This window comes from Schistocerca serialis, chromosome 3 (genome assembly GCF_023864345.2).
Source record: "Schistocerca serialis cubense isolate TAMUIC-IGC-003099 chromosome 3, iqSchSeri2.2, whole genome shotgun sequence".
In the NCBI taxonomy this organism is placed as follows: Eukaryota; Metazoa; Arthropoda; class Insecta; order Orthoptera; family Acrididae; genus Schistocerca; species Schistocerca serialis.
Window position 1 is genome coordinate 487367079 of NC_064640.1, and position 72089 is coordinate 487439167.

Below are 72089 nucleotides of genomic sequence, written 5' to 3' on the forward strand. Positions count from 1 at the left end.
GTGAGGTCCTAGCTGGCCGCTTTGACTACAACAGCCTGGTGTAGCTACAGGTTAAAAAAACGCGCAAACCATAGCGCTAACCAAGGATTTTCCATGTGTCAACCATTCGCAAAGGACGAATAGTCTGGATGTAAAATCAATTGGTGTCCCCATCTGATAATAAAAAAAATGGTTCAAATGGCTCTGAGCACTATAGGACTTAACATCTCAGGTCATCTGTCCCCTAGAACTAAGAACTACTTAAACGTAACTATCCTAAGGACATCACACACATCCATGCCCGAGGCAGGATTTGAACCTGCGGCCTTAGCGGTCGCGCGGTTCCAAACTGAAGCGCCTAGAACCGCTCGGTCACCATCGGCTGGTTATCTGATAACAGTTACAGAGGTTAGCCATTGAAAGATTGTAATAATACAGTGGGAATCCGGTTGAGAAGTGGTTGGAATACGAAAAGCTGGTTAGGTCGTAAAACTGGTTGACTCTCCAGCTCCACTGCTAATTACTAATGGATAGATCAGTGCCTTGGGACGCAACCGACAAACTGAGTGTATATGGTGTCAAAGAGAATAGAAGAGGTACGTCTGCTGAGGTTGAAAGGTGGCTAGCAAGAGAGGCACAGCTCCACTGTGCTCCACAGTTTGCATGTGCACATGGCCTTCATGTGACCCTCTTCAACCCCTTGATTGGGAGTCTTCTCCTGACTGGAGAATGATGCCTCTCCCTCCAGTTGCTGATTCTCCAACATGCCTATCCCTTCCCCACTGAAGAGATGTAGCACTATCAGAACTATGACATGCATCATCGCTGTCTTTGATAGTAATACCGCTAGGGGAAATGAAGCCACTATTTCCCTCCCTCCTCGTTTCGAAACGAGTGGATGTTGTTGATCAATCCACATAAACATTATTAATTGCAAAAAACCTTTCTGCTAGGTTGACACACCTTTGTCTTTCTCTTCGTGACAAAATAAACCATATATCACGCCTGTTGCTACAAAAAAAAATGAAAATAAGATAGATCCCCCATTATATACAACCAAGATACCAAATAAAACAAAAAAAAGTTACAGAAACAAGACAAACTTCAGCAACATTTCCCACACATCACTTATTTCCTCCGTAATTAATCGTATTTACATACTGACTTATCTGTCTATCTTTTTGAGCTTAATGCATACAGCATGTTGTGCATGGCCTGCGTGAGACAGCACCTCATTTAGCAAGGAACAAATGTCATTGCACGCCTTGGAACTACACTCCTGGAAATTGAAATAAGAACACCGTGAATTCATTGTCCCAGGAAGGGGAAACTTTATTGACACATTCCTGGGGTCAGATACATCACATGATCACACTGACAGAACCACAGGCACATAGACACAGGCAACAGAGCATGCACAATGTCGGCACTAGTACAGTGTATATCCACGTTTCGCAGCAATGCAAGCTGCTATTCTCCCATGGAGACGATCGTAGAGATGCTGGATGTAGTCCTGTGGAACGGCTTGCCATGCCATTTCCACCTGGCGCCTCAGTTGGACCAGCGTTCGTGCTGGACGTGCAGACCGCGTGAGACGACGCTTCATCCAGTCCCAAACATGCTCAATGGGGGACAGATCGGGAGATCTTGCTGGCCAGGGTAGTTGACTTACACCTTCTAGAGCACGTTGGGTTGCACGGGATACATGCGGACGTGCATTGTCCTGTTGGAACAGCAAGTTCCCTTGCCGGTCTAGGAATGGTAGAACGATGGGTTCGATGACGGTTTGGATGTACCGTGCACTATTCAGTGTCCCCTCGACGATCACCAGTGGTGTACGGCCAGTGTAGGAGATCGCTCCCCACACCATGATGCCGGGTGTTGGCCCTGTGTGCCTCGGTCGTATGCAGTCCTGATTGTGGCGCTCACCTGCACGGCGCCAAACACGCATACGACCATCATTGGCACCAAGGCAGAAGCGACTCTCATCGCTGAAGACGACACGTCTCCATTCGTCCCTCCATTCACGCCTGTCGCGACACCACCGGAGGCGGGCTGCACGATGTTGGGGCATGAGCGGAAGACGGCCTAACGGTGTGCGGGACCGTAGCCCAGCTTCACGGAGACGTTTGCGAATGGTCCTCGCCGATACCCCAGGAGCAACAGTGTCCCTAATTTGCTGGGAAGTGGCGGTGCGGTCCCCTACGGCACTGCGTACGACCCTACGGTCTTGGCGTGCATCCGTGCGTCGCTGCGGTCCGGTCCCAGGTCGACGGGCACGTGCACCTTCCACCGACCACTGGCGACAACATCGATGTACTGTGGAGACCTCACGCCCCACGTGTTGAGCAATTCGGCGGTACGTCCACCCGGCCTCCCGCATGCCCACTATACGCCCTCGCTCAAAGTCCGTCAACTGCACATACGGTTCACGTCCACGCTGTCGCGGCATGCTACCAGTGTTAAAGACTGCGATGGAGCTCCGTATGCCACGGCAAACTGGCTGACACTGACGGCGGCGGTGCACAAATGCTGCGCAGCTAGCGCCATTCGACGGCCAACACCGCGGTTCCTGGTGTGTCCGCTGTGCCGTGCATGTGATCATTGCTTGTACAGCCCTCTCGCAGTGTCCGGAGCAAGTATGGTGGGTCTGACACACCGGTGTCAATGTGTTCTTTTTTCCATTTCCAGGAGTGTATATGCCACCACAACAAAATGGCTCTGAGCGCTATGGGACTCAACATCTATGGTCATCAGTCCCCTAGAACTTAGAACTACTTAAACCTAACTAACCTAAGGACATCACACACATCCATGCCCGAGGCAGGATTCGAACCTGCGACCGTAGCAGTCGCGCGGCTCCGGACTGAGCGCCACCACAACATACGATAAGTAAATACTCTAGTTATTGTGATGACTATTGACATAACAGCTCAGCATCTCATTATTTGTTTGGTGAATACATTCAGTTCTCCTATCAGCCCGTCGGTTCAGTGGTGTCGTTCTTAGCTTACAGATACATGAAACCTGACAAAGCACTGTCATTAGATCTGACACGTAGTTTCTTTTGTGGTTTGTGATTACAATCTCATTGATACCGAACTTCAACAAACCGTTATTTACCATGTAACACCTCATGTTGCTGTCTGCTGGCACTTCCACAAGCAGTGAAATTGTAATGTCCTTTTCCTATGCCCAGCCAGTATTCTTCACCTCGACGAGATACGTGAAAGCGTGGTGACGCAACGCTATCTGTCATGGCATTAGCGTTTGTTCCCCAATAAGTCTAAATTCAAAATATTACCGTCGATTATCTGCGTTGTTTAGCGTTTGCGGACAAAGATGCTCATTAACTGTTAGTAGGCGGCCGATTCGCGTTCAGAATGAAGTGATATAGCCCATGTACACCGAATTAATTCCTTCAGAAGTCACAGGGTTCGTTTAACACTGCACGATGTTTTGTCCTTTGAAAATTAATATTAATATTGAATGAACCACTATTATTATTACTGTCCAGAGAGAATCCAATATATGGTTCACCTATGTGATACTCTGTTCGAAACTGTAGAACACTATAGTCTTTTCTTAACTAGGTTTTTATTAACACAATTTCTTCGATATGATTCACTAACATGAGTGGGGGTACTCGAAAATAAATGCCCAATAGGGTCTATAATCCAAAATCAACCGCAAGCAGACCCTTGAATAGTAACTTCCGTAACAATTGAAGTTCTGAAATTGGGATTAATGATATCAATTTTTATCGACTGAGATATTCGCTGGATGTTAGTGTTATCTCAGTTCTGTCAGTTTTTATATTTTTTACAATACATTAAACGAACTGAAATATACTTCATTCCGATGAAGTTACCTATTTCACACAGTGGCGTATGACCTTAAGAGAAGCGAATATTCAGGACTCCAAAGGTAAAAGCTCGGACACTAATATTCCAACACAAAAACTCCCAGACCTTAAAGACGCACAGACGCTAGACACGTTTACAATACGTGCGTTGGATTTATGTAACAGATATGAAACAAAAGGGACATTCGTTAGAAACTCTTTGACTAAAGCCTCTTGCTACTTTGTACATAACACTCTATTGGCTCTTATTAATCTTTTATTTAATTTATCTTCTTTAAAATGAGAACTCTTGATTTTACATGAAATATGGGAATTGTTTATGGCCAGATCGAATAAATTTTCGTTTTAAAAAAGACCAGATATGTAACGAGGGGTTACAACCATCACACATGCTACTGTGCTTGCTTACTGATTTTGAATGGATATCGTTGCTACATACTACAAAGAAATAATCTATAATAGTCAGAACATAGAGGTTCCGCTTTTGGTTCAAAAATGGCTCTGAGCACTATGCGACTTAACTTCTGAGGTCATCAGTCGCCTAGAACGTAGAACTAATTAAACCTAACTAACCTAAGGACCTCACACACATCCATGCCCGAGGTAGGATTCGAACCGGCGACCGAAGCGTTCGCTCGGTTCCAAACTGTAGCGCCTAGAACCGCACGGCCACTCCGGCCAGCGCCGCTTTTGGTGTCTGACAATTTTGGAATATCGTATCCATACCAATAATGTGGAACTGTTTGTCTCTGGTTACCTCTATAGTGGCCCCTTGCTGTTGACTCAAGTATGCACACTGTACACATGGTATCCAGTTTCTCAGATAATGGTTCACATCCTGTTTCTGGGTTGTAACTCGACATACTATAGCTGAGCATGGATCATAGGTTTCGTTCACAAGCAGCATTCAGCTTGGGTGCATTGTGTGACATGGTCTATAGGCAAACACTTCTCTTGCCAGGGGTGGGGAGTATACTGGCATTTGCTGGCTCTGTGTACCAACCAGCTGAGTGGCAACGACCTCAAACACGTGCTTCTTTCAGATACAAACTAGCGGACGTAATGTCAGCTTCGCAACTAGTACAAACAAAAAGTTATTTTGTATTGTTCACGCTTGGTCATCTGAAGTGCAAACCATGATAAATACGGAGGAGGACGATACGTCCTATTAGAGAGGAGATAACTAAATTTCTGCTGTTATGCAGATATGATTAGTAATTAATGTGCATGAAAAGTCACAGCATCAATATGATTAGTAAAACTGCATTTCTGTGAGTGATTATTAGATCTTGCAATATTTATGGTACCAAAGAGATCTCACCCCCAAATTTTAGATCTCAGTATCTTGCATTTAGCAAGACAGTATGCATTGGCGGACATAATTACATACCATATGTAACATTTTGTTTGTAATATTTAAATATGTATTGTGCTTTTCAATTAATTTATTGTTTATTAATCTGAACAGTTCCGCCTTTAACTTAAAAACTACTAAAAGTACCATAATTCTGAGTAGAGAAATGCAAAGAAGAAGAGGTATCTTATACGAAAGTGGGGAAATATTTGTATTAATTGTCAATGCACAGGTAATGGTACATTCAGACGTTTTATATCAGTGATGTGTAAAAGGTTGTGAATGTGGTTGGTGAAAGTACGAATTCATTAAGTAACGAAGATGTAGTGTTTCCATGGAGGGAAGGCCGTGATCTTAAAGGGCCATCTTGCTCGCTATCAGAGTGTGGGACAAGACTGAAGAGTCAAGATGTTTGCTGGTCTGAGTGGTGAACAAGCGGCACATTTTTACCGTGACAGTAATTTTTCAGATCATCTTCTGTGACTTTCAAATATTTCGTCTCATTTCATTGGGGCAGAATTTTTCTCCAGCAGTCAGGACTAAGTAGGCTTTATTCCTACAGGATCTGAGGTTGGCATTAGTTGCTCTGAGTCTGAACTTAGTTCAGTTTAACAGTTCGGGTCTTTTAAATATTTTCTGCTACTAACCGGGACTTAAGTTAGCCGGCCAGGGTGGCCGAGCGGTTCTTGGCACTACAGTCTGGAACCGCGCGACCGCTGCGGTCGTAGGTTCGAGTCCTGCCTCGGGCATAGATGTGTGTGATGTCCTTAGGTTAGTTAGGTTTAAGTAGTTCTAAGTTCTAGGGGACTGATGACCTCAGAAGTTAAGTCCCATAGTGCTCAGAGCCATTTGAGCCAACTTAAGTTTAATGCATTGTGTGCCAGTTAAACCCCTGTTTAGTTTAGTTAGTGTGGAGTTGAACTTCAGCTGCCTGTGGTTTACAGCTAGTTTACTTATTTAATTTATATAGTGAGTTCGATAAACACTAAATTGGTGGCTTGAGCCAATTTCATTTCACTTAATCACAGTCTATGAATTACTGTGTGAATTTTTGGAGACAATAATCTTTAAGTATGAAACTTCAGCAGCTGCATATGGAGTACGTTATTTAACATTTACTGCACCTATGTTCAACTTAGCAGTTATCTGTTCATCTGCCTAACACACCACAGACCATTTTAGTAGTCTACTTTCACTTTAAGAAAGCGTATAATAAGTAGGTGAAGTCTGCATATAATCCTCAGAATAGACAAAGCAATACCGCTTTTTGAATCTTCACAGCCAAGATTTACTGTCGCCATTGGGGCTTGTCTGGGATTTAGCTTGCTAGGCAACTATACCTGAAGTTTAGGTTGATTAAGTGCAAACCACAAATGAGGAATAAGTGCCGCTACTTGGTTTGATTTCGCCGTGAACGTGCATCCGTCACAGGGAAGCAGCAGTGAGATCTTCATGGCAATGCAACTCAGCCTATGCGTGCTTCAGTGCACCGCAGCAGTGGCTACACAATTGGTAGACTCCACATTGGCCCAGTGTAGCACAGACCACGCACGGAGGATCCGAGTTACAGCCCAGCATAGCAGCAGCCAAGCGGTCCATAAACTGCGGGCCTAGGTTCTGTCGTGCCAACTCAAAGGCCACACAAAGCACATAGCCGTCGTCTCTACATGAACAACAGCACAATAGTGACGGAAAAAGTTAAATGTTAGCAGCATTTGCAAATGTACTAGACTTGTTGTTGCAGCTTTTTGGCCATGGCTGTTTGATAGTCCAATTAAGTAGGGAGTAGATAGATGGCGGTAGCAAATAGATATATGAAGACAGAAGCTTTTCAGGAGCAAATTAGGTTTATTACGAAAAAATTGGAAGTATCAGATGAAATTAGCAATATGCTAAGTCAGAGGAAAAGTCTAAACAATTTCCAAGATGCTACTCCAGGCGGGTGTAAAACGAATGTGCCCAACAGAAAATACTGAACGGGAAAATGAAGATTTGGCCCTATCTGATTAACCCCTGAAGCAGATCATAGGATCTATTAATGGTGATATTATTTCCTCCTCATGTTCTTTAACATATAAATTACATAAATGAATGATTAAGGGAACTAGTAACTACAAAATGATAAATGTTGATTCTGCTTATACATTTATTGTAGGTTCAAACCCCTTTATATACTACAAACGTTTATATATCAATGTCCAATGGACATAAAGAGACACAAATGAATTTCCTAATTAATATTTCTGATCAACTTCCCAAATCTGCCCCTTTTATGGCTACGTGATTAAATATACATAACACGAGCTGACTGACATCATCTACGTACTAAACACTAGAAGACAATACTTTCAAAGATGATCTACAGTGGTGTGCAACCTCAGTGGAAATAAAACATACGTGATCACAGCTGTTTAGCTTTATAGCCCTAATAAGCCGAGGAAATTAACAATATCACCGTATGTACTGCGTCCGGTGTGTCGGAGTGATGGTTCTCGTACACGTCTGCGACGATGAAAGAACTCCAGTCACAAAATAAAAACACCTTCAAACACTAGGACAACAGAAGGCGGTCCTCTGACTGGTATGATCTAATACTGTCTTCACCTCTCTGTGTTCTACAGCTTCCAGCCACAAGGACGGAATTCAGATAAAGTATCTACATGGGTATAGATAAAGGAAGCGCTCTCAGTCACTGGACGCTGTGTACTCAGTGACGACTCCCTACCCGGAGGCGAAGTCCAGAATCGTATAAGTTCTCAACAGTACAGTGCCTAACCGTTCTAACTATAAAATCTCCTGAGAGCAAGGACTGCAAGTCCGTCTGTACCAACAAAAGTTGATACTAAGCGACCGTCAAACACGGGCACTCAAAACATAAGACCACTTTTTCTCCACCGCGGGCTTCCCAGCAAAGCTCAGCTCCCCTCCCTCGTAACTGCAGAATGAGAATCATATCGTCGAAACCACGATATATTCTCCCTCTCTACCGATTCTTCCGAACGCTGACCAACTGTTTTTAGTCTTTTGTCGTCCAGCGCGAAAAGTTGGCGAGGCAATACCTATCCTTGTTAATTAGGAATACATACAATGGTACGTTTCTCAGAGTAAAAAACCTTGGAAATAATCCAACCTGCGTGTTTTCCTAGACACTTCAATATTACTCTCTCCTGCGTCCAATATGTTCAGAGTTTCCGAAGTACTATCCGGTTTCCTTCCGGTCCAGCTACAAAACCGGCCGGCAGCCGCTGTATTGTGCTTCACCGTCCGTCTTGGTTACTTCCTGTGTTAAGCAAGACCAATACACCTGTGCGGGCTTTCCCACCCAGGGCTTGAGTTACGCCTTCCGTTTCATTTCCACAGGCGTTCCAACCTCTTCTAGTATAGGCAATCATTCATTATACCGTTTTGATAATAAAGACGATCATCACCTTTCAAGCAATAAGCGTATCAACTATTTACAAGGTGTACGTGACATTGTCAGTCTTCTTTAAACATTCAAATATACGATGTACAATCTATCAAATGATACCTAATTCCGGTCGTAAATCACAGCAAAGTATGTAGATGAGTGCTTTTAAGGTGCGAAATTATAACCACCCTACAAATTCATTATAGAAAACTCTAAATTTATTATGGGATAGTATCACTGAAACTTCTACAGATGAGAGAGAAGAGAAAGATAAAGTAACGATAGTGGAGGAAAATTTGGGAAGGAGTAGGAGAGAGAGAGAGAGAAAGACAGAGAGAAAGAGAAAGAGAGAGAGAGGGTGGGGGGGGGGGGGCACGTTTTGCAGTTGAAATATAGAAAAAAGGCGTAGGAGACAGGATTCGCATTCAGCAAGAGATCAGGAATTGTAAGCAAGGTAGTACAGGGCCAGGCAGATATGTCAAAAATGGTAGCGATAGGGAAAAGCGAAGTTTATTCCAGTGAGGTGTAGAGAATGAGACTTTTTTGGAGTCGCAAACTGTAGTCAGTAGTGGAAAGAACGTGGAACCCATGGCCGCAGATGTTGACGTTGCGTATGCTTTGAAATCCACCGCTGCTAATGAGATATCAAGGTAGTGAAAGTTGCTACAGACAATATTAGTGAAGTTTCGGTAGGTGGATCCCTGGAATCTGCCAAGAGAGTAGAAGGAGGGTTTCTGGATGTGGTGGCCAGGAGGAAAACTGCTCCGGTTCGCAGGCACTGTATGATAGCAAACTGGACATGGAACCTGTAGTCGGACATTCAGTGGAATTTGCTTGTGCTGGTATAAATGATACCTGACAAGTACGTTGTTATAGAGAGTCGCTTTGCTAATATAGTATGTGATATACTAGGATATGACTGGCGTGAAAATAGTATGTGTGCTAGTAAGAGCCGTGATAGAGTTGAGACATGTGGCGGTGTAAAAGAAGGACAGAAATTTTCTGTCGCATTTAAAACTGCAAGAACTCTGCTGTTATTATTGTACGTATATTTATTGTGTGCGAATATTAATGACATTTTTTGATGCAAATCTTGTGAAATGCCTAATTTATGTACAAGTATTCTGAGACGGGATGACTGCCTATTAAAACCTGCGTCTGACATCAGCCATAAGCATCGCCTCATAAAATTAAAAACCGACACAAACTGCAAATGTGTCAGATTGACAGATGCTAGACTTCTTTTATTTTTTATATGTATGTTTATTATATGTATTATTTTATATGCTATTACTCTTGTGGATTAATTTGTAGTGTGTGGAGGTGGAACTGAATTTTGAGGGTCCATTAGTTTGTGTTACTTTGAAGTATTAGGGTTTTTTGTCACGTTTGTCTTATATGTGATAACAGCTCATATTTTAATCCATGTTTTAGAGCGTTTGATTTGAGAAGGCTCTGACTGAAGTAAGATACCGTTCTCTGACGCGTGCAGTGTTGTGAACGGTGTTTTTCTCGCATGTTTTGTTCTCGTCAGTGCAACTGTGCGTCTATTTGATCTAGTTACTTTTCTGTTGTATAAGTTTTGTCTGCCAAGGGTGGGTTTATATAGCCCCTCCTACAAGGGACCTGTATATCTGAAAGGGTCAGATCGCTCATGGGTTAGGTTTGTTTCTTTATTAGAAAACGGTCTGGTTGGCAAGGTGCAACGGTATCACAGCAATGCTGTCTGCACTGAATTTGTTGTCACGGCACGACGACAAGTACGAACGCCATTTCAAGTGCTACATGAGATGAGCGTGAAATTAGAATTATGCTTCTAATGTTATTCGAATTGCCGACTGGAAACAATTTGCGAAGCACCGCAAGAGACTACGCTTGACACTTTTTTTGTAAATTCATTTTCATAGTTTTTAGCAGCTTATTTCTATCACAGGCATTGATTATTTAAATTTGATAAAGTGTCTTGAAAGCGTTCAGTAACTAGGCGAAGAGTCTGCATCATCCCCAGATAAACAACGAGGAGCCACTTCTTGTGTCTTCACTACCTACGTCTATTATTTCCGTGTCCACCACCGGTAAGTTTCACAAGGAACCGCTTGAGTGAGAGAGAGGTCGTAAGTTCAGTCTTTAGTGAGGCTCATTTGAAAGTATTGGGTTAACAATTATAACAGGAAAAATATTAGCTGTTAATGACTCATCAGTGTAACAGAAGGGCGCAAAAAAGCGTGTGTCGCACCGAATTAAAAATGGCGCGCCGCAGTGATCACAGTGGTTCACACCATCAATATCGAAGACGAACTCCTTGTGAGTTACATACAGTGCAGAACGTTCAGCTAAGTATCCAATCTTATAGGGTGCTTATAGAATCATATTAGTGGAACAGAGTGATGAGAACTGATAAAATATGATGGCATACAACCGAACCCTAAACAATATGTTATGGAGCTTATCATGAAGCTGGCTATCCTTTAAGGCGTAGATGCAGATAGTGTGATAATACGTTTTATAGACACGGAGAAAGCAAACATACAGAGGTTGAATTTGTCCAGTGGTTCCAGGTGGTATGAGATGCAATGTCAAAATCTCTTTAGGAGGGATAGTTCTCTCTAAAGGAGTATGATTTATACACACACACCGGGAACCAAGCAAAAGCAAATTATGGTGAGCAGCTATTGGGCAAAAGCAGTGCTCATTCCATTCTTGTAGTTCCCCTACTCCCATTCCCCACTCTTGCATGCTGTGATGTAAATATTCCTCACTGATCTTGCAAGATCACGAGCATGAGAAATAACCGTAGGAGCTTATCGTAGCACAATAAATAACGTCCAGTCAAATTACCATCCAGATTAAGAGTCGGCATATTTATATAGGAATGCGTTAAGGCATTGATGTTATTTGATCCTGATAAAACTCTCTTGGTACCTCTAATATCTTGGGTTCCTTTCACATGCATTTCCTCCTCAAATCACAGCTGCTCGGACTTGAAAACATTTTCCTTACTAAACGACGCGATAAGTTTATTTATCTCACCTGCAAATTTACACAGTTACGCTACCATCCTCTGCTCCAAAAATGGCTCTGAGCACTATGGGACTTAACATCTAAGGTCATCAGTCCCCTAGAACTTAGAACTACTTAAACCTAACTAACCTAAGGACAGCACACAACACCCAGCCATCACGAGGCAGAGAAAATCCCTGACCCCGCCGGGAATCGAACCCGGGAACCCGGGCGTGGGAAGCGAGAACGCTACCGCACGACCACGAGATGCGGGCTCCTCTGCTCTCCTTGATATCGCTCTACTCTATGGAAAGTGCAATTTGACGTGCATAACGTAGTAGGTCACTATGATGGACATCCTATGAATTTTACTGAGCGTCCTTGAAATGCACATACACCAGATTTTGTTAACAAGTGCACCTTGTCCTCCCTTAAATATCCATAGTTTTGCTTGTGCACTACACAGTCATATTGCTGCGGACGTATTCGAAATCTGTTCATAACTGATTTTTTACTATGCTGTGAATGATCTTCCAAGTACGTAATTACACTGATAAACCAAAAAATAATGAGCACTGCCCACCGCGAGATTGGATTTCTCCTAATGACAGAAGATCGTCCTAGCAAAGATATCGGCTTCAAGTGGAGAAATCCATTGAGACAAGCGACTTTGACAAAGGGCAGAGATTATTATTATGTAGTCTGTGGATGAGTACATCGAAAACGGCGAAGCTGGTCAAATGTTCATGTGCTACTGTCGTGAGCACCTACTGAAAGAGGTAGAAGAACAGTGAAACTACCACTAGGCGCTAAATGGTTGGACGTCCACGACTCTTCACCGAACGTGAGGTTAGAAAACTTGTCTTCTCTGTAAAGCAGGATGGATGGTGATCTGTGGCGTCTCTGCCGAAAGAGCACAATGCTGGTGAACACACAAGTGTTTCAGAGCACACTATTCATAGTACATTGTTGAACATGGAGCTCTGCAGCAGATCACCCCTACGTGTTTACATGTTGACCCAGCGACATCGTCAATTACGATTGTAGTAGACACGAGACCACTGGGATTCGAACATCGATCTATGGAAACGTGTCGGCTCTTCAGGTGAATCACATTTTTGCTACACTAGGTCGACGGTCGTTTCCACAAAAGTCGTCATGGAGGTGAACGGCGGCTAGAAACGTGCAGCGCGACATGGACACAGGCTGGTGGGAGCATTATTTTACTGTGTTAGAGATTCTCCTGCGCTTGTAGAGGCATGGGGTAGTAATCGAAGACATGCGGACAGCTGTGAACCTACTGCGTCACTCCATGCTTCTTGTCTTTCCTGATTAAGATGTCATCTTTCAGCAGTATAACTGTCCACGTCCCGTCATTTCTTAGGGGTTCCTTTAATATGCATGTCCTCTTCAAATCTCGACTTTTCAGAGCTGAAAACAAATTCCTTACTGAACTACGGGTTCAGCTTGTTTATCTCATCTACAAATTTATGCAGTTACGCAGCCATACTCTGCTTTCCTTGAAATCACTGTAATCCATGTCACGGGAAACTTGATGTTCGTAACATAGTGGGTCACTATGATGCACATCCTGAATCGTGAGCCGGCCGCTGTGGCAGAGCGGTTCTAGGCGCTTCAGTCCGGAAACGCACATTTGCTAGTGTAGTAGGTTCGAATCTTACCTCGGACATGGATGTGTGTGATGTCCTTAGGTTAGTTAGCTTTAAGTAGTTCTAAGTCTAGGGGACTGATGACCTCAGATGTTAAGCCCCATAGTGCTTAGAGCCATTTGAACCTGAATCGTGCTACAGTGGTCTGAGGAGCATTATGGTGAACTCGCGCTGATGTCTAGCCTGGTTTATATCTTATGGAACCCATGTGGGTCAGTACAGGGCGCCATCACGGCGTACGCAAATCAGCAGCCCATTATTTACGCGAACTACATGAACTGTGCATAGATATCTAACGCTACTAATGCCACACACCTTCACAAACCTCCAACAAACTATCGGTCCCGCTGAATCAGGAAGTACACTACTGGCCATCAAAATTGCTACACCACGAAGAGGACGTGCTACAGACGCGAAATTTAACGGACAGGAAGAAGATGCTGTGATATGCAAATGATTAGCTTTTCGGAGCATTCACACAAGGTTGGCGCCGGTAGGGACACCTACAACGTGCCGACATCAGGAAAGTTTACAACCGATTTCTCATACACAAAAAGCAGTTGACCGGCGTTGCTTGGTGAAACGTTGTTGTGATGCCTCGTGTAAGGAAGCGAAATGCCTACCATCACGTTTCCGACTTTGATAAAGGTCGGATTGTAGCCTATCGCGATTGTGGTGTATCGTATTGCGACATTGCTGCTCGCGTTGTTCGAGATACAATGACTGTTAGCATAATATGGAATCGGTGGGTTTAAGAGGGTAATACGGAAAGCCGTGCTGGATCCCAACGGCCTCGCACCACTAGCAGTCAAGATGACAGGCATCTTACCCGCATGGCTGTAACGGATCGTGCAGCCACGTCTCGATCCCGGAGTCAACAGATGGGGACGTTTGCAAGACAACAACCATCTGCACGAACAGTTCGACGACGTTTGCAGCAGCATGGACTATCAGCTTGGAGACCGTAGCTGCGGTTACCCTTGACGGTGCATCACAGACAGGAGCGCCTGCGATGGTGTAGTCAACGACGAACCTGGGTGCACGAATGGCAAAACGTCATTTTTCCGGATGAATCCAGGTTCTGTTTACAGCATCATGATGATCGCATCCGTGTTTGGCGACAATGCCGTGAACGCACATTGGAAGCGTCTATTCGTCAGCGCGATACTGGCATATCACCTGGCGTGATGGTATGGAGTGCCATTGGTTACACGTCTCGGTCACCTCTTGTTCACATTGACGGCACTTTGAAAAGTGGACGTTACATTTCCGATGTGTTACAACCCGTGACTCTACCCTTCATTCGATCCCTGTGAAACCCTACATTTCAGTAGCATAATGCATGCCCGCATGTTACAGGTCCTGTACGGGCCTTTCTGGATACAAAAAATGTTCGACTGCTACCCTGGCCAGGACATTCTCCAGATCTCTCACCAACTGAAAACGTCTGATCAATGGTGGCCGAGCAACTGGCTAGTCACATTACGCCAGTCACTACTCTTGATGTACTGTGGTATCGTGTTGAAGCTGCATGGATAGCAGTACCTGCACACTCCATCCAAGCTCTGATTGACTCAATGCCCAGGCGTATCAAGGCCGTTATTACGGCCAGAGGTGGTTGTTCTGGGTACTGATTTCTCAGGATCTATGCATCCATATTGCGTGAAAATGTAATCACATGTCAGTTCTAGTATAATATATTTGTCCAATGAATACCCGTCTATCATCTGCATTTCTTCTTGGTGTGACAATTTTAATGGCCAGTACTGTATTTCGTTCCAAAGATTGACAAAAATAGCATTAAGCGCGTGGTCATACTATTTTGGCTCATCAGTGTACGTTTAGTACCCACTCCTTCGACAAGAATTGTCTTTTACTACATTTCACTGGAGACGGGATTTCTGGCTCCCTATATGACATGGATGATGAACTATGTGACTAGCCACCGGTTTTAATACCACTTTCAGTTGTTAAGTTTCGTCATCACTGTACTCCTCATGTACATTATCTGCACAGTCGAGCGTACACGACGTCACACATCCCACTGACTCATCTTGCAGAAACGCTAATATTTCATCTGCCACTTTTTCCTCAGTCTGCGAAATTCCTTGGGTCCCTTTCTGATGAAATGTGGACTTCAGCAACCATTGCTATAGATATAATCCTATGTTTGCTTTTTTTACCTTTGCGAGTGCTCTATGTTGTGTCAACGCCACTAGCACTGTAACACTACTCTGAGTTACTCGTTAATTAAGCACTTCAACTACGCTCTTTAGCGTCACTCTGTGCTCATCATTGGATGCCTCCAGTCCCGCACTCTTTTTGCCGTTAGCAGTCAGTATTGTGATTGCATGGCAGACATCATGTGGGGTGTCGAGTGCCGCAAACTTCATTGGACTTAAGCGACCTTGCACTCAAGGGGTTCTTTATCAGCTACTCTGCGATTCGTTGTCCTGTATCCTTCATGTCCAGGTAACACACTATCATGTCCTTCTTTTCACACTTCCTCTCATAGTGCAGCAAACACTACGATGTGTGGCCCGAGCCTCAGTTGCCCTACATGACAGTACATCGTGAACTGCGAACTGCAGGTGTGTTTTGAACAGCTCGTAATCTGCATCAGTGACTTGCACCCTCTGCCATTCTGCAGTGTTATGACAAAGTTCTGGTTTGAAACAATCTTCTTGCTTAGTCCAGTTGTGTTACCATGTTCTTGCTCACTTTGTGAATCATTTCATAGTCGATTTCATTTCGCTTCATCGCCCACCAAGTCATCCTGCAAGATGGAACTTTTAAACCTGACAACTATTTTAATGCTGGCTGGACTTTTGATACTTTAATTTATTGCCATGTAGAGAACATATGGATGTGTGAAACCATATAACAAACTTATCATTTCCTTTTCAGTGCTCATTAATCATTCTAAACTTTATTCAACTATTACATGTAAGCCGTTACGTGTTCTTTACACTGCACTTCTTGGCATAGAGATCACCTGTTACTTGGTAAGTAGCATCACCCAAAATGATTAAACTCCTTCTAATAATCTGGGAATGCCAACACAGTGTTAGTAGTTAGGGAATGCTTTAATTTAACAAATGTAACTTGACATTCTCCCATCAATTGGAACGTTACAATCATCATCAACGACTGTGTCAGTGGCCTCATAATACTTTTAAATCTCATTACAAATTTCCTATAGTAATTAGCTAATAACAAGAATGACTGTAGCACTCTATTTGTAAGGGGTGCTGTGAAACTAAGCACAGCATTTACCATTTCAGGTCCATTTTTACACTGACCTTGGTAATCATGTGTTCCACACAGTTCACTTCTCTTAAATCAAAATGGAATTTCTTGATACTCAATCAAGCATAGAGAAAACAAGCTTCTTTAAACATTGTCTGTGTTACTCCATATCCTTCGAAGATGAAAAAATTTAATCCACATACACTGTGCACTGACTTGACTTTAAGCCTCTTAACACTCCATGCAGAAACTGCTAAGGTGTGGCCTGTGCATTCTATCAACGAAACAGCATTCAACAGTACCAGTACTGGTAATAGCGCCAAGGAATTGTAAACGCAGTCTTTGATCAGTCCTCTGACACTACTTCTAATTGGTGATTATACCATTCAGGTCTATTATAGGAAGGTGTTTGCACTGTCCCAAGTTGTCCAGGATCTCCGAAATGTATGTTATGGGATATCCGTCCATAAAGATCTACCATTCAACTAGCGATAATCAAACTACAACCTATACATCATAGTACCTTCTCACGAATTTTTGGGTTACCATAACTACCAGCGCTCCCCAGGGACTAGTGTGTTGTTCTATTATGCCATCATTCACTTGCTGATTAGCAAATTCTTTCATTACTGGCTGTAGAGTATATGCTGGGGTACTCTATATATTTTCTAGTACACAGGTGTCTCCTTCCGGAATCTTATGCTCTGTTACGAGAGTTGCCACCAATGGTCCACGAGTATTGAGTAAGACCTTGAACTCTACTGATAACTTCTCCATGCCTATCACATCTTCTCCTTCAAAATAGCTCAACTTTTTCACGTAATGCAGGTGTATTGCTTGTGGCTGATGTCAACATTTGACCTGTTTAAATTGTTTTCATTCTTAACATACAACATGACAACTAATAATCCTTACGTCAAACTCACATCATCAGCCCCACATTTATGCACATGCGTCTACTGTCAACTTCTCGTATATGTGCAACACTCATGAATATAAAACAATGTGATAATCTATTTCGTCATCAAACAAAAGACACTGGTCGATAGTTCTGTACCTACAGTCACCTAAAGTTATTTCCCTGTGCCCCGCGGCACTTAATTATGCCAATTAAATCTTAATGAGTACGCACACAGTTTCAATGTTCAACCATCATGACCGGGGACACTGTGACTTTGTGTCATTTTCACCTGTCTCATCCAGTTGAAACAGTCTCGTACTGAGTTCCATGGCAAGCTGTAAAAGGTAGTCAACAGCATGAACTTTATTTAAGAAATCAAACATGAGATTGCACAATGCCCTTCATCTACATGGGGAAAAACTTCCATACACTCTATGAATTGTTTTGATGCAACATGAAAACCTAGTATTGCAGAACCTAGTGATACCAAATCATTACTTCCTACCTCACGTAACCTAAAATGCAGAGGCTTCAGCTTCCTCTTACTCAAGATTTTTAGACTCGTCAAAGACACTTGAGCCTCTGTGTCAAATAATAACTATTGCCCTCTACCGTCTATTACGCCAGTTGAACAACTCTTCATTTCTACATACACATTTGTAGCATTGCAAGTTATTGGGAATACCAGTGAGGGGATCTGGAATTTCCGTTGTTGCTTAACAACCAATTCGTTCACCCTTGTCCTTTCGCTGTTTACTTCCATTACATTCCTGGCGCCCAAGCACTTCACACTCGACACAATGTGGTGGGCGTCACTGCTGTTGAATGTGGCCCATGCACTCACGTCTGTAGGACCCTACGTTCTCTTGGAGCAGACCGAAAGAACAAACATCAGATACATAATTGTAGGATCGAAGCATCCATAGCCCTTCACTGTACCTTCAAAGTGAATGCACCCTTGGACCGAAATCTTGAGGGAATCATGGGAGATACAGTGGGCAATCAGGAAAATACACAGGGAGCAATATGGGAGTGGTGTGCGACAAGTTGGTAATTTTGGTTGGACGTGAATAATTCTCAGGTTGCCCGTGTCTTTAAGGCAACAACCCGCGTAAAGCGAAAAATCGAGGTTTGAGACCCAGACTGGCACATATTTTCACTTGTCCTCGTTGGATTATTTCAGTTACCTTGAGCGGCTGAAACTGATATTTCTCTTTCATCATGTAAATATAAGGCGGCAGAATCGTGACTGTGTGGTGTCTGTTCTTTCGGACATGTCTGAAGGAGTGGACACTGCACATATAATTGTAATATTCTGTGCCTTATAGCGCTGCATGAGTCTTTCCATAAGCTGCTGGAATGTAAGCACATTCCGCCAGTCCTGATACATCATGTTTGCTTCACCTGTTAAGTGCAGTGTAGTCATCTGTAACAACTATTAGTCCTTTCAAAAACGGCTGCTTTTACGATACCAGTAAACTACAGTTCATCCGCTGTTGTCTTGTTCAAAAGACTTTCGAAGCCGTAGTGGTGTACAACGACTCCTGTCATGTAAAATTTCAGTGAATGAAAGTATTTTAGACCTGTGGCGGATTTCGAAAAGAGCTTAGCTGAGTTGGTGGATTTGAGTCTAGCAAAGGAATGATTAAACTGGACGAAGCTATATCCTGTGCCGTTTCAGGTAAGTGCTTATATGTCTGCGTGTTTTCTGCCTTCAACTGGGCTGCTTGATTCACCAGTAACTGAATTACCACATGAGTGATCCTCGCTCGTATTTTTGAACCCAGGATTATATAGCCACTACGCATAAAAAGTACAACAGAGGAAACACAAAGACGTCACCAACACATGCAAGCACAATAGCTGAGAGTGGCGTATCCTTTTAGAACACTTCATAGTGTAGATCGCAAACTTTGTTGCGTAGATAACCAGTTTCAGCCAGTTCAGTGCCCATTTAGATCTGTAAATGTTTACGACGAAATATATGTCAATAAATGTCGTAATACAGCTAAGCATAGTACATAACCCATACGTTAACTGGCTGTGTACAATCTGTAAAAACATAATAATTTATGGAACTAATTCGAAGTCATGATTAACATTGCACTATTGTCTATATGTACATTACAATTACAAATTAACTGTCACAGATCATTTAGACTGCTTATTGTCATCAGGTGGCAGTACAGTGTGATACATGTAACACCTGGAATTACACAACTGCGTATTCTGTTACAAATTAAATAAAATACCCCAATTTCATAAAACGTATTGGTAGCCATTAGACTATATGTCATACATAACGATATACAGTAGAACACAATGGAAATTGTTACATACTCTTACATACTTATAATATAAGGTGCAAAGACTTTTAAGGGATGAGATTCAACCTCGTTACCAAACTCAGTTATATGAAAACGCCGTGGGACACGGTACCACCAGTTAAAAGCTATGTGTAAACAACCTGACACCCTGTAACATGTTAAAATACTTGAAATGCATAAGCTGCACAGGTATTTGAGTTACGAGATTCAAGCTCGTTTTATTAAATTTGTTACATGAAAACGCCGTGAAACAGAACAGTACCAGTGCAGTAAGTTCATGTAAACAGCCTGACATCCAGTAATTAAATGGATACGAACCTTTGACTACTACTTCACTACGATTCATGAATAGAGTTGGTGCATGAGACGTATTACGAACATAGGAATGTATTTCTAAAAGACCTGTCTCAAATACTGATGATCACCTCTTACTCCCACTGACGATGTCAGATAATAATAAAATCGTTATAGTAACACACTGCTTCCAGTTTTTCCGTCTGATAGTAAGCCACCATGATTCTGTACAGTGTTTAGCAAAATGTCCATAGCGCCAACGATGCTGAACATGTTCACAGCACACTGTGACCCAATAGTTTGCACTGCAGACACTTCATTGGTCACATGGCAGCATAATTTTCCCTATTATTTACTGGGAACTTGAAAATATCGGTTGGTTCTTCAAGCCTAACAAATTCGACATTTAAATTGCTATGAAAGTCCATTTTCTCAACCATTCCCTTTGCACGCGAACACGAGAGAAAAGTTGGTAAGTCCTCGCCCAACACTAAGTTGATGAAGCTGTGAGTTGGAGCTCTGGCCACCTGTAGCAGCCGCTGTGAGTTACCTCTACAGAGGGTGGTGGGGTCAACTGTGACGGGTGAGGATATCGGCAATTCACCCCCCTGAGTGTGCCTACAGTGGTGTGGTAGAGGGTGGCTAGATGTGATACGTCATGGAAACGGTAGTGGTTGGAAAAATCCTTTCGCTTCACAACCGACTGTAGCAGCAAAGACGGTACGGAGAAGGTGACCAATGCCCTCCGATATGTAGGCTGGCCTAGCTGTAATGTGCTGGTGTCAACAGCGACCCACTGGATGAAGTGCCTTCTCTTAGTTGATGGCGGCACCTGGCAGGTTAATGCCGTCAACAGTTGCAGCGCTATATCAGGAATGGATGGGAGTCGCGTGTGTTGGACAGGGCACGGCGCCCACGTAAGCTGGCCTGTCCCCATCACTCAGCACAAAGCGTACTGGCCAAGGCGCGAACGAACTGTGGAGCCAGAATGTATGATGACGGTGGCGTGTGCTCACACATGATGATAGTACACAAAAGCTAGATGACCCAGGGTCGATACCCAGTCCACAAGGGAGGTGACTAGCTGCAGATGACAGTCACCATGCCGGTGGACCGCTCGTGAGAAGGCGCAAAGACAGTAGTTCAAAAAAATGGCTCTAATCACTATGAGACTTAACATCTGAGGTCATCAGTCTCCTAGACTTAGAACTACTTAAACCCAACTAACCGAAGGACATCACACACATCCATGCCCAAGGCAGGATTCGAACCTGAAACCGTAGCAGCATCGCGGTTCCGGATTGAAGCGCCTAGGACCGCTCGTCCACAGTGGCAGGTGACAGTAGTATTCAGACTTAGCACAGGCATCAGCCTCCGGCAGGTGAAGACTCGTCCTGTTGGTGGCGGCTTGCAGACTCACCTCACCCCAAACAGACCTTCCCCCATGGCTTGGGACTGATGATGACAGAGTGAGTGTCTAAATATGTGCTAACATGGTCCCCTATCGTTTCTGAAATGGTAGTGGTTTCTGTGGTGTCACCGCCAGACACCCAACTTGCTAGGTGGTAGCTTAAATCGGCCGCGGTCCATTTAGTACATGTCGGACCCGCGTGTCGCCACTGTGTGATCGCAGATCGAGCGCCACCACAAGGCAGGTCTCGAGATACGGAATAGCACTCGCCCCAGTTGTACGACGACTTTGCTAGCGACTACACTGACGAAGCCTTTCTCTCATTTGCCGAGAGACAGTTAGAATAGCCTTCAGCTAAGTCCATAGCTACGACCTAGCAAGGCGCCATTAACCGTATCTGAAGATAATCTTATTTGTATTATCAAGAGCGATGTACCACAAGGATAAATAAAAGATAAGTATTCGAGGAGCTGCATACTATTCTTATTAGAATTCACTACTTATCCTGTTCCAGACTTGACGCCAGTGGCGTGTGTGTACGCGTGCCTTTCGGCTCACGTCTCAGTGTGGCGTAGCTAGCTTGTTACGCCACAACAGTTTCCTCCTCCAAGCCACAGTGCAAGACTCGGCTGTTGGGCAGCTATGACATCATTGCTTTATTTCCTACTATATCAGCAACTTCATAGTCCTTGTAATATTGTAACGTTGTCGTAACGTCTCCACGGCACCGACTTCCGCAGTGTCAGCATGCTGAATACATGTTTTGCACCAGTAAACCTATATACCAAGGTGTCTTTTGACGCCCTCATTACGTCCTTGTTATACTGAGTCGGTCATTAGTCATCAGCTTCACCAGACAGAACAGTGGGGAAATATTTACAGTGATGTAGGAAAGTAAACATTTGCCTCTAACGTATGATAGTACCTAGGTAGGAAACAAATTGTACATTAGTTATTCCACTTAGGCCTCTGACTGCTGCTGCGTGATACATTAGAGAAGTTCGTTTGACTGGCATGTGCACTGTCAGTCTTTGTGAAACAACAGCCCCTTCCACGTTGTAGTGTCAGCATGTAGCTCACATTGTCCACCACAGTGGGGTCAGCCATCGATAAGCTATGACGCAGTGAATCGCCAGCCACACGATGCCCCAAAGTGAGATGTAATCAGCTCATGAGTATCAGCTGGAGAAAATGACACCCAGCATCTTGAACGAATAGTCGGCGAAACCTTCCACCTACAAGCGATGAAGCAATACCACACAGACTACAAGACAGGTCCTTTTCTGAGTAGCCCATTTTAATTCTTCAGCTTTCCCTCATCTGTACCTTCTCGGCATCACACTCTTACAGTTCCTTGGCCATTCGTAAAAAGGAACATGTAATTCCACGAATAATGGAAGCTGTTACCTTAGCGACAAGGAGGGCAACAGTCCACCCCCTGACATTAACGATGCCAAATCACATTATGACTAGTCTGATCTTGTACACATATAGGCAAGAGAAAAGAGAAGATGCTACCTGTTACTGGTCATTCCAGCGTCTTGCTTCGTCCCAAGTTATCGGCGATTCTCTTCGCTGCCCATTTTTCCAAAAAAATTGCGAGGACTTATGAAAAAGTACACGCTAAGTGGTTACCTTCAGTTCTTAGTAAGTTCTTGATCAGGAAAGTACGTCGACTGTGACCAGGGCAGATCTATAATCGGAGGACAAAGCGTTTAATATCCTAATATCTGAAACTTCCGGGTAGATTATGTGGTGTGACCGCCAGACACCACACTTGCTAGGTGGTAGCCTTTAAATCGGCCGCGGTCCGTTAGTATACGTCGGACCCGCGAGTCGCCACTATCAGTGATTGCAGACCGAGCGCCGCCACACGGCAGGTCTAGAGAGACTTCCCAGCACTCGCCCCAGTTGTACAGCCGACTTTGCTAGCGATGGTTCACTGACAAATTACGCTCACATTTGCCGAGACGATAGTTAGCATAGCCTTCAGCTACGTCATTTGCTACGACCTAGCAAAGCGCCATTACCAGTTACTATTGATGCTGTAAAACATGTACCGCAAGAGCGATGTTCACCATGGATTAAAGTTAAGTATTCCAGCCGCTACGTACGTTTTTTGCTAGTATAATTTCCTTGACCTGTTCCAGGCCCCACGCCAGACTGCGTGAGCTAAAACGCGTGCCTTTCGGCTTCCTCTCATAGTGGGTTGGCTGTCTTGCCAATCCACAACAGATTAAAACTGTGTGCCGGACCGAGACACGAACTTGGGGCCTTTGCCCTTCTCGAACAAGTACTCTGCCAACTGAGCTACCCAAGCACGACTCAGGACCTGTCCTCACAGCTTTAATTATGCCAATATCTCGTCTCCTACCTTCCAAACTTCACAGAAGCTCTTCTGCGAACCTTGCAGAACTAGTACTCCTGACAGAAAGGATATTGCGGAGACATGGCTTAGCCACAGCCTGGGGGATGTTTCCGGAATGAGACATTCACTCTGCAGTGGAGTGTGCGCTGATATGAAACTTCCATGTCTCCGAAATATCCTTTCTTCCAGGAGTGCTAGTTCTGCAAGGTTCGCAGAAGAGCTTCTGTGAAGTTTGGAAGGTAGGAGACGAGATACTCGCAGAAGAAAGCTGTGAGGAAGGGTCGTGAGTCGTGCTTGGGTAGCTCAGTTGGTAGAGCACTTGCCCGCGAAAGGCAAAGGTCCCGAGTTCGAGTCTCGGTCCGGCACACAGTTTTAATGTGCCAGGAAGTTTCATATCAGCGCACACTCCACTGCAGAGTGAATATCTAATTCTGGATCCTGATATCTGCTCAGCGAAAAGTATTTTAACGGGAAAATTAGTGCAGCAGATTATTTTTGACTCGGGAACAGAGCGAGGTGGAGCAGTGGTAGCACACTGTACCCGAATTCGAGGGGACGATAATTCAATCCCGCGTCCGGCCATCCTCATTTAGGTTTTCCGTGATTTCCCTAAATCGCTCCAGGCAAATGCTGGGAGGGTTCCTTTGAAAGGGCACAGCCGACTTCCTTCCCCATCCTTCCCTAATCCGATGAGACCGATGACTTAGCTGTTTGGTCTCTTCCCCCAAACAATCCAATCCAATTCAACTGACTCGGTAAACTATTGGGAGTGGACAGATTTGGAGAAGGTACGCTTGAGAGCGATGAATTTACGGCTGCTTTATTGTAGGTTACTTAGGAAGGGGCTTGTGGCTGTCTTGCCATAGTATGCTACACGCAACGAGGCATACGCTGCGGATCATGCGTCTATCACATGTCTTGTGAAACAGCTTTTTACATATCTTTCAAAAGATTTAAGTATGTTTTATAGTATAATATAGTAAATCCAGGAATATTAATATATACACTGTATGTGACAAACTATGCCTGTGGAGGCAGATAGCGGCTATCCACACCTTAGTCACTTTACTCTGGTGAGAACTGAAAACAATAATTTCATCAACTTCTTCCTTTTTTTTTGCTTTGTCCCGTGTCTTCACAGGATTTGCATGTTATTGTGGATTTTCATATTATGGCTATGAAGGTTTGGCTCACGTTGATTTTCAACTGTCTGCTGAAACTAACGACATGCCTGTCACGTACCACTATATATAATGTCGTAAGTCATGCCCCATTTTCAGAGACATCACCACATCACATGACAGGACATGCCCCTTTCAACGACACCACCATGCCCTTCCCTCCCCGTCCACCACTTTATCCTCTAATAGCCAATCACAGTGCAGGATTTTAGTATTCACGAAAATGAAACAGAGAATCACAGCCTAGTATTTTACATGGAGCCATCTAGAGAATGAATATTAATATGTCTTATAGTTCCTTTGCACGTCACCTTATGAACAGAACTTGACATTTTTTATATAAATAATTTTCCACTAGGCAGATATGAAAAGAATTTACGTTTGTTCCTAGGGCTATTTTCGAAATCAACTGCGTCCGCATTGTTCACTCTGCCACGATTTATCATGCACATGGCGACACTGTTGAGAAAGTAAAATCACTGATAAAAGAGCAGCGCGGGATTAGCCGAGCGGTCTTAGGCGCTTCAGTCTTGGACTGTGTGACTGGTCCCGGCGAAGGTTCGAGTCCTCCCTCGGGCATGGGTGTGCGTGTTTCTCCTTAGGATAATTTAGGTTAAGTAGTGTGTAAGCTTAGGGACTGATGACCTTAGCAGTTAAGTCCCTGCCTGCCGAAGTGGCCGCGCGGCTCTGGCGCTGCAGTCTGGCACCGCGAGACCGCTACGGTCGCAGGTTCGAATCCTGACTCGGGCATGGATGTGTGTGATGTCCTTAGGTTAGTTAGATTTAACTAGTTCTAAGTTCTAGGGGACTAATGACCTCAGCAGTTGAGTCCCATAGTGCTCAGAGCCATTTGAACCAATTTTTTTAGTTAAGTCCCGTAAGATTTCACACACACTGATAACTGAGAAACTTGATGGAAGACTTATTTTTCAGTTTTTCCGATAAAACAGCACTGCCGATCCATATTAGTCTATTGACTCATCCTACGTTCAAGATTGGGTGCCTTCCTCCCAGCTACAATGCTGATAATCTTAACGTGCATACTGCACTTCGCTCGTCGCCCGTAGGCTTCAATTTCTGCAGCATGGAAGCAGAAGAGTCGCTGCTTTCTTGAATTGGAACAAGTAACTGATAAACAGAACACTAATTCTATTATTAGAAGTAGTAGTATTAGAAGCAGTTTGTCCGAAAGTAAGACAGCATTGAAAGATGACAGTGACGATGATTACTACAACGACAAGGTCTATAATGGTCCAGCAACAATAAAATGTTAGTCGAAGTGGGTGATCTGCCATTATAACACAACTTTATACTGAGTCAACAAGTTCAAATTAGTTCTGACTTGTTCCGACAGGTAATAAAGCGACTAGTCAGCAAGTTGTAACAGGTCTTGGCTTGTTGACAAATGGATCATATTTCGCTTCCACATTTCAAGAAAGAAGATACACGACTTTGAAATAAGGTATACATGTCTCAGAATATTCACATTCAAAGAAAATTTAACGCAGTGCCAAATGGAGGCTTTGTCTTTTCACCTCTCTGCTGTCATATTATTGTACTCCATTCTTCAAGGATTAGGAAACAGGTATACAGATTCGAGGAACTGCTAACACATCTCAAATACAGGTGTCGCCTCCATGCTGCATAGTTATACTGGCTGGGAATAACTACAGTTTTGCACTAAGAATTAAGTGCCCATCATTATCTCATATGCACCATAATAAGCTGGGTTGCACATCTCAGGTATCTGTTCTGAGCGGGCTGCTGGTCTCTACGAGACGTGAGATTAGACATTTTCTCCCACTGGGCTCAGCGTAGCACAGCTTAAGCACTCAACACTGTCTAGGAGAGCTCGTAATGTTGGCCCTATAATTTGCACTATATTTTCATTTTTCCTGCGAAATATAACATGACCATTCACCATCCACTTTCAAGAGCCACTGTGTGCTGTTCGATGCGTAAAATGCAATGTAATAATTACGTGAGCTGTTTCAAAATTTGCGAAACACACTTTTTGGCACCGTCAATCAACTAATGGAATATTCTCATGTGCGACATCCCATGCTGCGATGTAGTCGTACACATTGTTTTTGACAGCCATGATAATGATGCTTGGTTTGTAGGGCCCTCAACTGCGCAGTCATTAGTGCCCATAGAAAGTCCCAAATTTGACACAGTCTAATTTTTTTCTCATTCCAGTCTACCTACTGTCACAAATGATGATGATGATGAAATGATGAGGACAAGACAAACACCCAGTACCAAGGCAGAGAAAATCCCCAACCCGGACGGGAATGGAACCCGTGACCTCGTGATACAGAGGCAACAACGCTAGCCACTAGACCACGAGCTGCGGACTTTGACAGCCATGTTAAACCTTAAGAAGTAAGACTCTCTGAGGCTCCTCTAAAACAGTTCTATCAATCGCTTTGAAACTAACAGGGAAATTAGTTGCTCCACTAATTAATCACTCGTGTATAACTCAAAAATGGTTCAAATGACTCTGAGCACTATGGGACTTAACTGCTGTGGTCATCAGTCCCCTAGAGCTTAGAACTACTTACACCTAACTAACCCAAGGACATCACACACATCCATGCCCAAGGCAGGATTCGACCCTGTGACCGTAGCGGTCACGCGGTTCCAGACTGTAGCGTCTAGAACCGCTCGTCCACTCCGGCCGGCCTGTATAACTGAGCTGGCCCTTTTCGCTCATGATATCTTATAAAATATGAATGCAGGGCAACAGGTAAATTCCACATTCCTAGATTCCTGGAAAGCATTTGACCTGGTCCCCACTATAGCGGTTCATCGAAGGCACGAGCATAGAGAATAGGTTCCCTGATACTTGAGTGGTCGAAAAAACAGTTCACTAATTGAACCCAGAGCGATGACCTCGATGGTGAATGTTCTTCAGAGACACAGGGGAAGGGGGGGGGGGGGGAATTGTTTGGGGAAGGAGACCAGACAGCAAGGTCATCGGTCTTATCGATTAGGGAAGAACAGGGAAGGAAGTCGGCCGTGCCCTTACAAAGGAACGATCGCAGCATTTGCCTGGAGCGATTTAGGGAAATCACGGAAAACCTATTTCAGAGACACAGGCATCGTCAGAACTGCTCTAGGGAAGTGTCACTGAACCGCTCTTAAAATTAATAGACTTCAGTGCTGCTACCCAGTTTTGGAGCAAAAGTTATAACTCCTTAGCAAAATTAATAAGAAGCAATGAGAATGTCGCCCTAGAGCATCACATTAGCAGCCGCAATGGCTGGATCACAAAAACAGACACGCTGAGGATTGTGAGGCAAGGATAACTGCTCGCAACGGTAAAGTGCGCCACATCCATAACCGTGTAGCATGAGAGACAATGTCACCACTCTATGACAAGTCTCAAGTCATAAGCGATATGACTAGGTGCTGGGTTTTAACGAAACAAATGGACGACTGGGCTGTCGCTGGTGCCAGCTCAAAGTCCTTCAAGGACTGAGTGCCACAGCTTCCATGACATGCCGTCTGTACCTGCTGTCGCCGACGCTGGGTTCCTATTTGGACTTGGCGTCACAGTGCCAGCCGCCATCTGACTCCTGCCAGAGGACAGTGAGTCATAGCACATGCACAGCTGTCTTCAAGTACTGCCATCGTGACGCGAGCACAGCGAGGGCCCGCGAGTTCTCCACGGTACCAAGGAAAGCAGCGCACCACTTACATCAATCGCCAAGGCCTTTAAAGGGTGCAGACCTACCATGGACCTTCTGTCAGCATCGCAGGGTACCAGCCTAGCAGCCAAGACCGAATCTCCGCTCATACGTCAGCACAGAACTCCGGAGTATAGCGAAAAGTAGCAGAGAGACCATGAGATATGGATGATGGAAAATGAGCCTCAGGGTGTGAGGAATATGTTAATCACGGGAAGTATCAAGATAAGGGAAAAGGAGAAGCAGAGAGAAGGCAGGAGGAGGAAGGTGAAAGATAGGGGAGCAGGTCTGTAGACAGTTTACATGTTCCTGCTGAGTGTCTGGCTACCACTGATGTAGTTAAACCTTTCGATCCTGTGAAGAGCAGGACGGAATACCCAGGTTCGCTATTGTCAGATGAAGGAACAAATTAGCGGCGGAAGGTGTCGTATTAATATTTCCCGAGGATTTATGTGAGGTATCAAGTAATGACGTTGCTGAAGTTCAGGTGATTGGTGTAGAAATACAGCTCCTATATCCAGTATAATTGTGGAGTCTGAAAAGAGTGAAGATGGCTGATGCATTACATAGTGCTCCAGGTAATTCCAGGTAATTCGTATTTACATAGTGATTACTATGTGCATAATACAGCAAAATATGTTTTGTATCACCTTAGTTCCCAGAACTCCTGAAGATAGACGTTGACTGTGGATAGTGTATCACAGACACAGCCCCTTGGACTGTTCAGAGATGTTACTAAATCCGCCCAAAGATGTAAATAACCATGCATGAGCAGCGAATATTAGTCGGAGAGGGTCCAACAGACGACCACTTCCAGTCATTCCACTAGGAAGGAGGTCCACGGCTAGTGTTGTCTGTAGTTCAACCATGCCTAAGCAATCAATACCGCGGCTCGATCACGTCAGCATGGTTACTTTGCGCCAGGAACGGCTTTCAACAAGAGAAGTGTCCAGGCGTCTCGGAGTGAACCAAAGCAATGTTGTTCGGACATGGAGGAGATACAGAGAGACAAGAACTGTCGAGGACATGCCTCGCTCAGGCCGCCCAAGGGCTACTACTGCAGTAGATGACCGCTACCTACGGATTATGGCTATCAGGAACACTGACAGCTACGCCACCACGCTGAATATTACTTTTCATGCAGCCACAGGACGTCGTGTTACGACTCACACTGTGCAGTATAGACTACATGATGCGCAAGTTAAATCCCGGCACCCATGGCGAGGTACATCTTAGCAACGGCGACACCATGCAGCGCTGTACAGATGGGCCCAACAACATGCCGAATAGACCGTTCAGGATTGGCATCACGTTCTCTTCACCGATGAGCTTCGTATGTGCCTTCAACCAGACAATCGTCGGAGACGGAACAAATGCATACCAGAGGCATATAAATAAATATGGATATTTAGGCAGAGTGTCACCTCTCGTCACCAGATACCAGCTGCACCACAATGATGCCAGACCTACTCCGGACGGTAAGACGACTAGTCACCACCAGCAGCAGCCATGGGTTGAAGACGGTGATGCACCTGTCACCAGCACTAAGTCCTTCTTGGGACTTGGTGCGACATCCTCACTGATCTCCTATCTGAGCCTGCTGTCACCGAAGCTGGATTCCGACTAGGACTACTGCTAGAGAGTAGCTATTCATACCCCACGCACAGCCCTTGTCACGCGCAGGACTGGTGGAGCCGGGAGGGCTCCACGAAGGCAACGACAGCAATGCGCTGCTGACATCAACAGGTGTGGCCTTCAAAGGCTGCCGACCTAATGCAGGCCTTCCGTCAACATCGTGGGCTGCCCGCACAGCAGCCAGAGCGGAAGCCACCATACGTCACCGCCGACCACGGACAGCAGAGAGAGGCGTGTTGGCCTCGCTAAGTGTCAACAGTGTTTCCACTGCCCCCCCCCCCCTCGTTTCCACCATCATGCCGACCCTCCAATACGTACATGGTCGGATGGACAAGATGAGCAGCAATCTGCGGCTTTTTATGATGATGCTGTAGCATATAGGTAGTTGCCGTCGTTGAGTGACAGATGCATACAACATGACTTCGCCAAAATTTGCAGCAGGTTTGATGAATGGCTACCAGCTCCACATGTAGAAAAATGCAAGTTAACGCAGATGAGTATGAAAAACAATCCCATGGGGAACATGCAACAGGGCTACTGAAGAGATTGTTGGCACTATGATTGTCCACCCTCTTCTTGAGTATTGCCGTATGGTGTGGGAGCTGCGCCTGTTAGGACTGACATCGGGAAGTTCCAAGGAAGGGAATTATATTATCACGAAATAGGGGACAGAGTGCAATGGCTATGATACGCGAATTGGGATGGCAAGGCGTTTTCGTTGGAACATAATCTTCTCATGAAATCTCAATCAACAACTTTCTCCTCAGAGTTTGAAAATATTTTCTAGGCGCCCACTTACAAAGGGAGAAATAATCATCATAAAACCATAAGAGAAATCAGATCACGCACGGAAAGATTTATTTGTTAGTTTTTTCTGCCTCATGTTCGACAGCGGAACAGTAGAGAAATAGCTTGAATGTGGTTCGATGAACCCTCTTCTGAGCACTTAACTGTGAATTTCAGAGTAATTATGTAGATAATGTTCGAATACTGCGTTAGTAGTTTAGTGCTTGGCACACCCATATTGGTTAAGTATTAGGTGTAACGTTGCAAAACGATGTGAGATGAAACGAATAGATAAGGACCGTAGAAGGAAAGGCGAAGAGTCAACTTCGGTTTGTTGGAAGACTTTTAGGAAAAGGTGTTTCACTTGTTAAGGAGACTTAGTATATAAGTCTCGTGCGACCCATTACTGAGTATCGCTCGAGTGTTTGGTACCTAGCCGGCCGAAGTGGCCGAGCGTTTCTAGGCGCTACAGTCTGGAACCGCGCGACCGCTACGGTTGCAGATTCGAATCCTGCCTCGGGCATGGACGTGTGTTATGTCCTTAGGTCAGTTAGGTTTAAGTAGTTCTAAGTTCTAGGGTGACTGATGACCTCAGCAGTTAAGTCCCATAGTGCTCAGAGCCATTTGTTTGGTACCCCACCATGTCGTATTAAAGGAAAACATGAAGGCAAGTCAGAGGAGAGCTGTTAGATTTGTTTCCGGTAGGTTTTATCAACAAATTAATGTTATGGAGATGCTTCGTGAACTCACTTGAGAATCCGTGGATGGAAGATGATGTTCTTTTAGAGGAACACTACTGAGAACAATTAAAGAACCAGCATTTGAAGCTGATTGCATACGAACTCTAGTGCCGCCAACGTTTCTTTCGCGAAAGGACTGCGAGCACAAGTTAGGAGAAATTAGGGGTCTTGTTCAGGCATATTGACAATAGCTTTTCCCTTCTCTGTTTGCGAGCGGAACAGGAATTTAAATGAATGGTAATGGTAAATGGAACCCTCCGCCAAGCACCATAAGATGGCTTGCCGAGTATATGTAGATGTAGATACAGAGGTTGACGAAGATGCCAAAGTCATAGGTCCAGTGCCGAATCCGGGCATTGTAACGCTAATCAGACGATATGAAATCCTTGACTCCAAATAACGCAGTCACACTGCAGAAGGCTGTTTCATGAACGACAAATGAACTTGAAGAATTTGTTGATGGTGATGATGGACGTTCCGTTTTCTGTATCCCCTTCAGTACGGTACTGGTGTTCGCAAAGTGATACAGGAAGAATATTACAAAAGCTCGCCATGATCTTGTACTGATTCTCAGTTGACAAGGCACCAAATGCATTATTTCAGTTAATGCAGACCCTAAGATAGAGAAAATGTACTGGAAAATGCCAGAAATATGAGATTCCGAGAAAGAACCAATAAGCCTATAGAACATCTTAAGAAATTATCTAAGAAAGACTATGCCATTCCGCCATAGGAATTTAGCTGAGTGTGTTGGCCCAGAAATTAGGACATGGACGCGGCAAGCATGACACATAGTTTCAGCTTTTCAGACAAGCAGTGGTACGATTTTCAGTGACTGCAGCATATTCGATGCAATGGACACAACAGAGATTTAGGTGTACCTGAATTCAGCTAAACATCCTGATGAGACCTGTTTAGTCGGTTTTAGTACAAAGAAGCGAAAGGGTATGAAATGTATTGCAATTTTCAGTCGCCGTATTACGGAGAGTGTCATTTAACATGAAATTCTATTTTAAGTCGTACAGAGGTGTTCACTTCAAGATGAAGAACACAGATCGTCTGAGACCTGAAATGCAAACTAACACACAGTTTCCAAAATATACGATGACGTACTTTTTGGTTATTCACGATTCTGTTATAGAAATAACGGCTTCAACCGACTGTGTACCCATATATCAAAGATTTCAAGCTGTGCGTATGAATGAAGTCTCGCAATTTCAGGACTGCAGTTGACGTCATGACCATTTGATCGGAAGTGCATTTATCTTGGATCTTTAGAGGATATAACACGCCTTGATAACCCCTACTGATCAGTAATCTGTAACTCTCTTCAGACATCTTACGAAGGTAAGGGGATAAAACTTCTGTCATGCTTACAAACGGAGTTTTAATTTGCGTCAGAGGGCTCTTTGCTGTGCATTTCTTTTTCAGAAGCATACACACCATCTTCTTTGATTGCCGAAAAGTACGCTAATAATGCAACTTTCGATTGTGGACGTAGCTGGAACCTGTATACAAGTTGCGTCGAAGTTCATCGCTTTGTGCACAGTGCAGGAGACAAACATCTTACTCAAGGTAAGATAAACCTTTTATCACTTATAGGACCATTTTTGCTAGAGTCAGATTGCTCATTGCTATGGTTTCTTTTTTCGAGAAGAATGTAAGACGTCATCTTTTATACCCAAGGATCGCGCACCCCAGACGTTCGATTTGTTCTGGAGTAACTTTATATATTAGTGGAAACCATATTGAAGTCCCTACAGTAAATTTGAGATTAGTGTCGACGTACATGGAGAAAACTGCGGCGGGAGCTCTAATTTATAAAATGGATAGAAGATGAAGATGTGTATAGATGCACAGTTTCTGGTGCTTTACGTGGCTCAGTCCATTGGTCAAAGTCTTCCTATTAGACGCCACTTCATGTCCATGGTGTCCGACATAGACCTGATACGCTAAGATAATGGGCAGCATATCCTGTACAAATCCCATAAAGGGCAACGACTACAAATCACACAACTGCCACAATGGTGTCTCAGAGCAAGTGGACCAACGTCGCCACTACTAGGAGCAGTGAAAATAAAATGGATACTTTCACTCTCACAGCAACAGCTTGAGCTTCAAGGTCTGTCATTCACCACTTGATGGTAGTGGAATCGTTTTACCAGTGGTCTTTGACTTTAATTCATCATAGTTCAACCAATTTACACGAAATATTCATATATCACATATGCAGATCTTGAAAGTTTCATGTATCATGAGAGGCGGCAACTTTGTTTTGAAAGATGGCTATTGTGAGCGTCTTTGGATACCTGAATACATGAGTAAAGTGTTACTCTTTTTCTGTCAGAGGTTGTATTAGTAGTAGGCAGACGGAGAGAAGGAGTCTGCTGTGAAAGTGTGTGTTGAGTCGTCATTGAGTGAGGAGTACTCATGGTGCACGTGTAGAATAGGATGATTTTTATTTCAGAGGCTGCCTGGTATAACTGAGGACAGAGGATGACTTTTGAGACGGTTTCATAGAGTGACGGCACCTTTGGAAAAAGATAATATATCAAAAGAGTACTTACTTGCTACAAGCGCTAGCCGAGGAATTGTGGTAGTACCGATTCAATTTTGTTCAACAATATCCATGTTTTAGTATCCAGAGAGAATTATCAGTAATGTGTTCAAAAGCTTATTTACTGTTCGTCAGCCTCAAATTTTAGTTAAAAGTATGTTACAGTAAAAATGAAAATTTGTGAGTTAATTACTGTTTGTCTGAATCAGTGTTCATTGCTTACGATAATGCAAAGGAAGATCATAGTTTCATGTTAATGCGATTCACCTCTGTGTCATTCGAAGACGCTGATCATAATGTCATGTAATGCTATATTTCATTCATTTCTTATCCTCACAATTTGAATCAAAATAACCAAATTACTGCACATTCATGCCTTGAACTGTCGTGGGGAAAGTTACGTGCATTTTTGGAAAGATAACAAAATTCTCTGTTGTCAAAAGCAGCTTAAAAATACTAAAGTAAAAGTATTTCAGGATCATGCAGTTCAGTACTTCATATTATTACATGTAAACAAGACACAGCAGTGCTGAGTCGCCTGTTGCGCAGGTAACATACAGTTGTAGAGCATAAACGAACTTCGTGAGATTCAGTTAGGTAGTGTATTCATTTGAAAAATTGTCACGTAATTCTTTAGATGCATTTTGTAACGGGGCACAGTTTCAATCGGTAACTGTTAGCCATTGTGTTGTGATTTTTTGATAAGTAATTCATTCCGTTTTCTGTTGGTAGCTATTCTTTGTATTCAATTTCATTTACAGATAGTCACATTCGAATTAGAGTAATTGGTGCCACACAAATTGAAAGTAGTTTACACAGTCAATGTTCGTATTCAAAAGCAGGGTAGCAAAGGCGATTGTAGGTCATAATACGTGGCCGACACTTACCGGAATTTAAAAGTCACACAGGTTTGAATTAAAAGCTTTTTAGTTAACAAGTTTCAGGATGATTAGTTTCATCCGTTATCGATTAGTTTCATGTTTCGACCTTTCAGGTTACAACAGGTCTTATTAACGGCTTATGAGTCAGCAGTTAGATGAAAAGCTTTACTCTGTAGCTTCATCTAAAAGGAAAGGCTATATTTGCTCCTTGATTTTTTTGTACTTGTATTCCATGTATTACTGAAACGTAAGTGTCTGCGCGCTGCGTAGCAATGTGACTGAGAAAGATAATTTTACGTGACAGCACATTATAATAGCTTACTTCATCTTCTCGAGAAGGTATTGTCTTTTAAGTTTCCTCTGTTTCCAGTGGACATTACTGCTGGCCTGTAGTAATACATAGTTAGGCGGCAACTTACAGTGGATCTTACAGTGAATACTCATTCATGTGTTATTGCCATTTAGCAGAAAACATTATCATTTTTCTGCGATGCTACTGTTTCGAAATAAGGACAGTCCTAGCATTTTTACATACCTCTGTTGACTCTCAGATCTGTTGTGGAGTTACTTCCGGCTTTAGTAGTTATTTTTGAATAGTAACTATTCACTGAGAGTGTAGGATATTTGTGATTTTCATTCGTTCTGGCATATATTTGTAGTAAGATGTCAAGAACTACTAGATCCACATCAGTTGTTAGACATATAGGGGAAGCTACTTCCATCGGACTATTAATGCAGAAAAGATGAGTGAACAGAGGCATTCTTATATTTGTGATTCAAGTGATGTAGGTGTGACACTGATAGATGGATATGATCAGAGTAGCCATGTTTCGGTATTTAAAGACGAATATGAGAATGCAGTCACAGATTCCATTGTTGAAAATAATTCTATAGGTTGCGAGTTGTCACAGGAATAGTTCAGTGGTTGAGGACTCAGGTCTTACTACTAACACATCGATGCAAACTGACACAGGTACTCCATCTTTCAGTAGTAATGCAGAACTTGAAGGGAAGGATGCCTCACAAGTTATATGGGCTAATGCAACCTATTCCTCTTTAGACTCTATGCAAAATTTACTGACACGGTTCTCAGAGGAATGTTAAAAATACTTTTGTTTTTTGTTTTTCCCTCACTCGGTAACGTACACTGTCGGGAAGAAATGCAACACTTCCAAAGACAAGGCCAATTATTGATAAATTATGTACAAGGTATTTCATCATTATAGAAGTGTGTGATATCAATTTCACACGGAATTAAACACATATCACAGTAAAGGGTACCGAAACAATCGCATGACTACAGAGTGTGGCCCCTCTGGTGGCAACACAGGTCTGGATTTGCACATACAAATGATTGTAAAGATGCAAAATCGCATCCTGTGATATACTGGCCCTAGAGCCTTGCACGTATTGCTACATTTTCGCAATGGTTTTTGCAGGCTCTCAAGAACGAGTAAGATCCCACTTTACCAGATCCCTTACGTGTGCTGTTAGCGAGAGATATGGTGAGATCCTGCTGGCCAGGACAGTTGATGTACATCATGAAGAGTACGTTGGATCGCAGTAGCCGTATGAGGAAGTGGTTTGTCGAGCTGAAAAAGCAGTCACCCTCCTGTAGAAGAAATGACACTAACCCATGCAATGTAGCGGGCGTTTGTTACTTTACGCTGCTGAAGCACAAAATGTAACCGCGAGTTATCACTGATGGCCCCCACACCAAGCACCTAAGGTGAGACCTGTGTGTCATGAGCGCACGTACTCTGTAATAGGCAGCTCACTGTATCTGCTCCATAGACTTGAAGGTCCATCAATCGCATACAGACATAATGTAGTCTAATCAACGACATTTGAGCGCCATTTTACTCTTCAATCAACTCTTTCATGACACCAGAGTAGCCACACTTGGTGTGCCGTGGCGTCAGCGGTAGCCTAGATAGAGACACAAGTGATCATAGTCTTGCTGCAAGCACTCGGTTCCCAGTGATCCTGGGTGACACGTCAAGTGCAATACGTACCCATATTCCATTATTGGGTAATGTTCGCTCGGACGTTGCTGCTCTCACAAAGTGTCAGTTTTGTTTTGTGGTCTGTGTTACACAGATTTCCAGAATCTAGTCTAAGTGTGTGGGAATACTCCACAGACCATAGCTGGAAACACCGACACACGACCGAAAAATTGTGCCCAACATATGAAGCACAACGTCGATATGTTCTTCCAGCTTCCTGCAGGCCAACAAGGCGACCATGTTCAAACGGCTGCAGTTATTCAGAAGGACTGTGTACTCCTGGGCAGGGCATGGTTGCACCCTAGAACGAATATTGCACGCTCTGTTCACTTTTAAACTCAGCACAGTTCTGCCTGCAGAGTGAAAACAGAGGACGCACAGACGGGCCTCCATAGCGCCATCTGATCGAAGATTAGCATGGCAAATGAATCACTAGCACTACAGTTCGTGACTATGTACCTAATATAACACGGTGCCAGTGAACGCAGTGCTCTTACTCGTGTTACTGACTTCAGCGAAATTAGCATAAAAGCTGAAATAGCAGAAGAACTGCATTGCACGGTATAGAAAATCTATCTACGGAGAGTGGTTATTATGAGACGAATTAATGACATTCATCGAGTTAGTTGACTTCAGTTCGCATTCTAAATACAACTAACGCTATAAATATTTATTAACAATAATTGACTTGTACTCCAGGTGTGCGTAGGTCACTGCTTTAAAAGCTAAAACCGCTACTGAGGTTGCAGATGCAGTTAGAAAAATATACAGAACATCTAATTGGCTTGCAAATAATTTACAAACATTAGGTAAGGAAATTTACAATGCTCATTTTAGGAAGCTAAAGCAAATACATAAAATTTATCCCTACACATAAGTTTCAGTCTTGGAATCTTCAGTTGTGGAGGGATTCAGTAGAGCTCTTAAAGCTAAGACATTTAAACATTTCATTGCTCGGGGTTCTTTCGGATGGGTTAATATTGTATAAGATGCAGTAAGTCAGTGCAATCACACAAAACAATTGATATGAGACCTGTTGATGTGAAAGGTAACAGCTTTTTGTGTAGTATGTATAGTGAGATCAAGATGATAGATCCACGAAAAGCTGATTGCATAGTCGGCGATTTTGTTCGAAGTAGCAAACACAAGTTGGTTCTCAAGAGATATTTCACCACAGTCTGGTGTACTGAAATATTTAAAATTCGAGCAGTTGAGGAGACCACCCCAGAACGTATCTACTGGAGGATTACATGCCACGATCTGTAGCAGGAGGTTCCTACCGCAGAGAACTAAAGAACCAAGGTATTTATCATCATATCTGGTTGACCAAATCGTACAAGGAAGAGGAAACAAAGCTTTCATAGAATGGCTTTATTTTGTTAAATCCCACATTGCCCTGATTACTTTGTAGGAGAGAGAGAGAGAGAGAGCATATGTATTTTGGCTTCTCTCTCACTTTCTCTTCTCTCTCTCTGTAAGCTGGGTGTAAGCAACATCAACAGCGTCTAGTTAGAGAGACGAGTCATTACATGTGTTGCCTCTGCAGCTGGCTGAACATGTTATCAGTCACCTCCACAGCTGGCATGGGGAAGTGACTTTCACAGTAGCCCAAGGTCTCTCTCTCTCTATCTCTCTCCCTCTCTCTCTTTCTCTCTCTCTCTGTCTCTCTGTCTCTGTCTCTCTCTCTCTCTCTCTCACTCTAGCATTACAACTGCAATCGAGTGCACAATGTGTTTCTCAGTGTGTGTGGTTCCAAATGGTTCAAATGGCTCTGAGCACTATGGGACTTAACTTCTGAGGTCATCAGTCCCCCAGAACTCAGAACTACTTAAACGTAACTAACCTAAGGACATCAGACACATCCATTCCCGAGGCAGGATTCGAACCTGCGACCGCAGCGGCCGCGCGGTTCCAGACTGTAGCGCCCAGAACCGCTCGGCCACTCCGGCCGGCTCTCAGTGTGTGTGTGTGTGTGTGTGTGTGTGTGTCTATGAGTGTGCTTGATGAAGAGCATCAGATTACACTGTTCAGGAGAAAGTTACGTAAGTCATTTTCTGAAAATACTGTAATTCTGGCAATACTTCTTTAGGCTACGGACAGAAAACACAAACGCAAAGTTACTGGATAACTCTGAACGAGGGAGCACGGCACTGGACAAAAATTTTTAAATGATGAAATACAGATATGTATGTGCGCTGAATGGCGCAAACTTACGCAAATTGAGGTGAAGATGCTGATGTATTTTTTTTTTAACGTGACGGCAATTCAAGTGAAGGTTACATAATTTGACAGCCACGTTGTTGTTGTGTGTTTGACTTTAATGGATATTAAAGTACTAGGTGATGATTTGCTGTTTCGTTTTTATGACTGCTACAACACTATGTTGCGACTGGCTGCTGGAGAAGAGGGGTGGGGAGCGGACAGGGCATGTGCATAATGTTGTCATTAAAGGGAATGTTGGCGTGTCACTTGGTGATAAACAGGACATGGATAGTCACGTCATGCGTGGGCGACACGTGGCATTCATCAGACGGTTGAAGGTGAAAGTGAGCCATATCCCTACAGCCACATAATTGATTCGACATTGTTAGTGGTCAGATGTCATTCCTGCCGCCACTAGTTACCCTGCGACAGAATCTGTGTATCCCATCTGTCTACTCCTAGTGTTATCCGTTGGAAAGATTAAGTACATTTTCCAGAATGTTTATGAATTGTGCAACTCCTGCGTGATAGGGGTATCAACCCAGTACTCACCTAGACCGCCTCTAGTCCACGTCCGAACTGGCCGACGCATTGGAACTCGTCTTTAAACCACCACACAGTGAATCAACTCGCTCCAAAATCTGGACATAATAGAAAAATAGATATAAAACCCTACAAAACTTTGTTATTTTTAGATTCTTTGGGTCACTGATCAGAAATCCAACTTCGAAATTACAAAAGTCAAAATAGTAAATCCAACTTGGCGGATCAGAAATTATAAATTTAGTGAACTTGAGTAAAACGTCGGGTATAAATCATTTTGATGTGAAGAATGAATTATGAGTCGAAACTGCCATACCGAAATGTTTTATTTGATATATGATATTCTTCTGTCAAATCGTAGTCAGTTTCGTCGCTTCTGTTAACATTTTTTTAAGAGGAGTCGCTTTCGTGTTGTCCACTGGGAGATGATTCGGAAAGCAGATATTTTACCTTAGATGGAATATTTTTATCTCCTTGCGTTGTTATTTTTTGGACACTCGGGTAAATGGATCCAAAGATATCAGAGGCCGATGGAATACCAAATATCTCCTTTATAATAGGAATATTAGCGTGTAAAATCATGTCGGTAACGCTGGGTATCTTTCCTCCGAGCTACCTGCGCATATTCAAACAGTCGGCCTACCGTGAAGGGAGTAGCTTCGATTACAGCATATCCGTGCATTCTAACTACAGGACTGATGGCGTCGGGCCCTATTGGAGAATATTCGGTGAAGTTAACACCCTACTTTCGAAAATGTACATTTTTTTTAAGTTCTAGATGTATATGTTTTAGTTTGAGACCTCTCGGTATAAAATTTGAATAGATCTGTAGCGTTTCGCGCAAAAGAAGAATAGTAATTGAGGAAATTTAAATCTTGTACAAAAATTATTTTTCATTTTGGAAAAAAAATTATGATCGCAGTTCCAATTAGCTCCCCAATAATTCTACAGAACGCCCTGATGATATTTTTCTGTGCAAATAATACTTCCTGAGATAACTGCAGTAGTGGGGACCTACTTTCACCGTGTTACACTGCCGGACAGTATAAAAACGACCGTTCACTAAAAACATGCAATAATGTGTACGCAAATAAATCTGAACTCTTTAACAATACAATTAAGGTAGTAAGGGAGCCCTCTACGAAAGTGGAATCATGCAGAGGAAATGTTTGTTGTAGCCAACTATTTCGGATAATATCTCTATTAGTTTAGTTGTAAGTCAATATGAGACAATACACCGGTTGGTAATTTGGAAACGGTCCCTACTACTTAATCTAACTTAAACTAAGTTACGATAAGGACAACACACGCCCCAAAGCCCGAGGGAGAACTCGAATCTCCGACGGAGGGAGCCGCGCGAACCGTTGCAAGGCACCTCGGACCACGCGGCTACCCCGCGCGGCCTATACCGGTTGAAAACATCATACGAGTATCTTCTGGAGAGCTAAGTATTTTATTTTACCCTGACAACTGGGCAGGATCTCTGTCATATGTTAAACAAGCAACATAAATAATATCTGAAAAATGTGTCGTTTTGCGATTCACTGTTTACCGTCAAGTGCCACGACACATACCATAGACTGTCATGACAACGCAGCATTGGGCAAGTATGCACCAGTGCAACTTACACAAGGTTTCACGGGACTAATGGGCACCTTTTCTTCAGTCCTATTCGGGTTTTGAAACGAGATGGCCCACTGTGCGCCGTACGGATTCGAGCCAGGGCTGGCACACTTCTACGTATCCCGAAAGTAGAGAGCCAATGAGTGTGGCTGTTTTAATGAGTCGGGGCAGTAATTCCATTAAATCTACAGACGATTCTGGCGACCCGCAAAAACACCATACTCTACGTTATGGCGAATATCAACTGTTGGTAGCTAGGGAGTACTATGTATCGTGAAAAAGAATTTCGTTTGGGTTAAAGTACTTTAATGCGGCTCTCCAGGGAAAATCAATGCGAGTCCGTAGTGATACCTTTCCTAGTACATAACTTCGGCCCGTAATAGCATACTGCCGTTTATAAATATTTCGGTAAATCGTTTACCCCTATTTCTTAAAAAGATTATCACACATTTGTATCCACACATGAAAACGAAAACCACGCAAAAGGATTTCACTAACACAAACATAGCACTATAATATCGTTATATTGTGTGTAGTAGGTAACAAACTTTTTCGTTGGTTTACCATTCAATTTCAATATTACGAAATGGATAAAGAGTACCTCGAGTTAGTGAATGATGAACGCAGCATCTTGCGAGAATCCGCTACGGAGAAAAACGCCCACTCCTGTCTGATACACTGGCAACGGTGATATATGAGGGATAATATTTTCTCACTTTTTCGTTGGGAAGAGTATTTCAACTAAGAGAGCTTAACATAATATCTGTTGGAGGATATACTAATATTTGCACTTGTACACTACTACGGAATTTTCTATTCGACCCGTTCAGCTCGGGTTTCTGTGGCACGTAAAAATATGGTTGTGTGTGTGTGTGTGTGTGTGTGTGTGTGTATATGAGTGAGTGTGAGTGAAGTTTTAGCGATAGTACGTCAACTCAGCATTACTGCAAGCTCCTGTAAAGGGAATATATGAAGGCGGCTCTGGTGGGAGAATATCTAAGATTCCTGACTGCGTAATAGTGCCTCCGTTTCAGAGTGCCTTGACATTACCAGTAACTTACAGATACAACAAAGCAGTTCTTTATTCAGGTCCATTGTTATTAAAATTGTATAATATTTCATACAAATCACTAAAATATTTCGTTTACCACTACCAACTGTAGTATAAACTCCACTCTTTTACACTAAGCAGGATTTTGCAGTCTTTTAGTAAACATTTTAGTCTACCACGAAAATCACGTTCTACACAACGTCCATATTTAACAAACCATTTTTATTTTCGGAAAATCTGTAACAGAACAATTTTCTTAAATAATAATGCATTGATTTATCTTGTGAGAATTTTGCACAAAAAATAATGTATATGTCTAGATTTTTCATTCATTTTCGGACATCAGCATCACTTTCACGTATATCACACTGGGCAGTGCCCTGTTCACTAGATGGCCCACACACGAATTTAATCAAGATGGTGTGTTAAAGTCGGTGGTCTGGTACATCGGCCAGCTTGAGTGTGGTTTTTAGGCGGTTTTCAACACTCATTTTTGAAAACAGTGGCCTGGTCCCCAACTTCTGCCTCCCCAGTGTATGATACGTACACAGTACAAATACAATTTACGATTCACAGACAGAGGACGCACACGACCCACTTCCCTCAGGCTGCCTTGACAAGTGCAGTCTCAAGAAGGGCATCTGGCCAAAAATGAAATCAAATTTACCCAATCCTGAAAAATCAGAGAACTTACTATGCGGGATAAACATCAGGTGAACGATAGAAAGGAAGTCAATATTATCGAACACGATCATACACTCGACAGTAACCTCCAAATGCTGCGTGCGAAAAAGCTGGTCTTCACATCAGTGAGATAACTATATCTTGGTGTTAGATTCTACTTCATTTTTGTGGTACATTGAGAGGTAGACATTCATGCACATAATGTATTAACATAATTGTTAGAAAGCTGAGTAACTGCTACTTATTTTATAAAACTGCTGGTTACATGCTGTATTATTAACAATCGTATTCATCAGCACTGCAAGTCTTGCAGGAAATATCTGCCTAAAACATGGTAATCGTGTCACAACATACAAGATTTCTCAGGGAGAATCCTTCAGTAGTGGCATGTATATAGATTTCAACAACATTTTAGCTTCGACATAAATTTCTGCTTACAGGCTTTAAACTTTTCTGCCAGCAGCTGAAATTTAAAACTTGGCATCCGAGGAAAACATAGTCTGACACTGAACTTTCACGAACATCTAAAAGTGTAACATCAACTGGGAAGGGAAGTTTCAAGTATTGGATATCTTGAGCTGAGCGTAATATTTACAGCATAACGCACTTTACCACATTGTTGGCTAGTGAACTCAACATGTTACCAGGTAGCAAATGTTAATCATAAGATAGTAAAGCGTAATCTCTGTATTGTTTTCTGTGCATATGCCAAACAATAAATGTAAAAAATGTTTGCTTCCTTCTATGGATGTATAAAGTATTAAAATTTGCTGTATAATATAAAACTCGTTACAAAAGTCAAAACGCTGTGGAAATATCAGTCACAGTTCTAGTTCAGAGCTGAAGAGCGCGAGTGCTATGCTAGCTATAAAGCAAATCTTGGATCGTACAAGATTAATGATTGCAATGCTCGTTCCTTTCTCTGAATTCTTAATATAACTGCTCGTTGAGTGCCCCTGGGTACAAGGATAAGGCCGTCGCAGTGGGAACAACAATATTACGTGTGCACGAGGCTATGTTTCTTATTAGTGAGTCGCCAAATAACGGAAAAGTTGTAGGACAATGTAAAGGATCTTGGAATGTAAATCGAGACAGGTTAACAGATATTTATTTGCTGTAATGCTGGCAAATATCATAAGAAAAATTAGCACAGAACAAAGTTCTCTAAAACTCGGATCGAATTACAAAATGACTAGCCCAATGGAGAGTTACCAAAAAGTGTGAAAGTGTGTATGGAGGACGCCTAAGAAGGTCTGCTCCTCTGAGAAGCTCATGATATCATAGTTAATGATTCAACAAACAGCCACAAATTTTAATCAAATTAAGCTACACAAGTAGCGTGACAAGCAACTAACGAGCTGCTCAGAATATGGGTCGCGCTACGACATTTGTGACACATTTTTCAAAAAGATGAGTGACCCTCATGGCTGTCGGCGATCGAATGAAAACAAAATACAGATGTGCCTCCACAACCCCTTCTCTCAAAAAATTATGGAGGGCACGACTCAGAGCTGTTTGGCAATGTAACGTAATAAAATGTAATTTATGTCATGAAAAAATGGAGGAACGTAGCAGGAGCGTCACATACAGAACGCACCTTAACAAATGAAAATTTGGTACTAGTGTCCGATCAATTGGTCAGCTTCTTCAAGCCAAGAACATTCGTGGTGCAATTCAGTTCGATTGCTTACGCTAAATGTTGGAGTTAAGGCAACGAATCTTACCACCCTGGGGAGGGGGGCGGGGGGGGGGGGCGTCACTCACGTCCATTGATGTCCGAACAGAGTAGGCAAAAATGTCACGCTCTATTATTTTGTGGGGATGGCGGTGGTGACAGAATGTCCTCCGCTCAGGGTTAGGACAGACATGCACTCTCCCAGTTACACGATAATTTACACAAATATAAAGGATGTGAATTTAGCTAAATAGTTAGGGACTAGAACTGCGAATAACTCAGATTCGAACGCTCACATACACAATATTGTGGGGAAATTGAACAAAAGACCGCCATATATTAGCAATTAGAAAATGCAACAGGTGTACTAAAGAGAGTGCCTACGCTGTTCTTGTCTTTCCTCTTATGGGGTACTGCTACGCACTGTGGAATTTTCATCAGATAGGATTCAAGGGGGACATCGGGAAACTTCAAATAAAGGTAGCACGTTTTCTGTTAGGCCATGTCTTCACTGACAAACCTTTCACTCTGAATGCGAAAAAAATTTTTTTATGCCCACCTACATAGGGAGTACTGATAATTGTAGAAAAACATAAGAGAAATTAGAGCTTTCAAGGAAAGATGTACATGTTCGTTTTTTCTATGCTCTGGTGGAGTGTGAAACGGTAGAACAATAGCTTGAAAGTGGCCCGATGAACCCTCTGCCAGCCATTTACTTGTAAACTACAGCATAGTCTAGTAGATATAGATGAAAGCACGAAGCAGGCTACAGCCTTATTTCCACGAAAACCACTCAGATCGCAGGAATAGTTTTCCTTTCCTAATGAGGCTCACTGACCTCCTCCTGACGACAAACGGGTCTCAGAGCCCGCACTGGGAGACACCTTCCCACTGAGAAAAATGCTAAGCTCGCCTCCTGACAAATGTGTCAATTGCATTCCAAATAAAATTCACCAATTAATAGTGGTAAAACGAAATTATTATCGTTTTGTGGTATGTGACAGTAATGTTACAATGCGCATACATAATTTCACTCTAATTTACTATTAATAACGGAATTTAATTAATATGCGTAATCGATATTCAAGAAACGATAGATGGGTTCCTATAGTTGGTAGCTATGATTGAATTTATTAGTAGCTGGATTTAACGATTTTAGTGTATCCCAATTTTACTAAGATGCTTGCCCAGCTTGTTGTAGAAAGCTCAGATTGCAGACTAATCATTTCTTGAAACACATGTGGAAAAAAAACTGTTCAGAGCGACAAATGCATCTTTTTGCTAATTTCAAAGGAGAACTATTGGCCTCTAGTCAGCTTAGACTTGAATTATTTTTATCTGACATCAATGTAAGTAGGACTTTATAGCTTTGAACTTTTACCTTTCCTCGAAGTCTGAAATAACTTTCGTAATTATTAATATGATATACTAAGCCTGCAGGAATGAACCAAATACTAAATTTCATTGGCCAGCAGACCACGTAGTGCTACCATCTGTGTACTAAATAACTGCCAGAGCTTGAAATATTGAGGTCACTTCTGTAGTTTCAGAAGGTATGAAATTATACATAGTAATATTTGCGTACGGGTATACAGTCAGGACAGGTACATTATTTACATTCAACACACAATATGAGATAGTGCTAGATTTCATCAACGTTTGTCACTGCCCAGTTCTTCAGTGAGGAAGCTGACATGACATATGCTAGAAGGGATCGCTATGACCACTAATGAAGTTATTTACCGTTGATTGTGTAAATAAACTGCGCATCTAAGATAGTCACAATTACTAGCGTTATTGTACGGCATTACAAAATACTCTACTGACTCTACCATGATTTAGCACTTAGGCACATACTACTGGATTATACATCCCCACGAGCAAATGGCCAAGTTTCTGAAGTGTTGAAATTTCTCTAAACAATGTTTGTGATCTTGATGGTATCTAACTAAAAAGATCCGCTTTTTCTTATGAAAAACTTTCGTAGCCTAACAGAGTTATGTTTGAGTCTCGTTATAATTATTCACTATATTAACGGTAATGCTGCATTTCCTGTAACTCGGTAACCCTGCAAGGACGACCGGCAGATCACTAAACAGAACAGGAGTGCCTAATACAAAGTATTTAAATGATTCCAAGCTTGTCAGTCCCGCAAAGGTAATAAATGGACAACTCAGCTCTACTTGCAAAAGCAGTAGTCGAATTCTAGGATATCTGTATATAATAGACCAGTATCATCAAGAATAGTTTATAATAGTCCAGAAAAATTCGATAAAATAAAATTTTTACACGCACTGATGCATCACATGAAGCTACTGTAAGCTCAGCTACTACGAGTCACAGAATGACAGTTACATATTACGCACTTAGCGTCATTTATCCTCATAACTGCTTTCCGTGCTTACAGGAAGCAGTATGTGGTTGAATGTAATGGAGCTGAAAAAGAAAATATTAAGGTGTTCAGCATAGTGGAGTTTCAATCATATCAAAGATAATAATTAATTGAAATAGCTGCTCTATCTGTTACCTCTTTCCTAACTTCAGATAAAAGCTATCTTAACTAATGATCTGCTATCTCCCGATCATGGCAGCGTCAGAGATCGAACGTACAATATGTGATTCATCCACATGAAGTTAGTGAGAAAGGGACGGCAAGGCTACAAACACATAAAAGGAAAGCAGTAAACCACTGGAATAATTACATACTGTCTGTTTGTAACAGAGTAAGTGGCAACATTTTACAGCTTGGAAAGATACCAGTCCACAGTTGTGATCACTCATCGCATAGCCAATTTTAATGTGAATTGGAAGTTACAAGAGAAAAAGAATCGACAAGAAATAAATGTTCATCCAGCCACTAGAGTACCCTAACTAGTAAAACGCGCTAAACTATATTAAGAAAAGTGAGATAGAAAGCGTTGACCAAAAAAGGTACGAGATACCGAGTAAAACGGACGGCAAACATGGCACATCTTGCGCCATCAGCATCGGTGAGTGTTGTGCAGTCAGCCCGCAGAGCAAACTGCGTGCACACATGTAAACAGTGGTCGAGGTAGGCGCGTACATACTCTCGCTGTGCGACCAATCTTATCGATGCGATTCTACACACGACTCACTCCAAGTTACTGGAGACCAGTATACGTTAAATAAAGATGGAGGCACCTACTGCATTAATTCTTTAGAACGAATTAACAGCACCGTCAGGTAGCGATATCTGCATAGGGTCCGTAAAAATCTGTGTAAGAGTAGCCTCACAGAGCAGATTTCTGCGTCCCTGTTGTCTCTAAGGAGATAGAATCAACTCCTTACTCCGGAAAATAGTAATTCCTGTTGGTGAGGGGGGGGAGGGATAGGGAGAGAGGGGGGGAGTGGGGGGAGAGTGGGGCAGCGCTGACCGTAGCAAGGTTAACAGAGGTGCTCACGTTTGTCATTACACGGTGGCAACAGGAAGGTCCCTTCCCGCGGTAGTGTGCATCTCCAATTTGAAAACAGCTGCTACATTCCTTGGTGATATACGTTATTTTTTGACTTCCCTAAGTAATATGATCAGTGAATACTAAATTTATTTTTCCCGCGGCGCCCTATGGCCCTGTACCTAGCTTAAACATTGGCGTTCCAGGAAACCGATAAAAATTAATGTTTTAATATAAATTCACATATTAAATTTTCCGACCTGTTAAATTTTCATAAAATCGGTCCGTGATTGCGATCATTGGACTCGTTATTATGCCTCCTGTATAACTCTGCGACTGGAAATATTAATAATCGAAAAATTAAGTACTCTTTCCACTGTAAGGGATGGACGACACAGCTGCTAAGCCCTCATAGCGGAAATTCCCAGGTTTACAAATACTTTAGTCTACCACAAGGATATATTCTCTGCTATCCTTACAACCAACATCCAGTTTATGTTGTTGTCTTTTAGGAGCAAAGTTATTATTAATGAAAATAACCCTATCCGCACATGCTTCTATCTTTAAGTATGACGTTAGGCGTTGAAGTTGGAAAATGGTGACAATTAAAAATGACCAAGATTTCGAGAAGTGTTCTTGTTAGGATCACTTTGTATCTCTTCGAAAACTGAGAACTATGCTCTAATGTACTTCGAAGACGTACTAACCCGATAATTGTGCGGTAAGAATTGCTTTTTCAATAAGCTCTGTGATATCTGTACACACCAATTGAGACGCAGCGCCCAGTTTTGTTCCTTGTTCTTACCTGTCTGAGACGGTTACAGGACGTCTGTATCGTTATTGACTATTAATATGATGATAATTTCAACATTTAATCCTGGATCGGTTAGCTAGACCTCACTAAATACAACTAGAAAGTTCCGGATTGATCAAATGTTATACCTAACAAAGTATCCACTTTGGTCAATACACAAAAATATAGTCAGGAACTCAAAGACATGTAAGGGATACATGATAGAATTATAACGCAGCAATGTTAATATATAGAATTCGAATGCAAACTACACTACTGGCCATTAAAATTGCTACACCAAGAAGAAATGCAGATGATAAACGGGTATTCACTGGACAAATATATTATACTAAAACTGACATGTGATCAAATTTACACTCAATTTGGGTGCATAGATCCAGAGAAATCAGTACGCAGAACAACCACCTCTGGCCATAATAACGGCCTTGATACTCCTGGGCATTGAGTCAAACAGAGCTTGGATGGCGTGTACAGGTACAGCTGCCATGCAGCTTCAACATGATACCACAGTTCATCAAGAGTAGTGACAGTCGTATTGTGATGAGCTAGTTGTTCGGCCACCATTCACCAGACGTTTTCAGTTCGTGAGAGATCTGGAGAATGTGATGGCCAGGGCAGCAGTCGAACATTTTCTGTATCCAGAAAGGCCCATACAGGACCTGCAACATGCGTTCGTGCATTATCATGCTGAAATGTAGGGTTTCGCAGGGATCGAATGAAGGGTAGAGCCACGGGTCGTAACACATGTGAAATGTAACGTCCACTTTTCAAAGTGCCGTCAATGCGAACAAGGCGTGACCGAGACGTGTAACCAATAACACCCCATACCATCACGCCAGGTGATACGCCAGTATGGCGATGACCAATACACGCTTCCAATGAGCGTTCACCGCGATGTAGCCAAACATGGATGCGACCATCATGATGCTGTAAACAGAACCTGGATTCATCGGAAAAAATGATGTTTTGCCATTCGTGCACCCAGGTTCGTCACTAAGTACACCAACGCAGGCGCTCCTGTTTGTGAAGCAGCGTCAAGGATAACCGCAGCCATGGTCTCCGAGCTGATAGTCCATGCTGCTGCAAACGTTGTAGAACTGTTCGTGCAGGTGGTTGTTGTCTTGCAAATGTCCCCATCTGTTGACTTAGGGATCGACACGTGGCTGCAAGATCCGTTACAAGCATGCGGATAAAATGCCTGTCATCTCGACTGCTAACTATACGAGGCTGTTGGAATCCAGCATGGCGTTCCGTATTACCCTCATGAACCCACCGATTCCATATTCTGCTAACACTCATTGGATCTCGACCAACGCGAGCAGCAATGTCGCCATACGATAAACCGCAATCGCGATAGGCTACAATCCGACCTTTATCAAAGTCGGAAACGTGATGGTGTGCATTTCTCCTCCTTACACGACGCATCACAACAACGTTTCATCAGGCAACGCCGGTCAACTGCTGTTTGTTTATGAGACATCGGTTGGAAACTTTCCTCATGTCAGCACGTTGTAGGTGTCGCCACCGGCGCCAACCTTGTGTGAATGCTCTGAAAAGCTAATCTTTTGCATATCACAGCATCTTCTTCCCGTCGGTTAAATTTCGCGTCTATAGCACGTCATCTTCGTGGTGTAGCAATTTTAATGGCCAGTAGTGTATTTATTGACCGTGAGAAAACATTGCAAAGTATCTCACATGACTGAAATCAAGCTTCAATCAAATTTGAACCAAGCACTGCTATCCACTCCCCATATAAATAAAAAAAAGTTCACATGTGTGTGAAATCTTATGGAACTTAACTGCTAAGGTCATTAGGCGCTAAGCTTACACACAACCTAACCTAAATTGTCCTAAGGACAAACGCACGAGGGAGGAGTCGAACCTCTGCCGGGACCAGCCGCGCAATCCATGGTTGCAGCGCCTGAGACCGCTCGGCTAATCCCGCGTGGCCACTCCCCATATAATTGATTTAGAACAGAAATTTCTGGTCATAGAGAGATCCCCTCAGATAAGGTGACAAACTCTTGACACAGCTGAAAATTTCATTAGATACTAGTATTACTTACAAAGATTCCCTTATGTTAGTTGGTAAATGAACGAAACTCAAAATAAAATATCATTAAGTTCGGCCACAAAGGCACAACTTAACAGTTCGCTTACTCCGTGATTAGATTTCATGTAACAAATAACACTGATTATAAAATACTGGGACAGATGTACACTCGGGACAAGACTGAAGCAGTCGCCTGATTAAACATCCCGTAAAACTGAAATGCTTCTTAGAATTTTTAAGTGGGCGCTCAAATCACCAGTAGTTGTTTTTTTATTTAGTGGCAACAGAATTAACAGGCTATTACGTGGGCGGTACCAAATAGCGTCATTGTTGCCCCTTCCAGACCAACACGCCTGGAAGCCAACAACTTACATCAATATACAGCCGATATGCCTCTGGGCATACACGGTACTGGCCATTCCATCGTTGTTTCTATGGCACCACCCATACCACTGCATGTCCAAAACAACTTGTTATCTTTATGGGTACGCCATACCCTTTCCCCCCCCCTCCCACCCCCTCCCCCCACCCCCCCCGCCCCCCGACTCGCACAGTGACTGGTTGGAAGAAAACAACCAAGACACCGTCTGTCATGTAGGAAAAAACCTTATAAACGAGAATATATAGAACCTGATATTCACAGAGGAAGGATTTTGACACATTACAAAAATTAGACTTATTCCTAGGACATTGAAAGGTGGGTGTCTCACCCCAGCTTGTATTTTTCATTCCGTCCCCTTAAATGGGAGATCAAGTTTGGAAAGCTTTATGTTTATTTATACAACAGGAGGCGCTCCAAAAAGATCTCAGTTAGCATTCACTCACCAACAAATAAATTCAGTAAATATCCTCATGTGTAAAGTTTCCCACATGAGCCAGATAGTTAATGAAAAGTACATAGCATTACATACACATTCAGATCAAAAACATATACATCAAGTAATTAAATATGTCTCTATTCATATTTGAAATATCCTTTAAGCATATGTATTTATTGGAAAGACATCTATTATTGAGTGCATATCCTCACAAATCAACAGAGGAATAACTAACACGAAAAGAATAAGTTCCATAAAACTCATTCTGTTGTAACTTCAGCACTGAATAATAAGATTCAGGCTGTTGAGAAACAAGAAACCACTTCATAAATACTTTATACACAACATAATCTTATTGGATCTAACATGGAAAGGAACTGCAATATTTTCCATTATGATAACAGAATCTGTTAATTGGTTAATTAGTCATAGCCTTTCTTTATTTCGTTAGTATTATTTAGAAAGTTTCTCCTCAATAATTACATTATAACAATAAAAATAGTAAATCAAAAACGGATAATGGCCGTGTTGTTGCACCAATGAGTACAAAATCAGACACATTTTTAAGGGATATACGTAATTGACTCTAAGAAGTAATTTGTCTGCGTTGAATGCACTCTGTTATTTATATATTCCAGTTATTCTTTTGGCCACTAACGAGACCGTTATTCTTAGCGCGTACCTTCTCCAATATAGCTACAAACATATAACTCTATCTCCTTGTATTATCTGTACAAGATTGAGTACTGATTTATAGATTAATTATATTACACATATCAGATTTCATTAGTCAAACAAAGTATTATTTAAGGTGTGTGCCACCATATGTTTTACTGTTAATAGACACAGGAAAACGCAATAACAATGAAGTTTTCTTATAGCATTTGTAATTCCTCAAACTCTTGATGCTGGTTTTTTTCCCCAATTCATAAGTAATGTAGGTAACTTGGAAAAGAGATTCCATACATGATTCAGAAAACGTCATTTAATATTATAACATCACTCTTAACTCCTAAAAATACATAGTCTTTACACAGATTTCACATGTAATCTTTGTTACACTATTTATTTAAATCATTTCTGATTTTGTCGTTTTTGTGGTTTTATCTTCATGTTGTTCTGAGACATAAATCAAGAATCTCTACTGAACGCAGATTTAGAACTTAAGCAAACAACTATTAAATCGAAAGTATTCTGTAACTAAAATATCAATAACTATCATGTTTTATTTCTGATTTGTAATGGTAGATATAGTAATACTATCAGGATATCATTATGATTTCATTATTGCATCTTCCCATAATCCAATATTTCGCATGATAATTACACATTACTAACATATCACATCAGGTCAACACCGTGTCATACCATCACCCTTTTATGTCAGTGAGATACCATTATCCAGTTATAAATTTCCCAATAGGAAGTATTGTCTAGTTCTTAAACAAATCTATTTTACACGTATAGTGAATCACATGACACTTTTCTCTCTTTAAGGTCTCTACTTCATTGAATTTTGGTGTAGTTGATGCCTTACTTCTTTCATCAATTAAATTCAGTATTTCTTCTGTCACCCAAGGATTTCTATTAGCCCTCGCCTTTTTACCTATTTGATCCTCTGCTGCCTTCAGTACTTCATCCCTCAAAGCTACCTATTTTTTCTACTGTATTTCTTTCCCCCATTCTTGTCAGTTGTTCCCTTATGCTCTCCCTGAAACGCTGTACAACCTCTGGTTTAGTCAGTTTATCCAGGTCCCATCGCCCTAAATTCCGACCTTTTTGCAGTTTCTTTAGTTTTAATCTACAGTTCATAACCAATAGATTGTGGTCAGAGTCCACACCTGCCCCTGGAAATGTCTTACAATTTAAAACCTGGTTCCTAAATCTCTGCCTTACCATTATATAATCTATCTGAAACCTGTCAGTATCTCCAGGCTTCTTCCATGTATACAACCTTCTTTTATGATTCTTGACCAAGAGTTAGCTATGATTAAGTTGTGCTCTGTGCAAAATTCTACCAGGCGGCTTCCTCTTTCATTTCTTACCCCTAATCTATATTCACCTACTACGTTTCCTTCTCTTCCTTTTCCTACTATCGAATTCCAGTCACCCATGACTATTAAATCTTGATCTCCCTTCACTATCTCAATAATTTCTTTTATCTCATCATACATTTCTTCAATCTCTTCGTCATCTGCAGAGGTAGTTGGCATATAGACTTGTACTACTGTCGTAACCGTGGGCTTCGTGTCAATCTTGGCCACAATAATGCGTTCACTATGTTGTTTGTGGTAGCTTACCCGAACTCCTAGTTTTTATTCATTATTAAACCTACTCCTGCATTACCCCTATTTGATTTTGTATTTATAACCCTGTATTCACCTGACCAAAAGTCTTGTTCCTTCTGCCACCGAACTTCGCTAATTCCCACTATATCTAACTTTAACCTATCCATTTCTCTTTTTAAATTTTCTAATCTATCTGCCCGATTAAGGGATCTGACGTTCCCCGCTCCGATCCGTAGAACACTAGTTTTCTTTCTACTGATAACGACGTCCTCTTGAGTAGTCCCCACCCGGAGATCAGAATGGGGGACTATTTTACCTCCGGAATATTTTACCCCAGGGGAAGCCATCATCATTTAACCATACAGTATGAAACGTCCCCTTAGAAAAATTTCTGAATTACTGTGCTGATAAACCTCTTACATTATTTGCTTTCCAAAGAGCTGAGCAAAACTGAACGTACTGAAACATTCACTAAAGTGACACACAATACTTTTAGCGCAACGCAATCTGACTTTCAAAAATCCCTACAAAAGAATGGCCCTGACTAACGTTAACCTATACCTTTCACAAATAACTTACCTCACCAAAAATCTCCGTTACTCGAACTACTGCAATACAGCGAGCGCCACTACTACCAGCTAAATAAAAGATTGAAACTACTGAAGGCACAAACTACTGATAGGCATAGTTAGCAAATGAAAGATTTTGATAGACAACAAACAATGTATTTACCTCAATAGTGTTCAAAAGTCATAATGTATATAGCAGTTCATGACATCCAGTCTTACAAATTTCAAAACTCCGCCATCTCTCTCCCCACATCCACCACTGCTGGCGGCTCACCTCCAACTGTGCCACGCTACGCGCTGTTCACATCCAGCTGCCCAACACTACAATGGGAGACAACAATGCAAACTAGCCAGAGACTGCACACAGCACAGCCAGTGATTTTCATACAGAGCGCTACGTGGCGTTACCAATAAGAAAACATAAACAGCCTACTGACAAGTAAAGCTGCTTGCCCTCGGGATAAATTACGGCTGTAGTTTCCCCTTGCTTTCAGCCGTTCGCAGAACCAGCACAGCAAGGCGGTTTTGGTTAGTGTTACAACGCCAGATCAGTCAATCATCCAGGCTGTTGCCCCTGCAACTACTGAAAAGGCTGCTGCCCCTCTTCTGGAACCTTACGTTGGTCTGGCCTCTCAACAGATACCCTTTCGTTGTGGTTCCACCTACGGTATGGCTATCTGTATCGCTGAGGCACGGAAGCTACCCCACCAACGGCAAGGTCTATGGTTCATGGGGGGTGGAGGGGGGTTAATTCTATAGGTACGCATAAAACATCATCAATGAATAGTGCTAAACGCATTCTCTAAAAACTATTTCAAGCAGTCATTTCATGAGCCCACACCAATAGTAAACGGTAGTGAAAACACACTTGACCTCTTAGCAACAAATAATCCTGAGTTAATAACGAGCATCAAAACCTAAACAGGGATTAGTCAACATAGGGTTGTCGCTGTAGTGTTGACAGATTGCCAACACTACGCACATTATTTAAGGGAGGCGGCCATTAAGCAAGCAGGCGGACTTGATGGTCTGAAACAGGATACTCAATGAAAGCTATAAAGAAAAGTACGTAGCTGCTGGAATACTTAACTTTAATCCACCATTTGTATACAGCGTTCTTGATGAGACATTTCATACGATAACTATCAAACTATGTAAGGCAAATGGCGCCTTGCTAGGTCGTAGCCGTGGACTTAGCTGAAGGCTATTCTAACTATCTGCTCGGCTAATGAGCGATGCTTCGTCCGTGTAGTCGCTAGCAATGTCGTCCGTACAACTGGGGCGAGTGCTATTCCGTATCTCGAGACCTGCCATGTGGTGGCGCTCGGTCTGCGTTCACACAGTGGCGACACGCGGGTCCGACATGTACTAAGGGACCGCGGCCGATTTAAAGCTACCACCTAGCAAGTGTGGTGTCTGGCGGTGACACCACAGTCGCAATGAGACTGAATATTGTAACGCCCAAAACCTCCAAAAATAAACGAAAAATATACCTATTCAAAAAAGCAGATACAAATTCACTTGACGCCTTCGTGAGAGTCAATCTCCACTACTTCCAAATTAACAATTAAAGGGTAGACCAGATGTGACTTAAATTCAGCGAAATAGTTTCAGTCGGCAGAAATTGAGAGATCTGTACCAAATAAATTAACAAATGATGGAGCTGATCCTCATTGGTAAGCAAAGCAGGTCAGAACGCTGTTGCAGAGACAACGAAACAAACAGGCCACATCTAAAAAGATGCAAAATTCACATCTTTTACAGAAGCTAGAAAATTTAGGGCGGATTTCAATGCGACAAGCTTGTAATATTTTCAACAACGAAACTTTGTCTCGAAACCTGTCAGAAAATCCAAAGAGATTCTGGTCGTATGAGTCTTATGCTAGCGGTAAGACACAATTAATGCCTTCTCTGCGCGATAGCAGTGGATATACTATCGAAGACAGTGGTGCCAAAGCAGAGTTACTAAACACATCCATCCGAAATGCCTACACATAAGAAGACGAGGTAAATATCCCAGAATTCGAATCAAGAACAGCTGCCAACATGATTAACGTAGAAGTAAATATCCTCTGAGTATGGAAACAACTTAAATCACTTAATAAAGGCAAGTCTTCTGGTTCAGACTGTACATCAATTAGGTTCCTATCAGAGTAAGCTGATGCAATAGCTCCATATTTAACATTCATATACAACCTATCATCCTACCCAAAAGCTGGAAAGTTGCTCAGGTCACACCAGTATTCAAGAAAGGTAGTAGGAGTCATTTACTAAATTATAGGCTCATATCACTAAAGTCGATATGCTGCATGATTTTGGAACATATATTGTGTTCGAACATTATGGATTATTTCCAAGATAACGGCCTATTGACACACAGTCAATATGGATTTAGAAAACATCGTTCTTGTGAAACACAACTAACTCTTTACTCTCATGAAGTGTTGAGTGCTACTGACAAGGGATATCAGATTGATTCCGTATCTCTTGATTTCCGGAAGGCTTTTGACACTGTACCACACAATCAGCTTGTCGTGAAATTGCGTCCTTATGGAATATCGTCTCAGTTATGTGACTAGATTCATGATTTCCTGTCAGAGAGGTGACAGTTCGTAGGAATTGACGGAAAGTCATCGAGTAAAACAAAAGTGATTTCTGGCGTTTCCAAAAATAGTGTTACAGGAAATTTGCTGTTGGTTGGTTGCCTGTGTTTGGGGAAGGGGACCAAACAGGTAAGTCGTCGGTCCCATCGGATTAAGGAAGGATGCCTCAAGCGATTTAGGGAAATCACGGAAAACCTAAATCAGGATTGCCGGACGCGGAATTGAACCGTCGTCCTGTCAAATGCGAGTCCAGTGTGCTAGCCACTGCGCCAACTGGCTGGGTCCTTTACTGTTCCTTATCTATATTAACGACTTCGGAGACAATCTGAGCAGCCTTCGTAGGTTGTTAGCAGATGACACTGTCGTTTATCGGCTAATAAAGTCATCAGAAGATCAAAATAATCTGCAAAATGATTTAGAAAGAACATCTGTGTGGTGCGAAAATTGGCAGTTGACCCTAAATAACGAAAAGTGTGAGGTGCTCCATATAAGTGCTAAAAGGAATCCGTAAAATTCGGTTACAGGATAAATCAGTGAAATTTAAAGGCTGTATATTCAACTAAATATCTAGGAATTACAATTACGTACAACTTAAATTGGAAGAAACACGTAGAAAATGTTGTGGGGAATGCTAACCAAAGACTGCATTTTATTGGCAGGACCCTTAGAAAATGTAACAGATCTGCTAAGGAGACTGCCTACACTACGCTTGTCCGTCCTCTTTTAGAAAACTGCTGCGCTTTGTGGGATCCTTACCAGGTAGGACTGACGGAGTACATCGAAAAAGTTCAAAGAAGGGCTGCACGTTTTGTATTATCGCGAAATATGGGAGAGAGTGTCACTGAAATGATACAGGATTTGGGGTAGGCATCTTAAAAGGAAGGCGTTTTTCGTTGTGGTGGAATCTTCTCACGAAATTCCAATCAACAACTTTCTCCTACCCGCATAGGGAGAAACGATCAGCATAATAAAATAAGGGAAATCAGAGCTCGTACGGAAAGATATAGGTGTTCGTTCTTTTCGCGTGCTGAACGAGATTGGAATGATAGAGAATTGTGAAGTTGGCTTGATGAACCCTCTGGCAGGTACTTAAATGAGATTCGCAGAGTATCCATGTAGATGTAGAAGTAGACGTAGAAAATGGATGTAATTTTATTTGCTGTTAACTGGCTCTTAAGTCTGTTGTGGACGATATCTCACACTACCGAACTGTTTAAAAATTCATCCGGTCCTAGCAATCTGTTAGCCTCAGGGATAATTATTGAACTGATCTGTCTCGAGTGCAGTACTAAGAGAATATCACCATACTTTCTTAGTACAACCAGTAATGGATTGTTGTAAGAAGTAACTACTGGTTTTATTACATTTTGTTGTATCTTTTTTCTTATTTCAGCTTCCATTTTATATGTATATAAGGGTTTAACAACTGTATTTATGTTCCTTGACCGTGATTTGATATAAAAATCCTTTAATAGTTCCAAGACAGGCAGAAAATACTATGGATTGATGACACAAAATTTCACATAAATCTGTTTTCATAACATCAGTCTTTTCTATGGAAACAACTTTATTCCAAATTTATTGTTGAGTGCTATAGTTATTACTGCTGTGCAATAACAGAATGGAACTCCAGATATCATCATCTCCCATCTACCCACACTGAAGCGCCAAGGAACTAGTACAGGGATGCAGATACTAATACAGAGATACGTACACAGTCAGAATACGGCGCTGCGGTCGGCAACACTTGTGTAATACAATTGTCTCGCGCAGTTGTTAGATCGGTTACTGCTGTACAACGCCAGGTTATCAGGATTTAAGTGAGTTTGTACGTGATGTTACAGTCGGCGCACGAGCGCAGGGACACAGCATCTCCGAGGTAGCGATGTAGTGGGGATGCTCACGAATGTACCGTGAATAACAGGAATCCGGTAAAACACGAAATCTCCGACATCGTTGCGGCCGGAGAAAGATCCTACAAGAACGGAACCAACGACGACTGAAGATAATCCTTCAACGTAACAGATGAGCCACCCCTACGTAAATTGTTGCAAATTCCAATGCTAGGCCATCAACAAGTGTCAGCATGCGAACCATTCAACGAAATATCATCGACATGGGCTTTTTGAGCCGAAGGTGACTCGTGTACCCTTGATGACTGCACGACACAAAGCTTTACACCCCGTCTGGGCCCGTCAACACCGACATTGGATTATTGTTGATTGGAAACATGTTGCCAGGTCGGACGAGTCTCGTTTGCAATTCTGTCGAGCCGATGGACGTGTACGGGTATGGAGACCAACTCATGAATCCATGAACCCTGCATGTCAGCAGGGGACTTTTCAAGCTGGTGGAGGCTCTGTAATGGTGTGGGGCTTGTGCAGCTGGACGTATATACACTCCTGGAAATTGAAATAAGAACACCGTGAATTCATTGTCCCAGGAAGGGGAAACTTTATTGACACATTCCTGGGGTCAGATACATCACATGATCACACTGACAGAACCACAAGCACATAGACACAGGCAACAGAGCATGCACAATGTCGGCACTAGTATAGTGTATATCCACCTTTCGCAGCAATGCAGGCTGCTATTCTCCCATGGAGACGATCGTAGAGATGCTGGATGTAGTCCTGTGGAACGGCTCGCCATGCCATTTCCACCTGGCGCCTCAGTTGGACCAGCGTTCGTGCTGGACGTGCAGACCGCGTGAGACGACGCTTCATCCAGTCCCAAACATGCTCAATGGGGGACAGATCCGGAGATCTTGCTGGCCAGGGTAGTTGACTTACACCTTCTAGAGCACGTTGGGTGGCACAGGATACATGCGGACGTGCATTGTCCTGTTGGAACAGCAAGTTCCCTTGCCGGTCTAGGAATGGTAGAACGATGGGTTCGATGACGGTTTGGATGTACCGTGCACTATTCAGTGTCCCCTCGACGATCACCAGTGGTGTACGGCCAGTGTAGGAGATCGCTCCCCACACCATGATGCCGGGTGTTGGCCCTGTGTGCCTCAGTCGTATGCACTCCTGATTGTGGCGCTCACCTGCACGGCGCCAAACACGCATACGACCATCATTGGCACCAAGGCAGAAGCGACTCTCATCGCTGAAGACGACACGTCTCCATTCGTCCCTCCATTCACGCCTGTCGCTACACCACCGGAGGCGGGCTGCACGATGTTGGGGCGTGAGCGGAAGACGGCCTAACGGTGTGCGGGACCGTAGCCCAGCTGCATGGAGACGGTTGCGAATGGTCCTCGCCGATACCCCAGGAGCAACAGTGTCCCTTATTTGCTGGGAAGTGGCGGTGCGGTCCCCTACGGCACTGCGTACGATCCTACGGTCTTGGCGTGCATCCGTGCGTCGCTGCGGTCCGGTCCCAGGTCGACGGGCACGTGCACCTTCCGCCGACCACTGGCGACAACAAAGATGTACTGTGGAGACCTCACGCCCCACGTGTTGAGCAATTCGGCGGTACGTCCACCCGGCCTCCCGCATGCCCACTATACGCCCTCGCTCAAAGTCCGTCAACTGCACATACGGTTCACGTCCACGCTGTCGCGGCATGCTACCAGTGTTAAAGACTGCGATGGAGCTCCGTATGCCACGGCAAACTGGCTGACACTGACGGCGGCGGTGCACAAATGCTGCGCAGCTAGTGCCATTCGACGGCCAACACCGCGGTTCCTGGTGTGTCCGCTGTGCCGTGCATGTGATCATTGCTTGTACAGCCCTCTCGCAGTGTCCGGAGCAAGTATGGTGGGTCTGACACACCGGTGTCAATGTGTTCTTTTTTCCATTTCCAGGAGTGTAGTACACCTGGTACGTCTAGATACGACTCTGACAGATGGCACGTACATAAGCATCCTGTCTAATCACCTGTATCGATTCATGCCCATTGTGCATTCCAATGGACTTTGCTCAGTTCCGGCAGGACAGTGTCACGCTCCACACATCCAGAATTGCTGCAGAGTGCCTACAGGAACACTTTTCAGAGTTTAAACACTTCCGCAGGCCACGAATTCCCCAAACATGAATGTTATTGAGCATCTCTGGGATGCCTTGCGACGTACTGTTCAGAAGCGACCTCCAACCTCTCGTACTCTTACGGATTTATGGATAGCCCTGTAGAATTCATGGCGTCAGTTCCCTCCAGCACGACTTCAGACACTAGTAGACTCCATTCCACGTCGTGTTGCTCCACCTCTGCGTGTTAACATTTTCTTTGGCTCTTTTCTGTATAGTCGAATAATGTTTTTAATATAACTAGACATTTAAGACCATCAGATACTTTCTGTTCTGCAATAGCATATTCATGAAATGAAAACTTGGCAATTGACCCCTGATCCTCCAGAATTACTTTCCCATTACCAAAGTCCATCAGTGCTTGATGATGAGACAAAAGATCTGTTCCCAAGATGGAATCTTGCACCAAATTCAGAATTATTGCAGAGCTTGCTAAGAATTGCTTACCCTGACATCAGAATTCTGTACACTCATCTTGTGTTACTTCGACACTGATCCTGGAAAAGCTCCCTCGATTTTCGTTCTTTGCAAAGGATGAGTTGGCCATGACCCTCCTCTACTACACTTACCAAGCGCTGTTTCTCTCTTCAGTGACACTTGAGTACCAGTATAGATATTACATACTGTCCAGTCACATTTCTGTGACCATTTGTCAATAGCCAGAATTATCAAATATTTCAACATAGATTGCTGCAGGACATTCAGGAAGAGTGTCACCGACATTGTGGTAGGTGTTGACAAGGATATGATACCATGACGACTTCACTGCCATAGCCAGGTGTGCTAGGCTTCCAGGTTGAGAATCTATAGCATGAAGAACCAAATCGAGTTGGTCCCATGGATTATAGATTGGATTCCGGAGTGCTTGGTGGCCACGGCCGCACAGTTACATTGTCCTAATGACAGATAGCATTGTACCAAGGAAAAACAGCTGTGTGAAGGGGTGGACACAGTCCTCAAGGTTAGATGTATACTTGTGTTGGTCCACTGTACTTTCCAGAATGAAGATCACTTACGGACTGCCATGAAAACATTTCTTATGCCGTTACGCTCCATCCTCCAGCCTGTGCGCTTCCGACGGCTGTGGCAAAGTGTTTACTTTTAGAGGTCCCACTCCGTACATGCAGCCGTCTGTCATCTAAAAAGGCCACCTGACGGAACTAAGTGGACGTATAGTTGCAGCATTAGCGTACAAATTCCAGCCTTCGTCGGCTATGAACCGCAGTCATCATCTGTGCATGAACCAGGCACCTACTTCAGAGCCATACGCAGCAATGCTATTGAATGGTCAATGAGAAGACGCTGTTGATAGCCCACTGATTCATCTGAGCAGGCAGTTGCTCAAGAGTTGCACGTCTTTTCGTCTGTACACATCTCTGCAACCGTCCTTCATCCCTGTGTTCTGTGGCCTGTGGTGTACTACAGTGCCCCAGTGACAGTTTTGGATAGCGACATTCCGCCATGCACAGTACACTGTAAATGCGGCAAGCGAACTCTTTACAAACTTAACCACTTCGGAAACGCTTCTACCTTTGACCTAAACGCCAATAATCATGCCCTTTTGGATGTCGGGTACATCACTCTGTTTCCACATTATGACGCTGACTGTACTGCTTTGCTTCCCCCCAACACACTTTATATACCCTCCACTGCTGGTGCTGTGAGTGGGTACTTCATGTTGACATTGATCATAGGTTATGATCACATTAGTGTGACTGGACTGTGTATTAACACAATTAAATTCAAAGTGAATCACTGGGTACACATTTGAATTCGTACGTCGTTTTCTCATTATTATTCCTGGTGTCAGTAGCTCTAACGTTTACAACTTCCGGACCTTTGGTTCGAGTTCTCCAGGGTCCTGATGAATTTTCAGTGTCTGAACCCAGTTTATTAAAAGCCTCCTGTCCCAGTAATTTCTGTCCCTTAAACCTTCATCAGCCTGGTACCTTATGTGTTGATCTTTATTCAGTTCCCAAGAATCATTTCTGTAATTGGCATTTCACGAATAAGGTTCCCATCACCATTTACTGCATGAGGTGTGCATACTGTAAGACCTTCGGTACACCCACCATCAGATTATTTGACTTGTCGCTCTAGCAAAGTAGGCAAGTGTCAGCAATATGTCTCGTGGTCTTATCGTGGCGTGTTTATCTTCTGCCGTTAGGTCAGACGATAGAAATGCCACTCGCACGCTTAGAGTAGCAGATTGACAGTGACCAACTTTAAACAGAACTTGATTAGTTTTCACACACATTTATTAAAGTAATAAAAAGAGTAGACATTACGTAACTTGATTCAGGATGCTGTTTACAATTGACAATCTGAAGCTCCTTTGGTCTTGGTACATTAATCTTATTCTCACATATCTCTGATACTTGACAAAGTGTCTATACATTTATCTTCATGGCTATGTACAGAAATATGGTAATCTTATTAGACACAGACTGTAACTTGACTATAGACTGGTACAGACTAAGGCAGACTGGTACAGACAGGTGCAGACAAAGGCAGACTAAGGCAGACTGACTAATCGGAGGTCTGTACACTCGTTATAATACCTCGAACGTTCAGGTAACACTGCGCGAGTGTAATCCGCGAGGAGAATAGGTTCTACGTTAGCAGCAATCTCATTGGCTGCGTTACATTTTAATACGCGGATCGGCGGAAGCAGAATTTGGTCCATCTCTAAGACAGCGCCATCTCGTAGTGCGGAGACGGACGTGCGCTGCACCTGTGCTGTTGTGCTTAGAGGGGGGCGCTCTAGTGGGAAACTTGTGTACGCGCTGACTACGCGGAACTATGTACACAACACTGCAATACATTTAAAATTTGGTTTCCTATTCAAGCCACTCCTACTCCTATCTTTATCGTCTTTATTAGTACTATATTCATTATCCATTGACGTCCTGCTCTTTTGCAGAAATACACTAATGGCCATTAGAATTGCTACATCAAGAAGGAATGCAGATGATAAACAGGTATTCATGGGACAAATATATTATACTAGAACTGACATGTGATCAAATTTGCACGCAATTTGGGTGCTTAGATCCTAAGAAATCAGTACCCAGAACAACCACCTCTGGCCGTAATAACGGCCTTGATACGCCTGGGCATTGGGTCAAACAGAGCTTGGATGGCGTGTACAGGTACAGCTGCCCATGCAGCTTCAACACGATACCACAGTTCATCAAGAGTAGTGACTGGCGTATTCAGACGACCCAGTTACCCGGCCACCATTGACCAGACGTTTTCAGTTGGTGAGCGATCTGGAGAATGTGATGGCCAGGGCAGCAGTCGAACATTTTCTGTATCCAGAAAGGCCCATACAGGACCTGCAACATGCGGTCGTGCAATATCCTGCTGAAATGTAGGGTTTCGCAGGGTTCGAGTGAAGGGTAGAGCCACGGGTAGTAACACATTTTTCAAAGTGCCGTCAATGCAAACAACGGGTGACCGAGATGTGTAACCAGTGGCACCCCATACGATCACGGCGGGTGATACGCCAGTATGGCGATGACGAACACACGCTCCCAATGAGCGTTCACCGCGATGTCACCAAACATGGATGCGACCATCATGATGCTATAAACAGAACCTGGATTCATCGGAAAAAAATGATGTTTTCCCATTCGTGCACCCAGGTTCGTCGTTGAGTACACCATCGCAGGCGCTCCTGTCTGTGACGTAGCGTCAAGGGTAACCGCAGCCATGGTCTCCGAGCTGATAGTCCATGCTGCTGCAAACGTTGTCGAACTGTTCATGCAGTTGGTTGTTGTCTTTCAAACGTCCCCAACTGTTGACTCAGGGACCGAGACGTGGCTGCACGATCCGTTACAGCCATGCGGGTAAGATGCCTGTCATCTCGACTGCTAGTGACACGAGGCCGTTGGGATCCAGCATGGCGTTCCGTATTACCCTCATGAACCCACCGATTCCATATTCTGCTAACACTCATTGGATCTCGACCAACGTGAGCAGCAATGTCACCATACGATAAACCGCAATCGCGATAGGCTACAATCCAACCTTTATCAAAGTCGGAAACGTGATGGTGTGCATTTCTTCTCCTTACACGAGGCATCACAACAACGTTTCACCAGGCAACGCCTGTTAACTGCTGTTTGTGTATGAGAAATCAGTTGGAAACTTTCTTCATTTCAGCACGTTTTAGGTGTCACCACCGGCGCCAAGCTTGTGTGAATGCTCTGAAAAGGTAATCATTTGCATATCACAGCATCTTCTTCTTGTCGGTTAAATTTCGCGTCTGTAACAAGTCATCTTAGTGGTTAAGCAATTTTAATGGCCAGTAGTGTATGATCCTGTGTACCGCTTTTCCTTTTTTTTGTATTATTATTATCATCATACACACTAAATTATATTGTCCTTGCGCCCCTATGTCAGACAGGAACTCTTGGAAAATGTATTCAAAAGCTTCTATGAAATCTTTCACTCTACCGGCAAGAATGATCTGCCATAGTTTCTGGGTAGTTTCATCTAGTGGATGAGGAGTAGCTTACCAGTACAGAAAGGGCAGTGTAGAAATTGATTCCTCTGCAACATAGATTAAAAAAAAATGGAGTGATGTGTCAAACCCAGAACTGTTGAAATGTCTCATCATTAATATTCCGTATGTGGCACTATCATGTGCAGTTTGACTAACATGCTTACAGGAATAACTGTTTGTACTCTTCAAAGGTTACCCAGGTTCGAATTAATGCATTTCACCTTTTAGTGCGCACATAGCTGATAACTTTTAAGCAAGATGGCCAAGTTGGAGGGTGATAATAAAGAGTTCGGTCCAATGCTATTTGGTGTATTCCTAAATGGTTGATATTTCTTTACTGTTAGACATTCATTATTGTCCACACAAGATGTTTCCTCGATACGTGCCTCAGTTCTACTTGTGTTTCCAAGACGAAAATTGTTCATGTCACAGTTACCCACAGAATCAGTCATCATCTGATGACCTACATCCTGAACGTCAGTAGGTATTGGATCTCTAACGGCTCATAGCCTTATGGTTTGATTCCTTTTCTTTTCTTGGCAGTACCCCACGTAGTTCTCCTGTAAAGTCAGTATTGCTCCTCATCATTCCTGTCCGCTCGTTTTGTATTCAACTCTAGCTAATGCCTTAATATCTTCTTTAGATTTCTAGTTCAGCCTGCATTAGTTTGAAGTCTATCATTTGTTCTTGATCACTTCCAAGCAAACTTTCGACTTATCCTATAAGTTGTAAGTACAATTGTCTCAAGGATTTTTCCAGTATGACAACCTGGTCGTCTAAAATGAGAAATTCAACAACTGATTACATATACAACACTTCCCTCATTACTGCCTAAGATTCGGAGTCAAGTCAAATTGTCTTTGGTTGTAATGACTTCACCTTCTCTTTGTTACTCCTCATCGTTCCTTTTAAGCACTAATGCTGGCCTGAGATTTTTCTTTATCTCTAGGTCAGTCTTTTCGAATTAATGTAGCAGTTCTAAAATAGTTCAAATGGCTCTGAGCACTATGGGACTTAACTTCTGAGGTCATCAGTCCCCTAGAACTTAGAACTACTTAAATCTAACCAACCTGAGGACATCACACACATCCATGCCCGAGGCAGTATTCGAACCTGAGACCGTAGTGGACGCGCGGTTCCAGACTGTAGCGCCTAGAACCGCTCGGCCACCCCTGCCGGCCAGTGTAGTAGTAAATCACTATTTCTACACATTATTTTATCTAACAAGGGGAGGCTGCCAATTGTGAAATTCTGATTCGATTCATACTGCGCATAATAAAAGCTCATGGCCAGAGGAGTAATGTGGCAAAGCACCAAGATGCACTTCTCAGCCGTTGTCGCGAAAATCGACAGTTAAAAGAAACCGTTGCGATGAAATACTCTCTACGATAAATAATTTTCTACGGCGTTGTGGTGCAGCGGTAAGCGCTCGAGTTCGTAATCCGAAGGTCGCCGGTTCGAATCTCGCGCCATGAAATCTTTTTTTTTTTTTAGTATTTGTTTTTTGTAATTCATATATATATATATATATATATATATATATATATATATATATATATATATATATATGAATTGCTTATGCATGTTGGTGAAGGCGGATCGCTCTCCAATTGTACCGCATCCATTTTTCCGTTTGTTTAACAGGGTGTACCAAAGCTCTCCCGTCCGCACTGATTTCCGACGATGTTAAGTAGCGCTAGGGACCGCATCTACCTTCTTTCGAAGTTAGCAGGCAACTACGCTGTTATGCGGCGGCCCGTTTCGGCCCATTCAATATCTGTCCTTCAAGTGTAACGAGCGAGTAACGGAGTTTATATTTCATACCTGCCACAGCAAATTTGTGTTCGTGGGGTTTCTACTCTAATTGGAACGTTTGACTTACGCTATACGTATTCGTTTCGGAATATCCTTTCTACGTCATCCGTTAACTATACGTGGTTAACATTATGAAGACAATTAATAACATTTGTGAAATACAACTTTGTTTGCGGAAAACATAATGATGTTCGAAGTCACCAGTTTTTCCACGACAAACGACTTTCAACAACTTATTATATGCATAATTGTTGCAACTGATTGCCGGGAATTATATATATATATATATATATATATATATATATATATATATATATATGTATATGAATTACAAAAAACAAATACTAAAAAAAAAATTGCATGGCGCGAGATTCGAACCAGCGACCTTCGGATTACGAACTCGAGCGCTTACCGCTACACCACAACGCCGTAGAAAATTACTAATCGTAGAGAGTATTTCATCGCAACGGTTTCTTTTAACTGTCGATTTTCTCGACAACGGCTGAGAAGTGCATCTTGGTGCTTTGCCACATTACACCTCTGGCCACGAGCTTTTATTATGCGCAGTATGAATCGAATCTGAATTTCAGAATTGGCGGCCTCCCCTTGTAAGTTGTGTAATTCCAGCTTATTTTCCATAATCAGTTTGTGAAAATAATTTCCTGTAACTAATTAGTTTTAGAAATCCCCATTCATCTTCCCTTAACCCTCAAGCAGGAGAGACGATTTTCTTCACACGACCGGGCGCGTGGCGCATTTTATACACCTTCAAAGAATTGTTGTCCTTACGTTACCAGGGTAAATATCTATGAGCCAAATCACAGTGTAGTTTCAGTTTAATTAATGACGATAAAATGAATTTATGATGTATGATCAAAAGCACTGTTTAATTGAACAATAATAGAATCACTCTCTTGGCGCTTACAAGCATTACCCCACAGTAATGACCGAAGCGAAGCATTAAACAGGGCAGTTGCGTCAGGTCCCAACAAAACGATCGTCCGATTACTTGTTATGTAGTAGACAATCGTCTCAATGTGGGGCTGTGCAGCTGGTTCGGAATCTGGGTCATTTTCTTGCGCGGATCGTAAATGCTTTCTCAGTTGGCTCACTGTTTGTTTTGTATTACTGCTGCTCAAGTGGACGTAAGGCAACGTAACTTACCACTGTGCTAACATAATGAAGTAATAGATACCAAACAACAGCAAAATGACAAGGCAATGTTATTTGTGGTTGGTGCACTTTATGAAGAGACACTACTTCTCGAAGGGTAACGTGGAAAAATGATGTACATTCGACAGTTTGTTATCACCTGACGCTGAGTTTCCAAGTCAAATCTAAGGGTAGTTGACATGCAGCTTGTGGAAGCACGTGGTTCGATGGGTCTACTATAAGTTAATGAGTCTCGCTGTGAAAAACATTCGTGAAGGTATTCTTCATATGCTTTCTGCTTGCAAGTACTTCCTAACGGTTCTCTCTTCTCACTGCTATTTTACTATCTTTTTTTTTGCCCGACTTATCAGCTAAGGGTACTCAAAGCTGGCATGGGTCAAATTCATTTGCCATGTCTTTATCGCTAGTAGGCGAGTTTGTTACTAGTGCTCAAAACCCTTAGCCCTAGAACACTAACAATATCCTTACCACAATTACTATAAACTTGATTTGTGATGAGTAAGTCAGTAACTGATTTCATCTTATTATTTATTTTCCTCTTCATCTGGTACTTTTCATATGTTTCACCTAATAACCACACAAGCGCTTGTAAGGATATTATGGCTATAGCAGTAAAGTCTACAACGACACTTCTTTTAGTTATGACGAAAAATTTGAAAAACTTTGACAAATCAAACATTATTCTAATCGGAATAAAAAATTACCTTAAACCAATGCTCAGTAGAATCCAGGCAGGCAGGGTCGCAAGATGTAGGGCATTTGTAAAGTAACTGAGTAATAATACGACTACAATTTCAACGTTCACCCGGGTTCGATTAGACACACCTCACTATGTACAGCTCCAAATATTTGGAGAGATCCGACAGTAAACACAAATACGTAGCGAGCAACTAAAAACTTGCCATGGGAACTGGAAGGAATTATAAACCGAAGTATATATAATCACCTGAAACTTGCACCGCTGATATTGCGGAAATGGCAAGTGCTGTCGACGTGCGGCATTCACATAATGGATTGTTAGTCATGGGCTCGTATTATTGGCCAATCAACAGATTGTAATTAGAGTTAGAAAGTTTATTTTTTGTGAAAAGAGATACTTTTTGAATGGGACATTGCCTATTGACACTGAAAAACTGAAAATAGGGTAAATTAGAATGCCAGTTGTGTTTGTTGCAGGATTCAAGTGTGACTTGTTTACGAGACGTCTAATTTTGAGAAGTTTCCACACTTCTACAATACTTGTGATAGCACGCACTAAAGACCAATATAAGTGCATACACTATTTATGTGGATTCTGATCAGTAACGAGATAACTGACCATCAGAAGTTGTGTTCGAAACGACCACCGTCAGCGGCAGTGCACGCTTCCAACCTGGCATGCAACGACTTCTGCACACGTGCTAGTATTTCAGCGGAGATTTCCGAGCAGGCTGCAGTAATACGTCGTTGCATATCATCGGGTGTACTTGGTATGTCCCTGTAGACAGCGTCCTTCATCTTTCCCCACAGAAAAAAGGCTACAGACCCCAAATCCGGGAAACAGGCCACCCAAGTTACTGGTCCGCTGCGTCCAACTCAACGATTTGGGAACAGTTTGTGAAGAAATGCTGTAGTACTTTGTGCATTATGACTACACAGCCGTCGTGTTGGTAACACAGGTTCCTCCTAGTCGGTAGAGGAACGTCCTCTATCTTCTTTGAAGATGGTCTGTTAGGATGCTGCGATACTTGTGCGCGTACAATGTTCCGTCTATGGAAAACGAGCTTATGAGCTGATCGTTCACTACCCACATCACATGTTTCAGATGCGTTTACACCTGTGAGGCTTTCCGTGTGCACTAGGTGCATGCAGCTATTGCACGAAGAGGCAAGGTGAATCATACACCGGTGCAAAGTCGCCCATGCCTCTGAATTCTGCGCACGGGGGCGCGGTAGTCTTCTCATACTAGACGGCGAGACACGTGCCTCTACTTGTGTGTGGGGCAAGCATTGCCGCAAGACAACTAGCCACAAGGCGCTCAGGTGTAAACGCGCCATTATACTCCGTAGAGGCTGATGTTCCACCTGACAGACCCACCAGGGATTGTCAGCAGATCAATAGTGCATGTCTGGACCGTTTACCTGCCCATGACTGGTAAATGTGGCTTCATCACTAAACAAGGTACTTGATAAATCTGGAGTATCCTGTCTTAATGCCTGTGTATAGAAGTGAACACGATTCTCATAATCATTTCCATGTAGCTCCTTATGGAGAAAGATGTGACAGGGGTGGAACCTTACCAAAGCAGAAGGCATAGGACACTTTCGTGACACATGCCACTTTCTCGTGCGGTTGCGAGGGATTTAATGTGCGGGCCAATTGCAACAACAGGAAGAACATTAATTTTCGCCTCTTCTCTCGTGACTTCTTTCCTCCTGTTACGTTGTCTATGAGTTACATTATCAGTTTCATGTAACTGATTGAAGAGGTCGGTAAATAATTGCCGAGATTGTTGACGTTTATTGGGATATCTTTCCGCATAAGAATTGTATTCTTCCTACGCTTTCTGTACACTATGAGCATAACGGGTTTTTCTGCACTAGTAAATCCTGTCGCCCACTCATGACCTACTGCTTGGTCTGTCACACATTAATTGACTAGCAAGTCGCATTGCACTCACCGAACACACACGCATATAAAGCAACCAAAACAACAGGATGAATGGCACAAACAAGTGTCGGTGTAGAAACTTTTCAAACTACGGTATCTCGTAAAAGACTCGTAATAGTCTACCGCAGCAAACACAAATTCATCCAGCTTTTAGTTTGTTAATATCTGTAGACATTTTTCCACTTAAAAAGTGTATGTTGGCACAAAAAATTCACGTTGTAAGTATTATTACAGTCTGTTTATTGGTTAAGGGTTGGAGTCCCTGAC